This window comes from Castor canadensis, chromosome 4 (assembly GCF_047511655.1).
Source record: "Castor canadensis chromosome 4, mCasCan1.hap1v2, whole genome shotgun sequence".
Classification (NCBI taxonomy): domain Eukaryota; kingdom Metazoa; phylum Chordata; class Mammalia; order Rodentia; family Castoridae; genus Castor; species Castor canadensis.
In genome coordinates, this window is record NC_133389.1 from 133,455,822 (window position 1) to 133,527,910 (window position 72,089).

A 72,089-nucleotide genomic window follows, 5' to 3' on the forward strand; every position below is an offset into this window, starting at 1 on the left:
GACATTATAATAAATGATACATAAGAATAAGAATAATATGGAAGAACAAGAAATAGTAGCAGAACAAGAAATTGGTGTGGCCAATGATAAGTTCTTGCCAATTATAATTTTAAAGTTGATCGATTATTGGATATCTGGGTCCTAATTGCCTTTTTCAACTCTTGCAGTAACCTATGAAATGACTTTCCTGCTTACCAATTTCTTCCAGAATCCTCCAGGTTCCTTTCCTGACTGTCTTCAAGTCAGACTTTCCTTTTTACATGTCCTTATCTCATAAGGCCCAGTTGAAGGCCAACTGTTTCCAGGAGGCTTCTCTGATAACCAGCTCTAAGTATTATCTCCTTCCTCTAAACTGCCAGAAAAGTTATCAGTGCTGCTCTTAGCTTTGTGCATTGTATTTTAGTAACTACTGCTCATTTTTAAAACTTTCTTACTAGTCCATAAATATGAGAGTGGAATTTCCTGTAGACTTCCCATTCTTCAGCAACATACAAGTGCTCTGTTGATAAGTGTAGACAGTGAATGACTTTCCAGAATAGATTGTTATATCCAGAGAGCCTTCATCTTTCTCTTTCCTCCCGAATTTCCCTTTTCTGGTTTTTGTGTTTTAACTTTCAAATTTTATTTTTGATTTTTCATACATTAATAATATGAGGGAATTTCATTGTGATAATTCTATACATGTGTATGGTATATTTTGAATGAGTTCGTCCCTCCGTTATTTTCACATTCCTCCTCTCTCTTTCAGAGTGTTTGGTTGGTTCATTATGCTGTCTTCATATGTGTGCACGTAGCTATGTGGCATATTTCCATCCTCTTCACCCCTCAATATCCTTTCCTTTCCCCGCCCCCTCCCACTGACCTCCACAATAGTCCCACATATACATTTATGTCCCAATATTATTATTATCATACTCATCATCATCATTTTAGATCTAGGTTCCACAAATGAGTGAGACTATCTGATATTTGGCCTTAAACTTAACACCACTGAGCCACTACTCCGGAATTAGCTGTTTAGTGAAACTTTCAATTACCTTCAAGTTCAAAGTTTTCTCTCTTCTGATATACACAATTTCATTCAGCAGCTAAGAGGCTTGAGTCACTGTGTCAGACATTCTGACACTCATGTGCCACCTCTATGGTAGGTCACTGTTTTCGTGATTATCAACCTTGCCTTTCCCATTCAACATTATAAACTCTGAGAGCAGAGATCATATTTTGTACATTTTAGTACTAATAATCAGTATATAATGAGAAGCTACTGTGAGCCCCAGAAGAGTATTTCACATTTATTGCTTCTATTTTGTTCCTGATTATCTTAGGCATCTAGCACATAGTCCATGTCCAATGTATGTTCGGTGAATCCAGTTGAATAGATGATCAGTAAAAAGTGACTTTCTAATAGTTCTGCATAAAAGACTGAGTCTTTGGGCTGGAGCCTTCAGTAGCTGATTTCTTGGCTGTGAAAAAGTAGAAAGTAATGGGCACTCCTGGCATCCAATGTGGCAACTGGCAGGTTAGCTGGACTGTTGATATAGGCATGTGCTCTGTGATCCACTTTTCACTTTGTTTTAGTCGTACCTCCTCTAGCAGCTACAAGCTAGACCAGAATGGCCTCTTCTTGGAAATGCTCTGTCATTAATGACGGAGACTAATTGTTCCATTTGCCCACAGTCAAGTGTTTTTCTCTAGCTATTCTGAGTAGGCAGGTACAATGTGCCTCCTCTTCAGAAATCGTATTCATATGATAATTTCCAAAAATGTATTTTAGTCACTTAGAATTAAGGTGAATAACTATGTCTGCATTTACTTTTTCTTAATAAACATTTGATAATTGACCTAATCATGGAGGTGTTCGTTAAACCAGAGTGTTTTAAGTTCATGGAGCCAAATGCAGTGATACTGAGTCACATGAAAGCTGATCTGTGCCTCTCTTTTTGCTTTTACCTTGCAAAGATCCTGCCTCTCTCATTTCCTTGTTCTCTAGTATCTGTTGGCAGCCCTCCAATGCAAAGCACACTACTACTTGCTCAAAATATAATGGGGAATAAGTTAAAAATGCTTCCTATCCTAATGAAAACTGCTCTCTTAGAAGAGATTCAGACATTAAACTACCGAGTTTTACTATTTTAATTCTGATTGTTACAATGCAGTCAAGAAACTATGGGAACTTAAAGGAATCCATCCTGGTTTAGTGGAAAAGGGGCAATGGGGCTGGCAGTCAGAAAAAAAAATCATCTGAGAAAATAATGTTAAGTTTGAGTCATGAATAACTAGTGGGAGTAAGCAAGGAAAGAGGAAGGAGAATGGAGGAAGGGAAGGGTTCCAAGCTGAAGAAAGCAAGCACAGATATCCCCAATCAAGTAGAGATGATCCCCGACTTACAAGGATTCGGCTTTATAAGATTTTTACTTTTCCTTGGAGCAAAGGTGATACACATTCTTTGGATTAAAATTTGGTCTTTTCTTGGGCTAGTGATGTGCAGTATGATACTCTCCCCGGGTGCTGGGCAGTGGCAGTGAACCAAAGCTCCCAGTGAGCCATGAGATCAGAATCAGAAGGGTAAATAACCAATATTTTACTGTGCTGCTGAGCTATGGTGCTCTGTAAGTTAGGTATACTAAATGAATTTTCAATTTATGATGGTTTTATTGGGAAGTAACCCCATGAAAAGGGGTTTCTGTATTTGGAAAGTGACAAATTCTCTTCTTCCGTTGTACATCCATCAATTATGAAAATTATTTTTATCAAACTAACAAATTGCCATTAACAGACATTTGATTCATTAAGTCAGGAACACAACAACATAGTAATACAAAGTTGTATGCATTTTATTAAAGCCTGCATTTTATTCCTTGAATTCAAAATAAAAGACAGCATGTTACACACTGACCATAAGACTAAATTGAAAGTGTCTGTTTACTAACTGAGTTGGAGTGGAAGCAGGCATCAATTGAAGACTTTTATTTTCTTTTTAACATTAGGATTCTTTCAAGGTCAAGCTAAATGGAAAGCTAGTCATTTGCTCTGTTAATCTTTCAAATATTTAGTATGTCCTGTCTTCAGAAGAAGGTGCATTATTAACAATTTTCATATTGGTGATTTTCTTTAGTCAACTTTAAAATGGATGCTTTTTAAAAAAGTTTTTCACAGTATCTGGTTTTTAGGTTGATGGAATTGTCAGTATGAAATCATAGTAATCTAAATATAATAAAAAACATAAAAACTCATAGGGGAAATAGCCTGTACTACAGTTAATGAAATGGGTGTAATTTAGTTGAAAAGAAACAAAATTGTTGCAAATTTAAGGTTATTATTCTATAGTATTCTTCTATATTTGACAATAAATGAATAAAGCAGGGTTGTTGTATTTTTTATTCATATTATTATTTTACCCTTTCTAGATGAGTGAAAGTTTTATGTCACTCTGATATATAACTCTAATATATATATATATATAGGGAGAGAGAGAGAGAGAAATATGTATACATACATATATAGTTATTGTTATTACTATAGTGAATGCTAGTAAAAAATATCCTTTAACCAAAGGGGATAATAATTTTCAATAATTGTTACATGTGTACTCTTTTCACCCATAAAATTAAGCTACTTGCATAGATTAAAATTTATCTAAACCAGAACTGTCTGATTAGTGGCATTTTTCTTGCAATCAGATTAGAAAGAGTATTTTTATCTCCTCAATTAAGTAGTCAGGTTGAGGCTTTTTAAAGGAAGGCTGCATTACTCTTTATTCCTGCCTCTTTGAGTAGCATTTACTTTTAGCTTCATTCTTTATAGCTAAAGGCAGGTAGGTATGTGTCTTTGTAGCTGCAGAGAAATGAGAAAGCTTGGGTCTTCATTCTGAACAGGAGCTATTAGATTCCCACTTCAGATATGTAGATAAGAATGATCAACTTTTAGGGAGCATTACCTGATTAAATCATTTTCCTGCTTAAAAACATTGCAGGATTTCTTGTGACCTACATTAGAGTTTCTCAAGCTTTATTGAACATCAAAATTACATGGAGGGCTCTTGAAGTCAAGGATTACTGGGCCTTGTCCAAGAGTTTCTGACTCAGGAAGTGAGGGTAAGGAACATACTTTGAGACTACTAGCTTATGGGATAACCACTAATATTTTTACTATGTCCTATGAGACTTAATATAATCTGAAGCAGCAGAGGTGAGTGATGATGGTGTGAGCTCTGGAATCAAACCCTTGAGTTCAAAGCTGTGCCACTTACTCATTATGTGACTGTGATCAAGTTATTTCATATGAAAAATTGAAATAATATCTCCTTAGGGTTGTTATGAATATTAAATGATAGTACATTGCAAAACAAGTAGGTACCAGGATATCAGTGAGGATTTATGAGTAGATGGTTCTCTCTCCAGTTTCTTAATTAGATGTCCCAGTTCTAACCACACCGGATTTATTCTTATTCATAGTTACAACATGGTTTTTCTCCTTCTTTCCCCATCTTCATCTATCTAACTCCTACTCATTCTTTAGATCTTAGCTTTTATGTCATGCTTCCAGGGACACTTAGCCCAGACATAGTTGTGTTTCACTGGAAACACTGTTGTCCATATCCTTGTTTCTCATGTCTGTCTTTACTGGACTCTGAGCTCATGAAGGCAGGAGCCATCAGTTTATTGGTGCAATCTCTATGCCCACTAGTTATTTAACAATATTTGCTGAACACATAAATGATCATCGTTCCATGCTTTAGGACTCTTGTCTGGGTTCACAAAGAAAAATCTGTGGAGAGATCTTGTACCATCACTGAAAAAAATGTGCCCAGACTGGTTAAAATTTTTTTTTATTATTTTTGCTTCACACTGAGGAGGGAACTGAGTGACAATTAATATCTACCACCTTTTGTGAAGTTCTGAATATCAGAGGCATATCTTAGATCGTATTGTAGGGATTAGAGTTTCTTTTTTATTTAGATATTTCACTCTATTATTGTTTAAATACTCAAAATGGTAAAGGTAAGAACTCTGAGAAGCACTTGACAACATAGTAGTGTTTTTGCAGCTTGATATGGTTCTTTTATATAATCAACATAATGCCATGATTAAAATGATGCAATACTGCTTGTACGGCTTATTTACTGATGACTTTGTCTAAGGTCCTTAACTTTTTGCCTACCAAGTTCTTTCCCTTTAAAACGAGGGTGATAGTAATTACCAAATGGAGATACTACAACTGAGATAAAGTATATAAGCACTTAGCACTCATTTTCACTATTCATTACTTTGTGAAATTATAATTGTCTTTCTTCTCATGGAAACTCAGTCAAAAGCCAATAGGTTATAAAACTCTACATTCACTTGATTTTGTGAAAGAAGAAAGAATGTTTGCATTTAGCAAAGATAGAAGTAAAAGTCATGACTGAACAGGCTAAAAACCAAGGCAGTGATGTAATCCATAAGAAATCCTCATGAAACACTCAAGATTATCTGGGAATTTCTAAGTATAAAGCACATAGGATCAATATTTAATCAATGAAAGTGTTGGTCTGAATTTGTCCTAAGGAATTCATGTGTACCACCTTTATGCAATTATCCTTCCATATGGCATCAGATGGCCAGATGGGTCAGACAGCAGATAGCTTCAGTGAATTAAGCAGAGTAAATTCTCTTGATGCTGGAATACCCAGAGCACTTTCTGGGCATTTCCTGTCCATTTTCTCCAAGTTATGCTAGGGATCTTTTCCCCACATACCACCATCATTGAGCTTCCTACTTCAAATGATAAGTGTATAATTCATCTGATTAGTCCCAGTAGTTGGAGCAATACCCGGCCCAGAATAAGGGTTCCATTGTTGAAGTGAACTACAATTGAATTGAATTTATTGTTCCTTCATGGTTTAAGATTCATAAACTTCAAGCTATTATGGAAATGTTCAAGTCAGTATTTGATGATAGCCATTTTCTTCACAAGGTAAGTAGTCTTGAGACCAACAATCAAGAAAGATTTACATACAATGTTGAGCAGCTGAAGCTATTGATTTCAAGGGAGAAATGATTTGGCATCTGCTTCCTTCATCCCTAACCATTTTAGTTGATAGACCAAAATGAAGAGGTTAAAACATTTTTTAAGAATCACAGCCGGGCGCCGGTGGCTCACACCTGTAATCCTAGCTTCTCAGGAGGCAGAGATCAGGAAGATTGCAGTTGGAAGCCAGACTGAGCAAATAGTTTCATAAGACCCTATTTCAAAAAAACACTTCACAAAAAAGGGCTGGTGGAGTGCCTCAAGGTGTAGACCCTGAGTTCAATCCCGGTACCTGCAAAAAAAAAAAAAAAAAAAAAAAATTCACTGCCTCATTCATGGATACAAGGAGTTTTCATGGTATACACATAGTCTAAATTAATGTTCTTTATGCTATTCAGTGATTTAAGAGGGTAGCAATATTCATGAGATGAAATTCTAAAAAGTCACATGTCTAAAATGCCATTCAATTGGAAGTGACTCTTATTATTTGTCATTTGGTAGTCATAGCAAGAGGCCTGACATCCTTGAAATTCTGAGTTAGACCTCCGCTCAAAAAAGAACTTGAAATTGTATGACATGAAGTTTTAGATTCCCTTCAGTGAAACTCAGTGCAGAGTGGTGATCCAAAAGAATGTCATGAGTTCAGTTTTAAGTCTTGAAGAAAAATGTCCTTTTTTTATTTGGGACTACTAGAAGGAACCAAACCATAAAGAAATTTCAGGTTTCTCTTAAACCATAGTCATTGTGAATTCTCTGTTCTAGATCACAAAGGGGGCTATTAGAGATAAATCTTTTCTGCCTTTCTAGTTAAAGTCACTTCTCTTTAAAATTAATTTAATTCTTCACTGTTACCTCTCTGAGTTCCCTTCTCCTCCATATACATTCTACACACAAACTCAAATGGATTAATATTTTATTTCTAATTAAAAATAACTGCAAGAGTGTTGTATCATGTCACAGTGGAATATATCAAAAATATATTTCAACTTGAACTATAGGGAAGAAATATCTCAATTATAGGCATGAATATCCAATAAGTCTATGAATCATTCAATCACAAATCAAAAAGCAAATAAAATTAAATTCCAGGTTATTGTCAAAGCCACAGAATGTTTATTGTTCTAACTATACAACCTAAATATCTAATTGAAAAAAGTGAGCAATGTAATTCAATTATTTGATTCACATAATATTTAGCACTTAAAAAGTTTTTGTTCATCAGAATCTGAAGATTCTAGTTACTTAAATAAGTGCAGTATTGATAAAAATCCAGTATGGGAGGATTTTTTCTATTATTACAAGTAACATTTCTAATATTTTATTTTCTAAGACTAATTCTGAAGAAAATTATTTATTTACACTGAGGGATAATAAAAAGTCGTTCTTAGCACTAGTTGTATAAGAAATAAAGTTTTTGTACTTTATAGTTTGAAATATATTCAGCTTACAATTTTGGAATAGCATATTTTCAATACCTAAAAATATCAGGCAAAGGACAGGAGAGGAATAGATTTTATATAAATAGAACAGAAATCACAGGATACTGATATTTAGATATTGTAGCCTCAAGGATAGCTTTGGTTTACAAAATACTGCTGAACCTCACTCTCTTTGGTAAATTCTTTGAAATAAAGGATAAGTAGATTTAGATTTCATGGGTTCCAATCTCCATCTGGACAACACACTGTGTAGAAAAGGCTGCAGGTAAGAACAGCAGGGTCCACTTTTGAAGGCCTTGAAAAGGCCTTTGAGAGAATTTCAAGGAAAAGCTCAACTTTCCTTAGTCCAGTGCATATCACATTCTGTTTAAATTGACACTGGAATTCATTTAGAAGACATCATTTAGAAAACATTAGGTCCCCAGAACTTCTCATTTTATAACTGAATGTTCACACCTGGTGACCATCATCTCCGCATTTCCCCTACCCCTGAGCTCTTGGCAACCTTGGCTCTACTCTGCTCTCATGAGATTTGTATAAATTCCTTTATCTGTGATAGTTATAGGTTACAATACTAAATTGTTTATTTACCTGCGCACGCACACACACACACACACACACACAAATGGTAACTATGGGTGGTGATAGATTTATTAAGTAATTTGACTGTAGTTATTAGATGATGTTTATAACTTTGTGTATATGTAATTATCTTATACATGTTGAAGATACACATTTTTGTTAAATATTTTAAAGTAAAAATAGAAGGGAATAAAATCCTTTTGGGGGAAAAGTCATGATTTTAATAAAGAAAATTTAGATGCAGATCTATTTCATAGAATACCCTACCCATGTTTCTCAAATTTGCATAATGAAATGCAAAAATGAATACAGTTTAAATGAAAGGCTGTGAAAATTATATCAAGAATAAAGTTGTAGCCTTTACAAAGTTTCACAAAAGGTTTACATCAAATCAATAAAAATTGTACTTTGCTCACTTTTGCTCTCATTCATGTGAATATTTTCAAAGACTACAATGGCAACAAATGCTTTGCAGACTATAGTTCCATAAAGAACTATTAAAATCCTTTACTTAGAACCCTTCTTTTTTGATTCAATGGGAGCCCTCTCAAACTAAATGATATTTATAATGAAAGATTGTGCATTGGTACAAATTAACTTGTGCTTTCACTATGTGGTTATTGCCCCACTTAAAAATCTTAGCCATGAGATAGCATGACTATGTGGGGTTATATATAGCTCTGCATTTATGAGCATAAAAATGTAGAATTAGAGAAAAGAATGAATGTCAAGTTGGAGCATCTAAAAGCATTTAAACAAAAGAAAATTGTCCACATACATTAAAATTTAGATAATAGTAGCTATTTTTAATTGAATGTAATCAGAAAATATGTTTTAACTCTTTGATAATATCTATGTCAGACTGAAATAAGAAATGGCAAATGGTCAAATTCATGTATCTGCATAAACCACTTGGGTTCTTTTTCACACACCAGGTATGCTGTGGAAGAAATATTGCCTTTTCAAAAAGGGTTGCTATGCTTATCAGTTTACAGAAAGGGCAACATGGAATAGCTCACAGAGATTTAGAAAGGCAGTTATACATGGAATAAAAAGCAGGAAGAAATGGTTTATCATTTTACTTAAGAATTATTGTTTAGTTGGTATCAATTTGCATAGTTGCAATCATGCCAAACAAAAGCTTCTCCCATGGGTTTACATTCCATGGTCAATAACCGACAAAATGGAAGTCAACCACAGACAATTGAATTGGTTTGGATGATAGGAAGAGAGAGGGAGAGATATGAATAGAGTTGATATTGTTGTTTAAAACAAAGCAAGAAAAGAAAAGAACTTCTCTTTTAAATGAGAGGCTATCTTGATCTTCGATGCCTTCAAAGTACTAGGCAGTATAATTTTATTTTAATCTTCTGAAAGGGTATTTGGTGGGCAACCAATTCCTGAAAACTCTTTAACAGATCTGTTATTTTCGAAGTCATTTTGGCTAAGTTATTTCTTAGGTATAGTGGTGTCTCCTTCCTGATTTCCTGGTGGGTGAGGTCTCCCTGTAGACTCCAGAACTAGGGAGAAGCCTGACTCTGCCAGAGAGTTTCCAGAGAGTGAAGAACGTACTGTGAGGGCCCCAAATCTTTTTTATAACAAAGAAAAGAATTTTGCTACCTATTTGTCAGAATACAAGGAAAGATCTAAGCTATGTGCTTTCAATCATTTTAACTGGCAGCAGTCAACCCTCTAATAAAATAAGCTTTAAGAATACCATTTATACAACAGAGTTAAGTGACCTTGAATATGATTTTTCTTAAACTCCAATTTATCATGAACAAACCCATACTGGGTTTGTATGCAGTGCATTAATCATCAACAATATAAAATAAAGTACGTAATAAAATTAAATTAAATCTCAATTTACCAAACCATTAACATGCTAACAACTATCAACTTCGTTAAGTCACAGAGTTGAGATGAGATGAATAAAACCCTGGAATCACTATACCAAACAATGTAATTGAAGTTAAAATGCTATTTTTCTGTAGTTCTTCTTAGAGAAAATAACAAGTTGTTTACTTTAATGCAGTGACATTTTATTTTGTGATTAATTTTTAAATAACATTGTAAAAACCACAAACTCATTTTAATTTGACAAGCATTTGGTAATTAATTTTCAAACAATGCTATGGGAACCCAGAAAGCATTCTTCCTTTGACATGTATTTTATAATTTATTTTAAAACAATGCTGCACAAATCTGCAAAGGCATAATTCATTTGGGAGTTCATTAATTATGCAAATGAGTTGCAATTAACAAATCTGTTCCAAGGATGGCATTTGCATAATAATGAACTTCATGTTTGTGACATTATTTAATAAGATACCTTTGTGCATTTTTAAATAAAACACTCCTGTGAATACTACAAGATGAGCTGAGGTTGAAAATGGACATGTAGTCAATGAGATTCAAAACAGCATGCAGAAAAATGTTAAAATAAATAGAATTATATATAATTCAAATAATAAATATGGATATTGTTTTTAGAGCACAGGGGTTTTGATTAATCTCAGCTTCCCTAAATAGCATGAGACTTTAATTTACATTTATAAAGACCAACATTACAAATTAGGCTAAAGCAAGATGAAACGAGAAAGACTATGAACTTCAACTTAAAATTTCCAGTGAAGATAGATCATATACTATATGCATGAATCCTGAAACAGAAAACTTTTATTAGAAAGAAAATATACTAATAAGTCAAAGTCCCCATCTTTCTCAAAGTTATGGTAGGATTATCAGAAAATATTCATTTTTTAATCAATAATCATTTATTGAAAACTCTATAATGGACCAAAACTGTGCTCAATTTAGGGCAACTAAAAAGAAGATAAGATATATTTCTACCCTCAAGTGACTTGAAGTCTAATGAGGGACACAGACATATGAACCCTAAAATTCAATGCAAGTCATAAGAGAGTGAGCAATGCAGAGTATTGCAGGAGTCCAAGAGATCTGGAATGATTCTCAGTTGTTGACATTAAGGAAAATGAAATAAAGAGACAAAATGTCTGGAAGGATGGGAAGGTGCTCACCAGTGGGCAAGAAGGTGAAGAGTATTTGAGAAGTAGGACACTGCAGATACACAGGTGTGAAATAGCCAATGATGGGGATGTGTTCAAGAAAATGATTTTAAAGAAAAGGTCACTGTGACTTGAAGCAAAGGATATGGGTTTGGAGGACAAATGGTTTTGGAGCAAAACTGATACTCTCCAGTTCCATCCATTTTCCTGCAAATGACATAATTTCATATATGTGTGTGTGTGTATGTACATATATATATATATATATATATATATATGATAGCCAGTCTGACTAGGGTGAGGTAGAATCTCCATGCTGTTTTGATTTGATCTATATGTATACATACATATATATATATAAAATATGTCTATATTTCACATTCCTTTATCAATTAATTTATCAATAAAACTTATCTATTGATGGGTTCCTAGACTGATTCCACAACTTGGCTATAGTCTTGGCTATAGTGAATAGTGCCTCAATAAAAATGGATGTGCAGATGTCTCTATTGTACGATGGATTATATTCCTTTGCTGTATACCCAAGAGTGGTGTAGCACGAGCATGTGGTGGGTCTACTTTTAGATTTTAAGGAAACTCTATACTGATTTCCTAGTAGCCAAACTAATTTACATTCCCACAGGCAGTGTATGAGGGTTTTTTTTTTCCTATGAGGGTTTTTTTTTTTTCCTGTATCCTCATCAGCATTCTTTGTTTCTTTTCTTGGTGATAGCCAGAATGACTAGGGTGAGGTAGAATCTTGATGTTTTGATTTGCATTTCCTTTATGTCTGAGGATGTAAAACATTTCTTCATGTGTTTATTGACTATTTATACTTTTTCTTTTGAAAACTCTTTAGTTCTTTTTAACTATTTATCAATCAGATATTTGGGTTTTTTGGTGTTTTAATTTTCTTTGGTTTGAACTCAGGGCTTCACACTTGCTAGGCAGGTGCTCTACCATTGAACCACAATCCTAGCCTTTTTTTGCTTTAGTTATTTTAGTTTTTGCACAGGGACAGCCTCAGAACATGATCTTCCTACCTATGGTAACCCACAGGTACCACCATGCCTAGCTTATTGATTTGGGGGGGTGTCTCACAAAGTTTTTGCCTGGGGTGGCCTTGAACTGCAATTCTCTCAATCTCTGCCTCCCGTGCAGCTGGGATTACAGTTGAGATTCACTGGATATGGACTAATTTTTGAGCTCTTTATATATTCTGGATATTAATCCCTTGGCAGAGAAATAGCTTGCAAATATCTCCCATTCTGTAGGCCGTCTCTTCATTATTTGAAATTTTATTTTGATATGATTTTACTTTCTTTTTCTTGGGTGGTAAGTTACTGACAGGTAGCAAGTCTTATTATCTATCTCAAAATACAGTATCTATCTCAAAAACAAAAATATGAAAGTGGACATTATTGCTTCTTGGCCATCCAGAACCTATTCTCCATTGCTCCTTCACCCTTGTGACTAGTTCTGGTGGGGTGATAAGGCTAGTGTCTTTCTCTTCTATTCCTTCTACTAGATTCCATTAGACCTTGCCCCAAATCCAGGTGATCAAACGCTGTCTCCCCTGACTTTGAATCTTGGTCAGAGCATATATTGCACAAACAGAAGAAATAGTAAAGCTTCATCTTCTTTTGTGGCAACTGGACAAGAGACATGCTTGTCCCAAAACTGGTCCACTAGTTATCCCATAGATTTCAGTAGCTTCCTTGTAATCACTCCATAACATTATCTTTTTTACTTCATTACTAGAAATATACAAAATACATAAAATCACAAATGTTCTTGGTTAACCCTCCAAAAACCAAGTTTCCTATTGGGTAGACATAATCAAAACTTCTAAAATAATGTAAGAAAATAATGTAAGGCAATATTACTTTGAATAAATGCAGTGTAAAGAAAAGACTCTGGGATAAATCTTTCTTATATCAATGGCAGTTTTCTTTTTTATTTTTTTAATTAGCATATATTAATTGTTCAAAGGGATTTCATTGTGATATTTCACCACCTCATTTCTCATTCTCATCCTCCTCTCTTCAAACAGCTTTAACAGGTTTCACTACTTTATTATTCTGTCTTCTCACATGTGTATAACATACTTCAATCCTATTCACCACCCCACACACCCTCTACTCCTCCCCCCCAGCACTCGTCTGCTGCCTCCCATTCCCAAACAGCCCCAATTCGACACTCCCATCATTCATTTTTTAAGGTCTAGATTCCACATATAAGAGAATGTGTGCAGGATGCCCAGTGGCTCATGCCTGTAATTCTAGCAACATGAGAGGCAGAGATCAGGAGAATCATGGTTCAAGGCCAACCTGAGCAAATAGTTCATGAGACCCCCATCTGCAAAATAACTAAAACAAAATGGACTGGAGGTGTGGCTCAAGCAGGAGAGCATCTGCTTTGCAAGCATGAAGCCCTGATTTCAAACTCCAGCCCAAGAGAGGGAGAGAGAGAAAAAGAGAGAGAGAGACAGAAAGAGAACATGCAATATTTATCTTTCTCTTTCTCAGCCTGGCTTACTTTGTTTAATATGATGACCTCCAATTCCATTCATTTTCATACAAATGAAATAATTTCATTCTTTATGACTGAATCATACTCTATTGTGTCTATGTATTATAGATTCTTTATCCATTCAGCAGTTGATGGGCTTATTCATCAAACTATGGTCTTGTTCCATGGTTTGGCTACTGTGAATAGTGATGCTATGAACATGGGTATATAGGTATCTCTATTGTTTGCTGGCTTAGATTCCTTAGGATACATGCCCACGAGTGCTATAGTAGTATCATATGGTGGTTCTAGTTTTAGTTTCTTGAGTAACTGCTGTACTAATTTCCGTAGTAGCTATATCAATTTACATTTCAAACAGTGTTTAAGGATCCCTTTTTCCCATATCCTTACCAGCATTTGTTGGCTGCTTGTTTTCTTGATATTCTGTTAAGTGTGAGATGGAATCTCAGTGCTGCTTTGATTTTCCTTTCCTTTTTGACTGAGGATATGGATTAGTTCTTGATGTATTTATTAGACATTTTACTTCATCATTTCAGAACTGTCTTCTCGATTCACTTACCCACTTATCAATTGGACTGTTTTTCCTTTGGTGCTTAAATTTTGGAACTCTTTTTATATTCTTGATATTGATTGTTTCTCCAATGAATTCTGGGCAAATATTTCCTCCCATTCTGTAGGCTGTCCCTTGATTCTGGTAATTATTTTCTTTGGTGTTAACAAGTTTTTAATTTGATTACTCCCATTTGTCAATTCTTGCTCTTATTGCCTGAGCTATTTGGATCCTATTAGAAAAGCATAGCTTATTTCTTCAAAGTGTACCCTATATTTTCCTCTAGTGGCTTCGAAGTTTCAGATCTTATACTAAGATCTTTGATCCATTTTGAATAAATTCTTGTACAAGTCTTCTACATGTGGATATCCAGTTTTACAAACACCATTTGTTGCAAAGACTGTCTTTTCTCTAATATGTTTTTTGTCCTTTTGTCAAAACTCAGATGGCTGTAGCTATATGGGGTTATTTCTGGATCTTCCATACTATTTATTCATTTATCTACATGTCTGTTTTTGTGCCAGTACCATGCTATTTTTACTTCTGTGGCTCTGTAGTATAATTTGAAATCAGTTGTTGTGAGATCTCCAGCTTTACTCTTTTTACTCAGGATTGCTTTGGTTATTCAGGGTCTTTTGTGCTTCCATCTGATTTGATTTTTCTATTTCATGAAAAATGACATTGGAATTTTCATGGGGATTGCATTGAATCTGTAGATTGATTTTGGTAGTGTAGTCATTTTCACATTATTAATTCTTCTAATCCAGAAGCATGGGAGGTCTTTCCATCTTCTGGTGTCTTCCTCAAGTCCTTTCTTCAAGGCTGTAATGTTTTTCAATAATGGCATTCATCACTCTCCTCCATAACTGGAAGCAGGGGTTGAAAGTTCTTTATAATCTTGCAGAAGTTCTGAGCATGCAAGTTGGTTGCTCCTGCTACTTGAGAACATCTCCCCTACAGACCCCTACCCCTTGCCTTTCAAAGGAACAAGCAGACAAACCCACACATTGCATCCTTGCCAAAGTAGGAATGTACAGCAATAATCTTAATGTTGAGAATAGATATGCCCCTAAATCAACCACAAGATCTTGAACAGCAGGGCCACCATGTCTTCACAGGGAAATTAGCTGGCTGAAAATGGCTCCTGCTGTCTCTAACATCACCAGATTTAAAACTATGAAAAGAATAAAAATATTTAAAATTATTTTAAATTGTAGCTTTGCAGTAATTGCATTGGCTATGATGATTAAAGTAGCAATTGTATTTGTTTATATTTGATTCTGGCAGGAATTATATGACTTTATATAAATAGATTATGGAATGAAAACTTTCATCAAGCACTTGGATATTTTCAAATATTTGGATACTAGGCATTGTGATGACATATCATACAAATAATTGTTAAGAAAAAGAAAACATTGTTAAGCAAAGAAAAGTAATCAGGGCAAATGACATCCCCACAAATTTGTATTCAATTGTATATGTAAAAGGCGAAAGGAAATACCTTATGGTATATGTTTTTCTAATAGCGTCATCCAAGCTGTAGCCCGTGCTTTGACATTCTTTGTTCAGGATTCATGTTTGCCAAATGCTCATATATTCAGGATCTTGTCCGTCCTTCCTCTTTGTTTGCCCTCAACCAAGAGGCAGTGACTGTTCTTTTCCTCAGCAAGGATATCAACCATACTCTTTTCTTGAAGGAGTTCCTATCATGTTCCTTTTCTCCTTTTGAAATCCAATTTCCAGGGCTGTGTATGTAGCTCAGTAGTAGAAACGTGCAAGGCTCTGGGTTTTACCCTCAGCACTACCACCAACCAAAAAAATTAATCTCCTGGAGTTAAACCAGGCTGCTATTAGCAAGCATTTCAAGTGGATCTGAAAATTTCATAGAGCCGAAACACTTTCTTTGGTTAGACTTTAACATAGCAGGCCAAATGAGGTTTAGATGTGGTTGTCACCAGATACAAGTTCATTTTTAGAAAACATTAACTAACACTGAATGAGTATTTATGTCAACAATTTTCAGCTCTAGCTGAACATCTTCAGGATGTTTTAGAAACACCATTGTTCCATTCCCACCTCAGGTTGGAATTTGGTCATTAGTACTTTGTAAAGGTTTATTAGTTAAGTTTAATGTGGAACCAGAGCATAGACACACAGGTCAGGTTGTAAAGATGTCAAAACACTGATGATGGCCTAGGCTGTTGTATCTTATCTGACACTTTTTGTTCTGATTATCTATCTGTTAACAAGTTAAGAAGCATCCTGACCATAATGATCCAAGAATTTTTTTCCCCTTTCCTTTGATCTCTCCTTGCCTATACTGATCTTCAAAATGTGTTAATTTTACACAATCATGCATTGTTTATGGTTCTGACCAGTTCAGTACAAATGCATGTACATGTATATGCATATATATTTTTAAGTGATACTATTGCACTTTAGCCAAAATAAATGCTTTCACCCATACTAGATCATTCAGCCTAAATATATTTTTGTATTAATTTAGAAATGCTAGCAATAAATGCAAAAAAGAAGCAGAAAAGCAATAATTATAATTTATAAGGATATGAGCCTAGGAACTTCATTTTTTAACCTAAAAGCACTGACTACTTTACATGAAACAATTCTCAACCATCCCAAAGTGCCAATCCCATGTCTAGATTCCTATTCAGAAAAGGGTTCTGCCCATTTCCCCTTTCACATGGAAATTCTTCATATTATTGCAGTCAGATGTCAAGTGGCATTGCAGTCAAATGAAATCTCAACTGGTTAGGCCTCCAAGATGGCACACTTACATGGCTGGCACAGAACTCCTAGCAATCTTTACTTCTTCATATCATATTTTCTCCCAGTATACAGGTATGGATTGGACATAGCTGCCAGGTCAATATTCATTTAAAGATATGAACGAGCTAGTGCATGCCAGGTTTTGTTTAGGTGAACTAAATAAACTCCTCACTTTCCATGAATTTACCTTAGAGAGGAAAAGAAAAAAAGCAGATATTTGTAGGGTTGTAAGTATGTGAAAATTGACAACTATGGAAATATCCAGGAAGAGCATAGAATTGTGGGGAGGAGAAGGCTTCCCAGAGGATGTTCCAAAGTCTGAGACAGGAAAGTTATATAAGCAAAGAAAGAGCAGAAGTGCTTGCAGGAAGAGGAAGTAGCATATATTGGATTCAAAAGTGAAAGAATACATTGTCAGTTGAAGAAACTAGAAACTCCTCAGTATAGCTGAATTACCCAGATATTTGACCCTTTGACAGACATAGATTACTATATTTGCTATCAAAATATTCACAGCCCTCCTTTCAGCAATCCCTTGTGAAGGCTCATTCCCCTACCTGTTGATAATCATTTGGGCCATATGTCTTGCTCTGCCTGAAGAAAGGTAAGCAGAAGTGAAATCTTGTTAGTGACTCACTATTATTTACTTTCCCCTTCAATGAGTAGCCATGCTCTAGAGGAAGGGCTTTTTCATCAGGCTTGTCCTACAATAGAGGTGATGTGACACAAGCTTCCTGCTGACCAAATGAACAGGAAGTAAGAATGAAAAATATAACATTTGATGATAAAGACCTCTGAAATTTGGAGATTTTTTTCTGCATGATATGACCGATACACAGTAGTCATCCTATTTAAATGGCCTATGATTCTATGTATATTTTAATGGTGCTCATGCAAATTAAATAGCAAACAAAACCCGAAAGAAGACTACAGGTGAAGCTCTCAGCTTCTATGGCATTATTACTTATTTGATCTAAATCAAAACAATGAGTGTATCCTCTTTCATTTTACAGTTAGAAGATAAAATAGATCTGAAAACATTTTGTCTTTCAGGGATCTTCATAGATACTTTGAGAGTTGCTTCATGATCAGTTTGTGCTCTTCTAGCCTCACTCAACAAGACTCTGAATAGAATTCTAGAAGACAAATGCTCAATTATTGGTTGGTTTCCCACAGTGACATGACACTCTCTGTGTTGCCCAGCACTGCCTACTTGTGGCCTTGCTCACCTTCAGGGATGCTAGTGATGTTGAGTCTAAGGTGCCTTTTTTTCTAGCTAGTTGTTCACTAGGGCTCTGTGATTCAATTTGTTAAGATAGCAGTAGGAATAAATACAGATATATTCAAGTCTGTGAAATTTCCATCTTATGGAAAAAAGCATTGATGATAAAGGAATTTTAAAATGAAAATATATGCTTAATATGCTTAAAAGATGGCTAGTTACTTCACACAAAGTACTGTGACATCATGACTGAGTTCATAGTCTTGAACTAGGGTTTCATTCCCAGCTCTGCCGCTTTAAAGTAGCTCTGTAACAGTCTGGTTCCATACACATGAACAGAGCTTATGATGGTACACATATGTATACACACATGTATGCACTGAAGTGTGTTACAGGTAATACAATTAAAACCAATAGAAGGAAAATTGAACCTTGATATGGTTATTTTTAAAAGACAATCATATCATCATTATCATTATGTCACATGTGATCCAGGCTGACCAATTTCCACCACTCATATTTGTAAATTGAAGCATCAAAAGTCATATAGCTCTTTCCCAATAACAGCAAAACTGCTATTGTCCTGCCGCCTTGGATCATGTTCATGTAATAGAAAACCCATAATAGTAGTGACTTAAAAAAGACAAGACATGTGGAAGAAGGCGGTCTAGGATGGTATGACAGCAACAAAGTCACCAGGAAGCCACATCATGAATTTCCTTTTTGGCTCCCATTCCATCTTTAAGTTTACCTCACAATTCCAGATGGCAATTCCATTCATCACATCTGCAGTCCTTCTTCTCTAGGAAGAAAGAACAAAAAGTTAAATACCACTGGTGAGTCAACTGACTTTAAGCAGACTATTCAGAGGAGTTAATTCATCTCATGGGCCAAAACTTAGTCACTTCACTATGTCTAATTGCAAGGAACAAAGAAAAATCTAAACTTTAGGTAGCTTGTAGTTATTTTTATTGCAAGTTGAAAATTGTTCCTGAAGAAGGAGGAGAGGAGTACTGAAAGGCTTCAGCAGTCGCTGGACCATCCTCACACCTTGTAGAAAGGATAAGAAGTTATACCTGCGCACAGAAGCGTAACTGAATTTCTAAAGTACTGATCCTGGGTCCAGATGGGAGCTTCCCACTCCCTATGTGCCAACCACTCCTGCAGGTTCGACCGCTCCAGGAATGAAGGTGTTACAGAGGAATGTTCTACTAGAAAGCAGAACAGCAGAAGTCATACTCTTTATAAATCAATGACCCTCTTTGTCCCTTTAGCCAGGACATAATGGGGTTTTTACTTTTGCTCAGAGCATCTGACCTTGTTGACCCTTGACAAGTTATAAATTAGCTCATTCATCCTAACAAGAAAAAGTGGATTCATTCTCGTATAGTAATTCTACGTACTTTTATTTTAAATGTGATACTTTTTCAAAAGAATGTGTTTACTCATATAATTATGTTGTCATCTTATCTATACCGTTAATAATACATATTAACTGATGTAGCTGTAAAATTCCTTATGTGATAATTTTTTCCTAAATATGTATGAGTGCTAAAAAATGAGCCTAATTCCTCTTAGCTAAATAAACATAAACAAAATGTTTCATTTTGATTCAAACATATAATCTGAAAACAAGAATCCATTTGATTCTTCCTCAAGGAAGAATATGGAATCAGGAAGAAATAATACACACTTATCTTTTCCAATTATTGAGAATGACTTTAATTTTTAAAATTATTTTTATTTGACCTATGTAAATATCTGCAAACTATTGTTTGAGGAAGAATTGATTCATTTTGTTTAAATTTCTTATTTCTAGTGATCTGAAATGAGCAATTTTTAAGGATTATGAAGTAATAAATGAGATATAAAAGGGATGTATAAGATGAAGAACAATATACACAATCTTAGTTCTTGTTATAGTGATGTACAAAATACTTCATTCATTTCATATTAACACAAATAGCATTGAAATGGTTACTCTGAAATGAAAAAAGCATTCTGTCTGCCCATTTTCTCAAAAAGCAGTGAAGAATCATTATACTATTTTCATTCAAAGATCCCAAGATGGGGAAGAAGTGCATCATCATGCAACAGTAGAAATCATGTTAGCAAGAAAATTAAACAATGAACAATTGACATTGAAGAAAACCTCATAAAGACAGAAGAGATCAGAGAAACCAAGAGTTCAAAAGTCAAAGACCTTCTCTGAAGATAGGGTCCCCGGGCTTCCAGAGACTCTACTGTTCTCCCTACATATCCTTGACAAAGTGCTGTTCTTGGACAATCTCATCCCTCTTCTACCACCCCTCTGCCTTTCCCTAAGACTTAGCCTAAATTACCATTTCAAAGACAACTCCCAAATCTCCTTGGACCAAGGTAGATAGACTACAGTAGTTTCTAGCAACTTACATTTCAGTTCAGAAAAGTCACATGTTCTAGAAAATCTCACTGTATTCTGACAACTATTCAATTAGAAATGAGAGTACCAGATGCTCGGAAACAGGTGGAATGATTTCTGGGTTCTGGGACAGCTAACTCTCTACCCTTTAAAATCTCTTATGGCCAATAAAATTCAGTTGAAACTAAAAAAGTGGAACTTGATATTTTGAATAAACCTAACTTAGGACCTTTCGCATGTTGACTAGGCTAAAAGGAAACATGTTCTAATAAAGAAAACCATACTCTTCATGTAACAAAGGCTGTTTTCAAAAGCCAGAGCACTAATACTGTTAAATAGACCATCTAGGACAGCTGTTCAAGTTCAACAATGAAATAATTAGACATTCCACACGGCTGTCATTTGATATGAGTGCCCACACAAGGTCTCAAAGGCAAGGAAATAGGGGCGGCAAACAGAAGACACACAAGAAGGGAAAAAAATAGTGTGAATGGAATGAGTAATATGGAATGGAATGAAGATTCTATACTTGCTTTGCTTTATACTCACAAAAATCCCAAATCTAAATAAAGTAAGGCGTGGAATGTTGGAAGGCTTTCGGAAATGGGAACATGTGTGGGGCTGCCAAATGGGTCATTGTTTCTAAAAATGATGTGTCCCAAGATGACAGCAAACTTGTTTTTTCAGACAACTGGCATTCATTTGTGTGACTGCACCACACTTCCTTCTTTCTTGTTTTGTCCTGACAAGGCTGGAGTGTGATACACTTGTTGAAAACTAGGACTATTTGGGGGGTTTTGTGTTTTGTGAATATCATTTTCATTTGGTATGTGTTACTACAATATTTAAAGAAGAAGAAGAAATGGGTCAGGTTGAGCATTTCATTCAGCAGTCAGTTCAGAAACCCCAGAACTCTGAGGCTATAAAGAATTCTTTTTTACTTAAGTTCACATTCTAGTATATTATTTATATATTTGAGCTATTTTCCTCATAATTACTCCTTAAAAAGAAGCCTTTCCCATTGCATTTGCCTTTGATGGGGATCTGTTAGAGTTTACTTTGTATTGGTTTGATGTGTCACTTCATCAGTGGTAACTGGAAAAGGTTTGGTATAGAGCTACACCTTACTTCCCAAAGACTGATTTCTACTCTGACCCTGCAAGCTGCCCTTCTGCATTCCTACCTCTTCGGTTAAAGCTTCGCCATTTACACAGAGCTTTGCCATCACACACATCCTATCTATTTTGTCACAATGTGCAACCAGTCACCAAATCTAGACAATTCTGCTTTGGGGATGTCTTCAAGTGGTTGCTTCTTGTGCTTTCTCATCATCTCCTTAAGAGGCTATTGAAATAACTTCCTCACTGGCTTTGCTATGGTGATTCTCTTCCCACTTCCTGCCCCCTCCCTCACACATGGGCATCCTATGCAATATCAGCAGCTATTTCTCTGCTTAAAGTCGTCCTCTTGTCCCCAGTTGCCTGCAGGACAGACTCAGTGACTAATATGGCCCCAGGGTCAACTCTTATCTTACCTCTGCTTATCTTTCTAGCCTGACTGCCTTCCACGTTCTCTCTTGCCCTTTGTTCTAGCCACTGACCAACCATTTCACCAAGTCTTCTGTCAGTAATCTATGAAAAAACCTACACATAGGCATTAGCAGCAAGAAAGTTCTGCATAGTGATGCCATAATAGCAAGGCCAAAAATAAGAATGTGTCCTACAAATATTCATCCATTCATCCACTATCCATTCGGCCAACAAATTTTTTTGAGTATCCACACAGTGCCAGGCACTACACTATCCTACATGCATCAGCTGTAATAGTTGTGGAAAATACTGAGTAGCCTTTGTAGGTATATCTGGAAACTCATATAATTCCACCAAAATATTTTCTGAGAAAATGAATATATGAGCATATATATAAGGATATATATATATATATATATATATATATATATATATAGTGTGTGTGTGTGTATATGTGTCTTATACATATATACAAGAGTGGTATTTAAAATGTTATAACCACTAATAAGGTACAAGTTCTTACTAATCAGATTGATTAATTTATTTAACCCTGAAGCCCTAACTCATAGGAAAAAAGGTTGCATTCACTGGACTGGCATGGCAAAGGTAGAAAAGGGGGAAGTAGAAAAAGTTAATTTACCTGTAAACTGGCGTCTAGTATGCAGCTTCAAAGAGATTTTTAAGCTTCCTCTTTTCTTTTTCTCAATCTCAGAGGGAAAAAATCAGAAATGAATTAGAAACTGAAACATGTTATTTTGTATTGCTTGTGTAGCCACATACCATTTGTATCCATTTTCTAAATACTATGAATCTCCATACCTCCAGATGTGGCATTTCCTTAAAAACAGTGGCTTTTATGGAAAGTGGGGCAGTGGTCAATCAGGGGAGATGAGAAGTCCATCCCTTTTAGGCATGGCTGGCAGTGATTAGTCAGTTACATGATATTTCAGAGCTGACATCTCTTTCCACCCCACCCCCTAAAAAAAGGGAAAAATAATATTAATTGCAAAAGTTTCACAGATGTCTGCAGCAGTTGACCAGAGCTCCTGGGTTATTGCTTGTCAGACTATTAATGGGTTTGGCTAACCATGACAGTCATTACTTTTCCCCCTCCTGTGAGCTACTTTCTGTGTAATTTATGCATAGGTTTTGCCAAGATTTGACAACTTTCAGGATATTAACATAAAATTAGACTGACTGCAGAGCTGAACAATGGGTGGTTTTAAAATTAGCCATGGTGAAAACCAATCAAAAAGAATTGGCTTCTCCTTTGCGCTGCTCCTAAGTTTACTATTGCTCTTTCTTTACACATGCAAGAGTTCATGTGGACAGTTCTGCACAGATAAGCAGGAGAAAGAAGGGCTGAGAGGGGCACCATGACCTTGGAGAAGGGCTTTGTGACCCAAGTAAGCTCCCAACAGATAAAATACCTGCCAGTGGCTTAACCAAACCTATGCAGCTGCCATTCTCAGAATTGACCAAAGCACACCCACATTTTAGAGCTCATCTGAAAGGAGAAGTTTCCTCTGCCATCTCTCAGTTCCACACAGCTTGCTCAGTGAATGCCATTACAGAATGCGATGTGTGTGTTAATAAGCCAGGACATCTGGTAACCAGCTTTTTTCTGATTCATTAACTGACTGTGATTCTGTGGCCAGGGGGAAGGAGAGGAGAAATTGGAAGGTTTTGCTTTTAGCAAACGGGTGCTTGATGTATGTCACATTTCTTCAATCTTGCCTCCACTTTTAAACTTTATTACAAGCAAGCAATCCTTGAAAAGCAGTGTCTTTTCCTGTATAGAAAATAAATAGTACTTAGATCATTCTATAAAGTCTAAGAGTTCAGGAAAAAAAGGAAAGGAGAGTCCAACTCCTGTTCTAAGGCAGTGGGTGAAGGAAGCAAAAGACTTACTCAGGATCACACAACTAAAGCAAGGCCCATACTGTAGGTGTCTCCACCTTCAACCCAGTCTTTTATTTCTCAACACATTGCTTGAACAAATTTTTTTCTTTTCATTTTTCTTTCTGTTATGCTTTTGGTCAACAAGTAGTGTCTGCCTGAATTCTGTTGTTTTCTACCTCTTGTTCTCATGCCTTTAGAACATTTGAGCAGGCTACAGTGCTGAATCAATTCTTCTGACTCCCCTAATAAGTGATGAGAGACACATTTCAGCATTTATTAGAGGTACTTTGAGATAGTTAATTTAAACTTTTGAAGAATGGACAGTTTCAATCCAGGTTGTGAAAAACCCTAGGGAACACAATTAACTAACTACAGTATAATGAGAAAATGCAAATGGAAAATAGAGTGAAGTTATGAAAACCTCTAAAGATCAAGATGTTTAAATTTATTCTGAGAAAAAAAAACCCTATTCTCCCATCAAAAAGTTTTGTTTTAATAACCTTCTTATTGAAGTAAATCAGGTTCAAATGCTCAAAAGAGTGATTGAGTAAAAGAAGCCCGACTGGATGGTACACGTTGAGAGATGAAATGGACAATGAAGTTTCCATATGTTGTCTTTATGCAGTAATTAGAAACTGTCACACACCGTTTCATTTTTTCATTTCCTTGGGCTTGTTTGCATGTTGGAACTTCCTTTGGAGCAGAATGGAAAACATCACACTGGCACCCAGTTGAAAGGAGGAGCAGTGGCTTATGGGCATCTCCCCATCCCACGCAGGAAAGACGCCGGAGGCAGGTCCTGTCAAGGCGAATTGTGCAGCTAAGCGGTGAGCAGTGCAGCTGCCCTGGACGGGTTCACGTGGCGCTTCATCCTGCTTGGGTGGAGACGCTGACCGAGTTCTCCAATTGGTCACCACGGAGCACTTGGGCTGTCCCAAGCTGATCTGCCTTTTAGAGCACTTTCATTCCATTCCAATTTTCTTTCCTTTACCATTTGTAAACCAGACTTGAAGTTAGGCTCCCTGTTATCCCTCTGGCCAGGCACGCAGTGGTTCCCTTGACGGGTAACAAAGTTTGTTTCATGTCTGACACTCATATAAGATGTTTTATCTTTTTCTAAAAATCTTTCCCCTTTGTAATAAAAAACAAAACAAACAAAAACAAAGAACAGACCAGCCAATTTTCATTGAATAGGGATTTGTGACTAGATGAAATCTCTAGAAGTCTTTTAAATGTCAATGTTGTTCTAAAAGCTATTTTCTATTACTAAACTATTACTAGTGAATTGATAAATCCCAAGAAGCTGGAGGTTGAAAGAAGCTTTATTTGCCTAAGATTGATTATCCACCTGGACTGCTATTTAACTGAATAGTGAGTGACCTGGAACCATAAGAAGAATTGAATTACAGGGCATTATTTGACTTATGATACACTAAAAATTTCCAAAGGTGACATTATGATCAAAAAGACTCCTTGAGAAGTTTAAAATGTCATCTACTTGAATCTTTTAAATAACTTATTCAACTAAAAATATAAATAAGAGCCAGACGCCGGTGGCTCAAACCTGTAATCCTAGCTACTCAGGAGGCAGAGATCAGGAGGAGCATGGTTTGAGGTCAGCCTGGGGAAATAGTTCATGAGACCTGTCTCTAAAAGCCCATCACAAAAAAGGGCTGGTAGAGTGGCTTGAGGTGTAGGCCTTGAGATCAAGCCCCAGTACCACAAAAAAAAAAAAAAAGAAAATAGTCACATCTTCAGAGATATGCACTATTATTTTAACACTGGTCTTTTGGCCTTTTTAAAAATATAGCTATGTTCTATACATGAATATTTCCACAAAAATAACAATGAACCTAATATCTTATAAAAATTTTTTATCATAATAGGTTTCAAGAGCATTCTTATGACAAATATTTCTACTCATCATTTTAGTGACTGTGTGGTATTAGTAGTCTAGAATATAGGTATTCCGTGTCTTATTTAGGCAATCTCCTTGTTGTTAGATATCTTCATGGTTGAAAATTTTTTCCAATTATAATTAATGTGATGATAATCATTGAATATGTATCTTTTGCACATCATATATCTTTGGGATATATTTTCAGAAGTGCAAGTGCTTAGTGAAAGGCTATGGTCACTTTTTAGGCTTTTGATACATATTGTCACTTGCCTTCCAAAAATGTTATATTAATTTAGAATTCCACCTGCAGAGCAGGAGGCCCTGGTTTCCTCAATCCCTTGCCAACACTCGTCATTCTGGTTCTTTTTAATCTTTGCTAATCTGACAAGGGTAAAATGGTGTCTCTTTGTTTTAATTAATGTGTTCTTTAAACCAGCATTTATGAAGGTAGAATGGCACTACTTGCCTCTTTACTATGATTACATGTACATGTAGTTACACCTAAAATTCATTATTACATGTATTTTATAGTTCTGCCATAATTTTACAACAGGAAAATATTATCTGTTCTGACCACAAGCCATTTGATCTGCTAGGAAAATACAGATGTATGTAAATAAAGGGTAAAGCCTATCTTATTCCTTGTGTCTAGGAAAATACAAAAGACAATGAGATTTTAAAAGCATTCTTTGTTTGGTGCTGAGAGAGTAAGGAGGGAGATGGCTGGAAGATAACGTTATCGGTCAGCAGTGGAAGGCATCCACTGGCAACAGCACAACTGCTGGAGGTGACTGTTGGTATCTGTAACATGTTGATGTGTGAAGTGAAAAAATGAATCCTATTCCTCAGGAGAGTCCTGCATATGTCAAGTATATTGTCTCATTAAGCCAATCCATTTATCAACCCACTGAATGCCAATTAAATTGCACAGGATGATGCAGGTATATGGTGGGCTGTTGGTGCCAAACTTTATTACAGCTGAGCGTTCCTGGCTCAGTATGTCCCACCTAACAAAATGGCAGGCATATCAAAGCCAAATTAAATGTTCTTGAAATAATGCCTTTAAAGAGGACGAAATGCCACAGCCTGGCAGAAAAGAACGTGAAACGTAATGTCAATTCTTAGTGTACTTTTAGTTCCAATGAAGATGTCAAGGCTCTGATCCAGCCAGTGCCAAATGTCTTCACAGCGTGCAAATTAGATCTGTGTAATTTCATCAGGAGAATGATCAGACTCTGCTGTAGTTATGGCTGAATTCACTGCTTCTGCCGAGGGCTGGGCTGAGGACCTGGGGCCCAGCTGAGCTCATGCTGCCATCCTCAGAAAGAGAAAGGATCGATTTAACGTATTGCTCTCTTGATGCCAGTACTGAAACTCAATCCCAACTCTCAGAGATATTGCTAAATGAGCATCTAACATAGATTACAATAAATTTGTTTGTAATTTTAAAAGATCTGGTTAGTGGAAATTGAACCCAAAGTAAGTGACCTTCTAAGCCAGCTGCCAAAAACCATTATATGTAAAAGAGCTTTACGTTTGTGACTAAACACAAAATTTGTATGAATACATATAGATATTGATTTTTAATACTTAAGTATTCAAATTCCAAACATGTTTGGAAATATATATAATTTAATATTGACATAATGATAAATATTCTAAGTCTATAAAGAGAAATAAATTACAAATACAAAATTAAGAATACTGAAAATCTCTTACTATAAAACAGATGCACAGTAAAAACACCATGACTAATTTTTAGTGTTAAATGAAGGAGAAAAGGGACACAGCAATGATCTTGGGAAGGAAATTATAAGTGATATAACTTACAGCTAACATGTAAAATAAAAGGAATAAACAATCTTAGAATAATAGAAGCCACTTCCATCATGAAACTGTTGTCCATTTTTAAATTGTTTCTTTTTTGTTTTTCTTTTGTTTTCTTTCTTCAATTTTTGCCCTTTTTTTTTTATTGTTGTGCTGGGTAGAGGGACATTGTGGCATTTACAAAAGTTCTTACAGTGTGTCAGATGTATCATACTTGAATTTACCACCTCCACCATTCTTCTTTATCCCCTCTTCCACCCATTCCTGGAATAGTTTCAACAGGTCTCATTTTTCCATTTATATACAATATGTACACATTTAATTCTTATTTGCTTAACATTTTATAATGTTTATTATATGGTCCTTATAAAAGATATTTAAAATGTGGAGGAAAACAATTATACCAAATCCACCACTCAGACATAACAATTGCTAAAATGTTTGGTTTTTTTCTAGTTTTAAGCAATTGCCTGAATTTTTTTTCTTCAAATTTGGGTCTTACTGTTTATAAAGTTTTATATCTTTCCTTAAACATCAGCAACATTTCTTGTCTCAACAGTCTTAAAATTATTTTAATTCTACAAAATATTGTGTGTAACATCCTTTATTATTGGAATTTTGTGTCAGTATTTGACAAATAATGAACATTCTTTATTAACAAACCTTGATTAATTTCTTTGGTCAGACTCCTAAGGAATAATATTACTGTTGGAAAACAATATGGAGACTTCTTAAAAAACTAAACATAGATCTGTCATATGATCCAGCAATACCACTCCTAGGGATATACCCAAAGAAATGCAACTCAAGTTATTACAAAGGCAACTGCACATCCATGTTTATTGCAGCGCTATTCACAATAGCCAAGCTATGGAAACAGCCAAGATGCCCCACTGCTGATGAATGGATCAAGAAAATGTGGTTTTTATACACAATAGAATTTTACTCAGCCACAAAGAAGAATGAAATTTTGTCATTCACAAGTAAGTGGATGGAACTGGAGAATGTCATCTTAAGCGAAGTTAGCTAGGCTCAGAAGACCAAATATCATATGTTCTCCCTCATATGTGGATTATAGACCTAAAACAAATGCAGTAATATTATTGGATATGGGTCATGAAATAAGGGGAGAACGTGCAGGGGAGAAATAAGGAAAGGAAAGGAAACCTAAAACTTGAATATGGCTGATGTGCTCATTGTATACAAGCAACTATAGTCATCTTAAACTGGCAGAGGCCACTATGGGAAGTAGTGAAGAGGTCTGGTAGAGATGAACCAATGTAAGTTGTAATACATGTGTGCATGGAAGCAACACTAAGAATCTCTCTGTATAGCTATCTTTATCCCAAACTAGCAAAGATGCTATGTCTTTCTTATTATCTCTTATGTTTTCTCTTCAACAAAATTGGAGAATAAGAGGGAGGAACAGGTTCTGCCCGGAAGCGGGGGTGAGGGAGGGGTGGGGATGGAGGTGGCCCAAACAATGCATACACATGTGAATAAATGTAAAAATGATAAAATAAAAAAGAAATTGTATTACTGAGTTAAAGGTATGAATTTTCAAGGTTCTTATAACACTTACTTTTCAGGTTTATAGTAACATAAATCTACAACTTGTAACCCCAAGAACAATACATTTTAAAATCAAATCCATAAAGCATTTCTATTTTACATTCCAACAGTCTCATGTGAATTTCATATTTCAAACCTTATTTCATAGAAATGGGATAGGAGTATTTTAAAACACTGTAAGTCAGTGAAATCTGAGTAGGGCTGCAGCTCCTTTCTTTCTGTTATTGGTCACTACTGAAGGATGTGCTGTGTACGCTCTGATCCTGGAAAATAAGTCCATTGGTATTATTAGTTTAGGACATACGTAAAGTTAATGACAAATTATTATCCCAAAACTCAAAATTAATTTGACATTAATTATGTAGTTAATCAACACAGAGAGCCAATAATTTACCAAAAGCTAGTGTTACTTTGAATTACTTTTCATTCCAGTGTATCTCTTCAGAATCATTTAGACCCTCTGCTGTGAACCTTTCTTTCATTTCCTTTTTTAGCAAGACCCAAGGCTATCTCATGGGCTTGCCAAGGCCCCAGATGCCAAGCCTTGGAACATTCTAGTAGCAACATCTGGCCTTTTGGTGTGCTCCACAGGCAGTTGTGCACTCAGCTCAGAACTGCCTCTGGGGATGTCACATGGTCAAACCTCTACTGATATTTGGGCTGGCATTCTTTCAGGGAACATTTGTCTTTCTGCTCACTTCAAATATGTAGTAAATATGTAAAATTAGATCTATTGTGTAGAAAAATGTTTCCCACACAAAATAATTCATTTTAGGAATCTTAACTCTTTAACTGGTGGGGTTATATTCTATCTACATTAGTTTCCAGCTTATTTATAAATTATTTCAGAAGTCAGGAAAGACACTATTTCAACTCAGGATAAATTTTGAATTACAATACCAGATTCATGAAAGGTACCAGGTTTGTATTAGTAACTGGTTTAGAGAACTGATAATAGCTGAGAGAAAAGTATTAATTCTTTCAAGACACTTCCTCAAAAATAACTTTCCTACTTTATTTTGTCAAGAGCATTTCCCAAACATATATAATGATCTGAACCAATATGGTATTTAGTTTCTCAAATTATTAGGCTGTGAAATATCTGTTTTAATGTCTTTTTCATCATGAGATTAAAATTCATATTCAAATAATACCAGTGATTTCTTTGAAGTTATTATCAATTTAGCATAAAAACTAATCCCAAATGTTTCCCTTTTTGAGTATGCAAGATTAATCAGACACAAGATAAAATGCAATTAAATTAACATAGTGCCTCCAACAATTTTCTATTTTTCAAGGGAGAAGAAAATTCATTTATGAATGTTTTGCAAGACGTGGAAAATAAGATCTAATGTTATATCAAAGTACATTTACTTCTTCAGATAAATCTTTATATGATTACATTTAGAAATTGTTGGATTTGTACTTCTTAATAAACTGTTCTCATGACATTGCTATTTTATTGATAAAGAAGTATTCAAAATGTTACATTTTCTTAAAAGTGTATTTTTTGCATGAAAGTTTAAAAACAGAAATGTATTTCCACTTTGATTTTTTAGTATTATTTTCAAAGAAAAAATTATTTTTGTAATCTTTCAGTCAAAAGTACTGAATGAGAAGCATGGACTTAAATTGTATACATGTCAGTGTCTTATTTCCACCATGAAATCATAGGAATTTCTTATTCAGTATCAAGTATTTCCTCATTTTTCAAAAAAGTATGAAGACTCCCTGCTTTGGTGATCATGAGTAAAACGTGGTTAGCCTAGATATCTTAGTAATGAAGACTGAGGGTCAATCAGTTTGAGAGAGAATGGATGCATGGTTCCTAAGTAAATCCAGTGCAACAGATTCATGGTCCCAGTTGGAGGCATTCAGGTTTGGCATTTCACCTTTATTAAAACGGAAATAATTTCTTTTTAAAATCTGGACTTTGGAAATAAATAAATTAGTCATAATGATTTGACTTAATATACCTCATTTTGTTAAACTATAAACTTGTACAAAATAATACCTGATTACTATATGGATACCATAACTAAGAGTATTCTGATTTGCGCTTGGCAACAGACTCAGATTCAACAATGATATAAAAACCAGTGGATTACATTTAGCTTTGCCCTTTTCTCTTCAAAACTATCCTTTCAATGAATTCCAATGGTCACTATGATCTTTATGTAATCTAAACAAACTGGAAGCAACATATATTTGGGTAGAAAATCAGAAACCCACATGGGGACAGAATAATCTGACTGTCTCTACTTGGGCTCTTTCACAGATGGTCCCACAGGCCAGTATTTTCCTCCTAGCCGAGAGTGGTGGTGGTACCAGTATGGCAGTCTCCAGCCAGGCCTCAGACTGAAACAAAAAGCTGCCGCACAGGTATGGGAAGAAGGTGTAGTCGGGAGATAGGGTTATGGGCAGGAGGCTGTCTTGTAATCTAAGGAAGAGAGAACAAAAAGTTGTAAGCTTAAGATGGAAAAAATATTCAGGCCTTGAGAGTCTATCATGGTATTGGAATTAAGAAACAAGTATAGCTTTTGTACAGAGAGGTAATATTCAAACAGCCACAAGTTGCTTGGAAGGTCTTGTTTGTTTTCTATGCACTTTTTCCTTTTCTTACCCTACTTTACTCTAGATCTCATTTTCTCTGTTTTGAAGAGTTTTCATAAGGTGATATTAGAAAAATGGTGGAATAAAGACCTCTGAAAACTCTCTTCTCTATAAAGAGCAATGAAAAATCCAACAAAAATGGTCAGAATCAACTTTTTCAGACCTTTGGAAATCATCCAAAGGCTTTCAGCAATCTTGGAAATGTTTATTCAAGAATTATAGCTGAATCACAGTGAAAATAGTGAAATTTGAAGTATTTTTAACCTGCTCTATTAACACTCCCAACTTTTCAGCTCAATACTAGCCCTGAAAACTAGTAGCCCGTAACCACAGTGAAAGTCAGCAGAGTAGCTGCCACTGGTCGGGTAGTCAGCTTTATATTTCTCCGACAAAATATCTGAAAAAAAAAACAATTGATAAGAAAGAACAATTTCTTTTACCTCACAGTTTCTTCAATCCATGATCACTTGAACCCATTGCTTTGGGGCTGTGGTGAGGCAGAACATCATGCCAAAATAAATGTGGTGACGTAAAGCTACTCATTTCTTGGTTGTCTTGTAGCAGAAAGAGAGAGAGAATAAAGGTTAGGGTCCCAGATCACCTTCCAGGGCATTCCCCTAGTGATCTCAATTCCTTCCACTGGGACCCATCTAAAATTTGCACTACCTCCAAAATAGTGCTGCAAGCTGGTAATGAGTCCTGTAGCACAAAGCCTTTGGGGAACGTTTCATATCCAGAGTATAACAATTGGAGTTCCTTCAAAATCCCAGTCCCAAAAAACACGTTGTTTGACCTGTCAGCTGGTTCTTTATACGATCTTTATTGTAAGGTTTTCTTCATTTGACCTGATTTATAGCTCCACAAGTGAGAAAAGCCTTTTCTTGGTTTTGGGGGAAAATAATCAGAGACAATTGTTAATATTGTGCCTGCCTGAATCATGACTAACAGTTGGAGCAAACATTAGGTTAATCAAAAAGCTTAGAAGAAAAATTTGTGAGCTGAAATGTCCAGAGAGGCCTTGACAATCAAACATATCCCTGGTAACCCAAAAGCCATGCAGGAAGTTCTCAATTGTCTAGCTCAATGATGAAGGCCTTTTCCAACATACACATAGAGCTTGTTGGCAAGGATCAGAAGACTCACTGGTTCTAGTCTACCTAAACCAAGCAGAGACTTCAATGATTACACATGAAAAAGAACACAGACTACAAAACAGTCAGAAAACTCACTGAACAAATAAACAACAACAAACCCTGGGGAGGAAGGAGATTTTAATTTGCAGAGTTCCCATATTATTTATTTATTTATTTATTTATTTATTTATTTAAAATGTCAAGTTTTCAACAAAAATTATGTAGTATTTGAAGAAACAAGATATTTGGTCCATGTACCTAAAGAACCTTTATGTTTTTTCATTAGATTTGGGTAAATTTCAATCATTTTTTTTCTTAACATATTTTTTACACCTTTTTATCTCTCCTTTTTGGTTAGAGTCTTTTTGGGCATATGGTGGTATGCTTGATTATATTCCAAAGGTCTCAGATTATGTTAATTTTTTTTTCATTCATTTTAAATTCTGTACTTCAGACTGGATAGTTTTAATTGACCTATCTTTAAGTTCACTGATTCTTCTGCCTACTCAAATCTGCTCTTGAACCTTTCTAGTGAATTTTTCATTTTATCTATTATACTTTCCAACAACAGATGGTCATTTAGTTCTTTAAAAATAATTTCTGTCTCTTTATTGGCGTTATATATTTGAAGAAAAGTAGCAGAAAATAGGAATAGATAAAAAATAAATAAGAAGAATAAAATGATAATAAAAAGTCCCCTAAAGTCACATGCTAAGGGGAGAGTACCTATGGGAAGTGTGGGGATGGGTAGGAAACCCAAAACATGAAAGTGTTTGATGTCCCCACTGCCGAGGAGCTAACAGAGAAACCTTAAAGTGACAGAGGTCAATATGGGAAGGGGATCAGGAACCAGTGAAAAAGTCAGGTAGAGATGAATCAACTTGGGTTGTAACACATTTGTACATGGAAGCAATGCTAGGAATCTCTCTGAATAGTTGTCCTTAACTCAACCAGCAAAAACACTTTGTCTTTCTTATTATCGCTTATGTCTTCTCTTCAACAAAATTGGAGAAAAGGTCAGAACAGGTTCTGCCTGGAAGTTTCAGGGGGTGGGGGGAAGAGGAGGAGGGCAGGGGACAAGGGGAAGGAGTGGCCCAAATAATGTATGCACACATGAATAAATGAATTAAAAATTTTTTTTTAAAAAGTCCCTCAAAGAAAAACCCAGGACTAGATCACTTCACTGGTGAAATGTACAAAACCATTGAAGAAGAATTAATACCAGTCCTTTGCAATTCTTCCAAAAATATAAATGAAGTAATACATCAAATACATTATACAAGACCAGCATTTCCCTGAGACAAAACCACACAAAAATAATATAAGGAAAAAATAATTACAAATTAATATTTCTTATAAGTATAAAGAAAAATTCCACCAAAATACTGTCAAACCAAATCCAGCAACATAGAACATCCATTAAACATCATGAAGAGATGAGATTTATCCTAAAAGGCTGTTTGACACCTAACAATAAATAATATACTGTATTAATAGAATAATTAATGCATTAATAGGATAATGGCAGAAATCATGTGTTTGTCTCAATAGACACAGAAAAAGCACTTGGCAAAAATCCAATATCCTTTCCTGACAAAAGCACTCAACAAACTAATACATAAAAGTGAACTTCCTTAAGCTGATAAAGCAATCTAGTTTAGAATCACAAACTTAACAGCATACTTAATGGTGAAAGACTCAAAGCTTTTAGTCCTAAAATCAGGATTAAGATAATTATAGTTGTTCTTGCATATTCTATTCAACATTGTACAGGAGGTTCTAACCAGGACAATTAAGTAAGCTAGGGCATCCAGATTGGAAAAGAAAAAGCAAAACTTCTTATTTGCTGACTACATAGCTTTGTAGTATATGAACTCATAGGAAGTCCGCTAAAACATGACTAAAACTAACAAGCAAGTTTAGTAAGTTTGCATGACACAAGATCAAAATACAATAATCAATTATAATTCTGAATACCAATAATAAACAATCAGAAACTGAAATTTAATGAAATGTCATCTTACAATAATTTCAAAAATAAAATACTTACAAATAAACAATAAGATAGATGCAAAACTTGTACACTGAAACTACAAAACATCATTAAGTGAAATTAAAGAAGACTAAAAGAAATAGGAAGGTTTCCCATATCCATGGGTTAAAAGATTTAACATTGTTAAAATAGTAATAACTCACAAATTGATTTACAGTTTCAATAATTTATAAAAATTCTAATTGCCTTTTAAAAGAACTTGACCAGTTGGTACTAACACTCACATAAAATGCAAAACAATAAGAATATGCAAAGCAATCTTTAAAAAGAACAAAAAGTTGAGGTTTTCATGTCTTAATTCCAAAATTTATTGTAGCTACATTTGTGCCATATCAAACTGTTGAAGGGTATACGTACATCTCGAAGGAATGAAATTGCAAGTCCAGAGATCAAGCATACACTTATGGTCAATGAAGGATGCCATGACAATCTAATGAAAGAATAGACTTTCAGCAAACTGCTGGGGCACCTGGATATCCAAGTAAAAATGATAAAAATTGTGTACTTCATATCCGTTTCAAAAACTAACAAGTCATATACTTAAATATATGAGCAAAACTGTAAGACTCTTTGAATTAAACATATGAGTGAATCTTCATGACTTTGCATTAGGAAATATCTTCTTATTTATGACAGCAAAAGCACAATGAGCAATGAATAAATGAACTGTATTGCATCAAAATTCAAAATGTTTGTGCTCCAAAGGAAACAATTGGGAAAATGAAAAGATAATAAATAGAATAGGACAAAATGTTTACAAATCATCTATCTGGTAAGAGTCTAGTATCCAGTATATAAAATTGTTACTACAGTTTTTTTAATTAAAAAAATAGTAAAAAAAGGAAAAGAATTTGAATGGATATTTCTCCAAGGAAGATATACAAATAGCTAACAAGCACATTGAAAAATACTTGACACCATTAGCCTTCCGGGAAACACAAATGAAAACTATGGGATACCAGTTCATGCCCACTAACACTTAAAAAATTGGAAAGTAAAAATGGTCTCAATGATGTGTATAAACTGAAACCCTCATATATCTATATATATATGTATATAAAGTGGAAAACAGTTTGACTTTTAAGTTAAAACAGAGAATTGTCATTTGACCTAACAATTCCATTCCAAGAGAATCAAAAAGATATACAAAAACGTTTACATAAATGTTCCTAGAAACTTTATTCATAATAATCAAATGTTGTAAACAACTCAAATGCCCATCACCAGATGAATGCATAAACAAAATGTGATATATCCACAAAATAACAATGGTATTCAGCCATAAAAATAAGTGAAGAGTCAGGAATGGTGGTACACACAGCTATTTGGGAGACAGAGGCATAAGTATCATGAGTTCAAAGCTGGCCTAGGCAAAGTGAACAAACTAAAAATAAAAGGGCTAGGGTTAGAGTACTTGCCTAGCATGCATGAAGCCCTGGGTTCAATCCCCAGTGCCACAGAAAAAGTACTACTTCATGTACAACATGGCTGAAACTTGAAAGCATTATGTCATTATACTAAGTGAAAGAAACTAGACCCAATATATTGGGCAATACATTAATCTATTTATATGAAATACCTAGAATAGACAAATCTTTATAGAAAATTAACTGATGGCTGCTGGGGGCTGGAGAGGGGAGATGAGAAAAACTGCTCATAGGTTTAGGAGTTCTTATGGAACTAATGAAAATACCGTGGAATTAGACATAATGGGTGTGTAGTGTTCTGAACATATGAACAATTACTGAATGGCATACTTTAAATAATGGATTTTATCCTTTTATCCTATGTAAATTATATCTTTTTTTCTTTATTGTTGTGCTAGGTGGGGGTACATTGTGGCATTTACAGAGGTTCTTAGATTGTATCAAATATATCATACTTGATTTCACCCCCTCCACCACTCTCCTTTATCACCCCACCCCTGATTCCTGGAACACTTTCAACAGGTGTCGATGTCTGCATTTACATCCATGTGTACACATCGTTTGCATCTTATTCATCATCTTACCCCCTTTCCCGCCACCTCTCCCCTCCCACTGGTTCCAGCCCACCCCTCCCCAGCAGGAATCTTAATAAACATATTATCTCACTGATCCCATTCACACATACATCCCATGGCCATATCATGGTTTTGGTAAGGAATGATATTTACGTTTTCAGGGAAGGATGTTTTCAACTTTCTTTTCACCCATGTCAAGCCCTTACGTAGCCCATGTACAAAGGAAAATCAAATTGCACGTTTCTCAGTCCTCAACTAAAATCAGATTATTAATACCACAGATAAGCTAGAAAAGAATGTATTTTTAAGGGCAAGAAAATAAGCTGTGTGTGAAAAGAACCAAGAATCTTCCTGCAAACCAGGCTAATGATGCCACTCCTGCCTAAGAAACATCCATGGACTGTCTGTTACCTTTAGGGAAGACGCTGCATCCTTAGTGTGAACCACAGGTCTCTGCAATTCTAGCCCAATTTCCCAGAATCACCATTGCACTCTAAGCTAGTCACATAGAATCTCTCACTGATTCCTAAACAGTGAACTGAGATTGCTCATGATTCTGAACCTTTATATTCACCTTTATCTAAAACTGAAAAGTAGGATGTCTTCACTTGATGCATCTTAGGGTAATTTTATAGGTTTGTCTTCTTAAAAAAACACAAAATGTTTTTTTAATTGTCGCCATACATGACTCAACTAGTGAATTGTCAGTCTGTTTCCTTTGATAGACATGATCTTTATAGATACTGCCAGACATATAATGTCATCATTCTACACATTTATTTGTGTTAAGAAAAATTTTTGAAGACTTAGGTCTGAGGTAAAAGAAGCAATACTGGAGAATTATCATAGGAACACTGATGAATTAATTATCTAGAGAAATGGATCTTTCTTTGACTATTGACTACTGATTAAGGACCAGACTTTGAAGCTCCAGGTTAATTGCAGGTCTTTGTTTTGTAGAGACAGATGGTTTCATTGACTGTATATTATTCTGCTTTATATCTAACTCAGGACTCTAATTCCTACTGTCTTTGGTTTTTTCTTATATGTTTCCTCAAATACTCTTAAACCAATTTTATGATTCTGTTGGTTCCCTCATTAGTGAGTTCAATAACTCTTTTATATGTTCTTATTTTATGTTTGCTTAATAGTATTCTATTTTTCATGTTACAGTTTAGTACATGTTAAACTATGTACTAAAGTATTAAACTAAGTAATTTACTGAAGTATTAAATTAAGCTGTTCGGTTTTCAGAAACTTTTCTAAGAGTTGTGTCAAAATTAATTTTTTCAACTCCAAAATATTTTTTCAGAAAAAAATAATCTATATTTAAAGAAAAAAAAGGAGACTTATACATTTTAAAACAACCGACTTTCTCCTGGCCCAATGTATTAGGCATGGGCAACAAGCATGGCACCTCCTAGATGTACGTCCCTTTCTGCATCTGCTTCCTCAGAATGATGTAAATGCAATGTCCTGTGTTCACCCACAGGCTGGTCCTTGATGAGATATTATTTATGAAGTACAGAAATAAAGAACCTTACTTTAATGTAATAGCAAATCTGATTAATGGAATCCATGCAAAAACCTTGACTTAATCATTTGCCTTAATTAAATATCTAATCATGAATCACAGATGTTAGTTTTTTAAAGTGGACACATGATATGCAAACTTTTTGCCCATTCTTTTTTTGTGTGGCGATTTAAATTATTATCCATTTGGGGATCCACTTAAACTGTACTGTTTCCTCAAATTGTTGTGCCATCAACAATGATTTTGAATTAAATTTACTAGTAAAAATGATGAAATGATAGCAAAAAAAATGCACCTGGAATTATTTATTTATTTGCAGTGGTTACTCAGAAAACAGTATTTAAAAATGAATTAATATGTAACATAAAGGGGAAACAGCTTCAAAATCTGTGTATTAAAACTGAAAGATGACAGACATAATGCATACATGTTCCAACAAAAGGGCAAGAGAGGAAAGGGGCTGTTGTCAGATTTATTAAAGTCATGAGGCTTCAGGGTAATTGTAGAGCCAGGCAGAGTTAAACTCAGGATATTTTGGTCTTTGGCTTTTTGTCTTTGGTACAATATAGAACTATTTGTGATCTTGTGTTATTTTAAAATTCTCTGTCTTATGAATTATCTGATTTTCAACATTTTTATTTTATGTCGTATTTTTTAAAAACACTAACAGTATCCTATCCCCTAAGTCTTTCATTGAGTTTTTCAGGTTTTCCCAACTTTTAAAATATTTTATATATGATTAAAATCTAAGTTAAATAAATACATTTAAAGTGGAAATTTGAAGTACTTCATGCAAATTATTTTATAAAAATATAAATGAATAAAGGACTAATTCTATTTTAAGTTATCATGTATCTTTCAGATATCTTATTTGGAAACTGATGCTTCCTTTCAGCTTTAATTCATACAAGAAGCAAAGGATTATATGTATATAACATTTTTCAATATGCTTAATTACTACAGTTGGAGCTTCTTGTATTTCCCTAATGAATTACTGGCCTATTGTGAAGAAATGACTCTCAAAGGACAATCATTTATTATACCTGAACCTTCCTGGTCCCAATTGTACCACATGCTGCTTAATAATTTGCAATGATGTAGGAAGATTGCCATAACCACTCAATTACTTAAACAACAGCTTTGGATCCAATCTATATTGCATGAGGCACATCCTCAGCTCACGTTTAGAACTGTCTTGTTAATTAAATAGAATCTAGAAAGAGCTGTGTTCTGAGCATCCCACAGACAATAGACACCTATCCTGGAGAACTAAAGGTACTCACTCATTTTCTTTGGCCCATCCGGCAGTTGTGCCATTGTCATACAGTGGAATGCAACAGTACAGAGAAAGACATAGACAAACATAGGATTGGGGAATCTGATTCCTAATCACTGCTCTCTTGCTTTGTACTTTTTGACCTTTGGATATTATTGGAGCTTCGGTTTCCTCCTCCTTACAGAATGTGAGCTACTGCTGCTAATTTCTTAGGCATTTTTCTGATCAATGGCCCATATCTATGTAACTTATAGTAAAGGTAGAAAATATTTTGCAAAATGCTACCAGGATATTTATAAAACGTTTCAGTGACTTATTCTCATGCAGCCTCCTGAATCAACATGACAAAAAATCAGGCAAACACTAAACAGGATAATTAATTTAAAATCATAATTGTCAAAAATTTTAATTACTTCTGGACTGATGATATAGAACTGTCAGGCAATGTACCTTAACTAGCATGCTCTTATGCCCAGAATCAACCTTTCTATGGGGAAAAAAGATACATGGCCATATGCCTCAGTAATGAGATTTGAGGGACAAAGGTAATGTAAGTGAGTTCTGAACATAGATTTTACTGAATTTATAATTATAACTTGACTGGTCCTGTGTTATTAAGTAATGGAATATACCATTTCTGGTTAATATTTTACTTTATTTATTTATTTATTTTTAGTTTTTTTTATTGCACTGGCTGGGAGTACATTGTGGCATTTATAAAAGTTCTTAGCATATATAAAATATTTTAGACAGCTAAAGCTAAGAATGTATCAAACAAACACAAATTAAATAATATAGAATATATTAAACAATATAAAATGCTTTATATTAAATATAAATGTAGTTCCCTCAATAAGTGAATTCCCTTAGTGCATAATTAAAACATCCAGATTTAAATAAATATTAGCTTTTAGATTCTTTACTATATCACTTCAGTAATAATCTACTCATGAAATTCAATGTGTTAAATTCTTATCATTTTTTGTTCTTCATTGCTAAATATTAGTTTATATAGATTGTAAAGTCTGGAGCAATATGACTATATAATCTTTCTTTACCTAGAACCTAACTCAGTATAATAAAAATTTGAAATGCTTTTTTATGCTTCCTTGTCCTGAGCAAGGACATACATCTTGGAGTTGATATATCTAGTTTTGTTCCCCGGTCAACTGACTAATACAGAATAAGCTCTTTAGAGTTTCAGAGATGTTTTCTCCGTGTGTAAAAGCAGGCATAATAATATTAGCCAGGACCTTATCAATATGTTATGAAATAGCTCATTTGTTTCAGTATCTATTTACATTCATTCAAATAAATTATTCCAATGTCAATATGCACTCCTCAAGAACTAGCAGGCATTTGCTCAAGTAACCAGAAATAGGAAAGGGAGTATAGGAAGAGTGGGAGGACAGGGGCATCTTTTTGCAACTTTTCCAAACACAAAAGTGCACCTTATCACTTTAAAAGCAAAGCACTAATGAAATCTATGCTACAACATGTGTGATGCTTCAATGAAATAATGTCATAATGTTTTTATTTCTTTATAACTTCTAAAATATTTGATTATGAATAATATTCACCATTATAGTTTGATGCATAATTTCAAAGCTCTTCTATGCCTAAAGAAAACTTTTTCCATAAAGAATGAGATTCTGCATGTAGAAAAATGTTGAAATAGAATGTTCTTCCAAGTTAAATGAATTGAAGCTCTTTCCAGGCCAATTACAGATATACTGCACATTTTAATGGTTAAATAGCATTTCGTCGTATGGAAATATAAAAATTTAAAAAGTTTCCCATTTTTATCTTGTTTATGTGAGAAAAATTGGAAGATGTAATGAATTTCTTTGTTGTAAATACTGTGCATTTGTCTGGTTATTTCCTCAAGATAAGTTAGTCAGTACATATCCCTGTTTTAAAGCTTCTGATACATGGTGCTGAAAGCCAGTGTTAGTTACCTCCTACTCTATTAAAAATCCCCCCAAAACTTAGTGGCTTGAAATAAGAGTAACTTATTATCTCCTACAAGTTTCTGTGGGTAACAAAGTCAGACACAAGAGGGATGACTTGCCTGTGCTCCATGATACCTGAATCTCAGCTACAAGACTAGAAGTCTGGGTGCTGGGATCACCTTGGTATCACGGGGAGCTGTGTGGTGGCCATCAGCTTCCGCAGGAGATTGTAGCTGTGCTTTGAGAGCAAGAGAATGAGAGAGTGAAAGAGTCAGAGACAAGAGAAGGAGGAAAAGGGGGGAATGGAGATGGAGATGAAGAAGTAGGTTATATATTACTGCTGCCTTTCTTTGGAAAATACTATCAACCCTAGCCAGTATTAGGACATTTTATATATATTACCAAAGTGACCTCTATCAGTAGTATATATATATATATATATATATACATATATATATATATATAGATAGATAGTAGTATATATATAGTGATATCAGTAGATATCAGTAGTATATCTTGAGTTATATCTTTGCCTACATGGTGATAGAAACAAATAGTATTTCACTATTGGTCAAAAGTGAACCCTTAAATTTTTTTTATAACTAAATCCCTCTTTCCCCAGTTTCCTCCATCCAAGTATGGCATTATATCAGCATTTGGATATTATCATGAAAGGCAAATTTAATTTTGTGAGAGCCCAATCGGGGTAGAAATGGTTTAGTTCTAACATACCAGTTAGAATGGGAAATGTGATAGTTTAAGTCTACATGGAATATAGGGTGTCAATATTTGTACTTGGTTAGCATGTGAATAAGGACTTGTTAAAAAAAAAAACCACTAAAAGTGAGTCAAACACTCTGGGTCCTATAGAGCACGTCAAGAGCTTATTTTTGTATTTGTAACAGGGAAGGTGTGTCCTCTGCCTCTTTCTTAAGACTATTGTGGTTTCCTGCTAGTTTTTCGGCTAAGTAGTGTTTGCCAATGAGCAAAGAGTATACCTCACACTTCTGCATTTCTCATAAGCAGCATTTTTCCTGAAAATATTTGATGTATTTTCCAATGTGTTTAAAGTAATTTAATTAATGTAAGTTATGGTTTGAAAAAATGAAGGATCAAAATAGTCTGAAGGAAGAATATAGCAAATGAGACTAAATTACAGACCTTACTAAGAAGTAAAGGCTAACATTAATAATCATACGTTAAAACAAAAGTTCACTTTTACTATTATTAGATTCATGGCTTAAAATATGGCAACTTAATCAATGTAAAATCAGTAGAACAATATGAGATGCTTTTCAGAAAATCATAAAATACCAAATACAGGGAAATTATATCATTGCATAAAGTATTATGTGGTAATAAGTAATTATTTTGCATCTGGCAATCATCCTGATATTATTTGGCAAAAATAGCCACATGTAGCAACACTGTCTGGAGATAGTAATATCCAAACAAAACAGGAAGGAGTCTTGCACTGGCTGTCCTCCATTTGTCATTCCAGATCTAGTCCGTACCCTGGTCCACATTGTCTATGCCTCAGCAGGCAGACTTCTATGGACTGCATCATCTGAGCTCTCACACCTCTTACCCTCCCTTGGTTTTGTTCAATGAGAGAGACCAAGTAGATATCAGAGCTGGAGGGGATAGAAAAAGATTAACAGACAGACATTAGGGTATTTGTGAATTTACCTCTGTCCCCTCCACCCCTACTGGTGAGTTTGATCATGAGAATGCTACTTTCCCTGCAATCCTAACTCTGTTGGTTGGTCCATTTCCCACTGTTTATATCCCATCTGACTATAATACTACCATGCTTAGGCCCTGTAAACCTTGGAGGTGTTGAGGATTTTTACCCCTGAGATGCTTCACCATTCCCTGTTAGTTTCCTAATCCTGCCAGAGTTCTGTAAATATCCCCTTCATCAATAGCTCTCTAAGTATTTTTTCTTTTCTTATTTTTTTAAGGCAGGGTCTCACTATGTAGCCCAAATTTGCCTTGAATTCACGATCCTCCTGCCTCAGACTCCTAGTGCCATGATTACAAGTGTGTGCCACCATGGCCAGCTTCTAATTATCTTTTTGGAAGAGGCTTCTCCTTCAGGCCTGGACCTGAATGACGAAAGTTCCAACTTTGGTTATTCAGTTGTAGTCATAAAAGGAAACAGTATCGCTACTGTTTCCTACAAAAATCATACTTACAAAGCCATTCATGACCATTTACTATGCTCATTATTTTATCATTGGGGCCATTTCAAATTACCTTAGGAGCAATTTCTGATAAATCAAGCACTAAGAAAATACTTGAATGATAAAAAAGAAAGAAGACAGAGATTTGTAGTTATCTTCTATATTCAATGAATTATGTCTTTCATTAACATTACTTAGTTTTTCTGGTCATATTTCCTCAACCTCAAATTCATTTCAGATTCTGCAAAAAAGTTGGAAAGATTGAGCAATTTTAATTCAATTAAATAAATTTTAAAAGTTATAATATATTCCTAAACTTCTGCTTGTAATAATGTCTAAACTAAAATTGTAGTTATAAAAATTGAAACATTAATTCAATAATATCACTGCCCCAATACCAATGTTACAATTTATGACTTACCTTCTCAGGTCATCAAATAGCAATCATCAAAACAATTCACTTTGACACATCAATTTATAAATTAAGTACTCCAGGATAAGTTATAGAAAAACAAAACTTTATTGAGACATAATGTTTCAATGACTCATACTTTAAAATTTTTGCGTTTATATAAAGAGAGTACAAATAATTGAGCTTTTATTAATCCTTTTAATCTTTTTGAATTTGTATTCCCTTACATCAAGGTCTGGAAAGTCTTTTTGATCAATATATAAACAAGTAGATTCAAAGTACTAGTTGAATACAGAAGCATAATTTAATTAGTAAAATTGAAGAGTCTATTCTTTTTCTTTAAACTAAATTACAAAGTAGGACTAGCCCTTAAGACATGAATTTTAATTCTTTAAATTTCATTTATATTCTTTTACTTTCTTTTAATGTTCTCAGAAGTAGCTCCTACTTAAAGAACAAAAAATCAGCTTTATATGTATGTATAAACCCTGTATTTATGGAACTCAATAAGGAATTTCCATAACCTAAAATGGCATGGTCATTAAGAATACAGCCCCTAAGTTTTTTTACCCTGTGCTTAACCACAGAAAGAGATGTAAAGTATAATTATAGCTAGAAGAATTCTCCAACCCAAATTTACTGTTAAGTTTATTTATCCAGTCATAACACATGCCACACAGCTGTGAAGTATTTAGAGGTTTACTAGACACTCCTCTCTAGGAATTTATTCTTTCTTTCTGATTTTCTGCTTCATATCACATTGGAGACAATTTAATGTGACTACATTAAGTATTTTCTAAACCACTGCCATTTCTAAATCATTCTGATGTCTTTGGGGCATACCTTCCTCAAAAGCATATTTCCTTGAAACTGATTCAATTCATTTAGTGTATTAGACATATAAATTAATACAAATAACCACAATTATTATTTTGTCCAACAAAGGCCTAGGTACTGGGGATGAAATGGAGAACAGGCATACAGATGGTTGTTTTAATGGGTAGTACATTCTGGTGGGAGAGACCTAAAAACAATAAATAACCAAATAATTGTGAGAACATTCCAGAAGGAGAGGATATACAAGTAAGGAATGTCTGAGTGTCTGCTTTTTCAAAAGTTTCTGTTGGGGTCTGTTTTCTAAGGATATTAGAAGAGCATAACTCACATCAAGAAATAGCAGTTCTCTATCATGCCTCCTTTCTCAAGAAGAGACTTTAAAAAGGAAAAAAAAGATGGGAAATCTACCTTCTCCCCCCAAAAAAAGAACAAAGAAAAGGAACAGGCTTGACTGGTGATAAATAATATAGCTCTAGAGAAGGAATACAGAAACAGGTTGCTTGGAAGAAAGTGCCCACAGAACTGAATGGATGCTCAGAGCTGCCACCACTGTTGCCAAGATTCTAGGCCAATAGAGCCAGAGGTGACCTAGCTCATGCTCAATTCTCTGTCCTCACACATGGAGCAATGGCAGCTGAGAAGTCACAAGACTCACCCAAAATGTGCTTAGAGATTTAGAACTGGAACTACAGGTTAGTTCCTGGTATATTTCATTTACGTCTCTATCAAGAATTGCTTTCATCTGGGTTATTTGTGAAGCAGGCACTAGTAAATGATTCATGAGCAAGAATCAATAAGTATAGTGTGAGACTTTAGGAATCTAAAAAATTAGGTTTTCACCAAATTTATGATGTGGCAAATAATATGCCAAGGAGTCAGAATGTCCTGCAAATCACTGGTGAGATTGGTTCATGGAAACTTTTTAAAGTGAATTTAGAGAGACACAGCTTTGTTCCTACTCTCTATCAAATGAAGCAGCCTGAAAATTTAAGAAGTCCAGGAGTTTCTGCTCTTCCAAATCAGAGTAACTTGCAAAGGCCCAAACTAGAGACAAAGAAAAATCAGGGTTAGAATGATTAGCTCCTTAGTTATTTGGAAGGAGCTCCAGAGAAGATTAAAAACTTCTGTGGTCTGGTCTGTAGTTAAATTTCAGAATGTGTAATTTAAATGATCATTCAGAAGTGGCCAAATGCAGGAATAACTATAGAAACGATGACGGAGTAGAGGCCAAATTGTCAACCTGCATATGCAAAATCCATTAAGAAAGAACTGTTGATGAAGAAAGAGTTGGGAAATTAAAATACAAAAGTGAGTCAGGACATGTAGGTAAACACAGAAGATGAACTGAATTCTGCTCAGCCTTTCAATGTATTCTTCCTACTAGTTCTCTCCTTCCTAATCTGAGAAACAAACAGCATCAATGAAACACTCCCAGCAAGTCTTCTGAGTGAAGATAAGACTCTGCACTGAATTTACCAAGGAGTTCTCTAAAGTAAACTGCTTCTGCTGACATGGGGAGAAAGTTAATTAGGAAAATAGTTCTAGGTGTGGTGGTACATACCTGTAATCCTGGCTACTCTGGAGGCAGAAGCAGGAAGTTTGTGAGTTTGAGGCCAGCCTGGGCAATGATGGTGAAACCCCATCTTCAAAACAACGGTTGGGTGTGCAGATGCCTTTTGAGTAACCTGTGTTGCGTTCCTTTGGGTATATCCCCAGGAGTAGGATGACTGGATCATATGGCAGATCTATGTTTAGATTTTTAAGATGCCTCCAAATTTTTTTCCATAGTGGTTGCACCAGCTTGCATTCCCACCAGCAGTGTACGAGGGTTCCTTTTTCCCCACATACTCGCCAACACATGTTGGTGGTGGTGTTTTTGATGATGGCTATTCTAACAGGGGTGAGGTGGAATCTTAGTGGTTTTGATTTGCATTTCCTTTATGGCCAGAGATGGTGAGCATTTTTTCAGCCATTTGAATTTCTTCTTTTGAAAAAGTTCTGTTTAGCTCATTTGCCCATTGCAACACTAATCACAATAGGCAAGTTATGGAAACAGCCAAGATGCCCCACTATTGATGAATGGATCAAGAAAATGTGGTATTTACACACAATGGAATTTTACTCAGCCATGAAGAAGAATGAAATCTTATCATTTGCAGGTAAATGGATGGAACTGGAGAACATCATTCTGAGCGAGGTCAGCCAGGCTCAGAAGACCAAAAATCATATGTTCTCCCTCACATGCGGACTTTAGATCTAGGGCAAATACAGCCATGTTGTTGGACTTGGGTCACATGACAAGGGGAGAGCATATACAGGAGATATGGGGATAGGTAGAAAACCCAAATCATGAAAGCATTTGTTGTCCCCACTGCAGAGGAACTAATACAGAAACCTTAAAGTGACAGAGGTCAACATGAGCAGGGGGTCAGGAACCAGTGTAAAGATCAGTTAGAGATGAATCAACTTGGATTCTAATACATTTATACATGAAAGTAATGCTAGGAATCTCTCTGTATAGCTATCCTTAACTCAACTAGCAAAAACGCTTTGTCTTCCTTATTATGCTTGTGTCTTCTCTTCCACAAAATTAAAGATAAGGGCAGAATAGGTTCTGCCTGGAAGTGAGGGGGGAGAGGGGGAGAGGGTGGGGAGGGGGGTAGTGGGGGAGAAATGACCCAAACAATGTACACACCTGTAAGTAAATGAGTAAACAAACAAACAAACAACAGTTGGGGATGTGACTGCAGTAGTACAGCACACTTACCTAGCATGCACAATATCCCTCATTTAATCCTCAGTACTGTTAAGAAAAAGAAAGAAAAAGGTAATAGTATTTTAGCAAAAAATAGGTGGGATTTCAGCAAACTAAAAAGCATAGCAAAAGAAACAATGAGCAGAATGGGAAAAAGTGTTTGCAGACTGTACATCTGATAAGGTGTTAACATTCCGGAATATGTGGGTCAATTAGCAAGAAAGTAAACATGTACAACCAGGAGCTGGTGACTCACGCCTGAAAAACTAGCTACTTGGGAGGCTAAGATCAGAAAGATCACACTTCGAGGTCAGCCAGGGCAAATAGTTCTCGAGACCCCATCTCCAAAATGGACTGGAAGTGTGGCTCAAATGGTAGAGTGTCTGCTTTGCAAGTGTGAATTGGTGAGTTCAAACCTTATTCCCACCAAAAAAGGGGGGGAGGCAAAAGACCTAAATAAACATTTCTTTAGAGAAGACAAGCAAATAGTCAATAGATTTTTTTTATAAAGTTCTCAACATCGCTAATCATTAGAGAAATGCAAATCAATACCACAATGAGATATTACCTCATCCCAATTAGAATGGCTCTTACCAGAAAGGCAAAAGATAACAAGTGCTGGTGAGGATGTGGAGAAAAAGGAACCCTAACACATTGTTGGTAGCAATGTACAATCATTTTGGAAAACAGTATGGAATTCCCTCAAAAAATTAAAAGTAAGAATAGTATATGATCTAGCAATCCCTCTCTTGGGGATATATAAAAAATGAAATCAATGCATGAAAGAGATAGCTGCACTCCTGTGTTTGTTGCAGCACTACTCCTAAGATCCGAGAAGTAGAATCAACCTAAGTACCCCAAAACAGATGAACTAATGAAGAAAATATGGTACATCTACACAATGGAATAGTCTTCAACCATAACAAGAAGGAAAATCTGGAGGATACTATGTTAAGTGAAATAAGTCAGGCACAGAAAGACATACACTGCTTGATCTGACTCATATGTGAAATCTATAAAAAAAAAAAAGCAGGTGATCCTATAGAAGTACAGAGTAAAATAATAATTACCAGAGATTGAGAAGAGGATGGAGTAGGAGAGGTTGAGGAGAGAATGGTGAGTGGGTATGAAGTTACAGTTGGATAAGAAAAGGAGTAAGTTCTGATGTTGCACTGCACAGTAGGGCAACTGAAGTTAATGATAAGGTATTGTATATTTCAAGGTAGAAGAAAGGTTTTAAATATTCTCAACATAAAGAAATAATAAATCCATGGGGTGATAGACAAACTAACCACCCTCATTTGATCAGTACATAATGCATACAGGTATTGAAACATCAAGTTGTACCCCATAAATATGTCTGTTAATAAATGTTACAAAAAAAAGGGCTGGTGAAGTGGCTCAAGTAGGAGAGTGCCTGCCTAATAAGTGTGAAGTCCTGAGTTCAAACTCTAATACTGGCAAAAAAAAAAAAAAAAAAAAAGAAAAAAGAAGTGCCAAAAAAGCCAATTAGATGTTTCAAATAAAAAAGAAGAAAATGTTTTAACTGTATTTTGAGGTTGTTAAAAGATAGGTTATTGCTATACCATTTACTCTGAATGTATTGTAGACCTAGTTTGGCATCTAGGAAAACTATAAAATTGCACATGAAGGCAGAACTGAGCTATGGCAGCTGCTTTGAGATCCTTCTGAAAATAGGACCAAGAGAAAGAGCAAGTCATTTAACATTTGGAATCTAGCAATCTGGATCATTTGTCAAGGACAAACCTTTCCTGGAACACACTAGAATTCTCTTGGCTAAAGTCTTTGCCTTCATCAAAAATCTATACTCTTACAGTTCAAGGTACCTTATGTGGTTCCAGTCAACTTGTCATCTCACTCACATGGCTGTAGACGACAGGATTCAGGTCCTTGCTGGCTACTTCAGGAGCTTCATTCCTCACTACTGGGGCCTCTCTAGTGGCTACTTTTCATAGCATAGCAGATAATTCCCCACAGAACTTTTAAAAGGTAGCAAAAGGGAAGCCTTGATGACTCTTGCCTTAGCCCCAAGAGTCACACTTTTATTTGTATAGTATCTTATTGGTTACATGTCAACCCCATTCAGTAAGAAAGGGACTGCAGAGAGACATGGATACCAGTATGGAGGACTACTGGGGCCATCTTGTAGGCTGGCTTCCATAGCAATTTATATGCAAACGAGAAATGGCTTTCTATTTCCACCTACTTCTTATACCATTATTAAATGTTTTTCTTAATATAGACTTAAAAAATCTTAAGCAATAATCTTCATGAAATCATGAATTTCATGTGATCTTTGTATCTATTTTAATATATTAATTTCCAAATAAAAATAGATTAAAACAAAATACACATTATCTCCTAATAGCAGTTTACACATCACCATGTTATATAAACTGTCATTTGTGAAGCATCACTAGCCACAGCTTGAGCTGGTCTTGCTTGGAGGAGATCCTTATAAGCTCAGTATAAGTCAGGAAACATTTGTTTCATGTGACATCTTGGCTTACACTAAATTCCCTGAAAGTCCAAGGTAATAGTACTTAGGGGGACTAGGACATTACAACAAAGCCTATTTGCTGCGGTGCTTTTAACTGTCACTTGCCAGCTATCAGTTGCAATTACTTAAAACAGAAACAATTTAAAGAATTGAACCATAAGGGTAAAGCAGATTGTTCTCTGAACATAAAACTAAACTCACCTTATTATGTATTGTTACACTGCTGTCCACTTTCATTACCAAAGGCCATAAAGCAATTTGAACTGTTCCCTGGAATGTCACCAGCAATAAGTGCTTTTGCTTTGCCGTTCTGTTGAGCTGAATCTAATAGTTATATTTTAGAACTTTTGCAGCTGGGACATCCAGAAATGCCTTCTTGTGTCTGAATTCATGAAAATTTTCAGTTCAGGTAACCTTGGTGTTACTTTGAGTATAGTTGGGGAAATCATATCATAATCATTGAATTTTATTAGCTACTAGCCCTTTTTAATAATAAAATTCAATGTTCTGAAACCTATTGCCTGTTCTGTCTTATGCTAGTGACTTTATCTCTTTTTTTGGCAGTACATCCATGAGCCCTCATATGCTTTCCTGAGGGTGCTGTATTTACTGATGTCCTTCATGGTCAAAGGTGACAATATGGGCAATGGAAGAGAGTGGTTGGTGGTCAGAATCTCAGTGCCAATACACAGAGCCTCACCCATACTTCAGCCTGCAACCCGTGAAAATTTGTAGGGTCCGGGTCCTGTGATTCTACCATATGGCTGTCAACTTTATTGTTTTCCTCATTTGAGAAGAAAATAACCTCTTTTAATTCTAAATTTGTGTCTGAATCAATATAACTATTATACGGTTAAGTATATTTTCTTTACCACTGTGTTTTCAAAAATGGAGATGACACATGGAGCTGCAAAGCAGTACGTGCATCTACCACACTGCTGACATTTTTTCTAAAGCATTTCCCTCTCCTTCAATCATTTTCCTTTTAACAGGAAAAATAACTTCCAAGAACAAATGTTTTTCAGTTTAAAACTGCATATGTCCAGTCTCTGTGTCATGAAGACTATGGGAAAGATTAACCTAGATTATTCTGGAAACAGATGTACCTGATCTCTGTTATACTATTTGCAACTTAAGCATATTTGAAGGTAATTTTTCAGTTGTTATGTTCCTATTCTTGTACAACCAGATTAGAAGTACAGTGCATCTTCATGATCAAAAGCTCATTAAAGCTGTATAGTGATGAGTGACTATAATACCAGCCTTTGAGTGGCTGAAGTAGGAAAATCATGAGTTCACGGTCATTTTGGGTTCATAGTAAAAACAAACAAACACACACACACATGCACAACACCTCACTAAGGCTAACTACAATAAAAAGAAATGACTTTGTAAGGTACTAAGGACCACTAGGCAGATATCCATGAAAAAGAATCCAAGAAGAGCTGGAGCAAAAAGTGGATCTGAGAGTCAAGGTTAGGCGTTTTTCTTTTTATTTCTCAAATACCATGTGTTTTCTATCATTTTTGTTTCTCCATTCTCAAAAGTCTTCCTCTGCTTGGCACTGGGCCCCACCCTTATCCAACATGACGATTTCCATGACAACCACCAGCTAACAAATATCTCTGTGTGTCTCCATTCAAATTTGAGAAAGAAAAACAGATCTAGATGTTATCTGTCCTTCAGCATATAGAGCCTAAGGAAGGCATTATTAATGATAGCTCCTTGTTTTCTGAGTGGTATGAAGACTATGGAAATAGAAGATTATGTAAGGAAAGAGATTTTAAATTGCTCTGGGAGAGAAAAGGAAAAGTTAAGAAATGGATCATTCTGATAATCAGTAAGAAACTTGGTGAGTCACTGGTAAGAACAGAGATGTTTAATGGTTTAATGAGGACTTTGGTTAAGTTGTATTGTATATGTAATTCTCTTTCTGTTTCATCAAATCTTGAGTGATGTATCTTTCGTCATGGTCAAAACTGCCTTCTGTGTACTGTAAAAGTGTTAGGTCAAGTGAGCACAGGTTGAGAGAACAGAGAGGCTGCACTCAGTGATGCTGAGGGCAAAAACCTCCCCACCCAGATTCCTCACAAGTTCTTCCATGAGATAGCACATATCTCATATATTTTCCAGCTTTATCTCCAAGAAGTTACCCTCACATACCTGAAGTCCAGCTAGAATGAACTGATTTCTATTCCCATTTTTTTTATCTTTCTGTGACTTTACTCATGTTTTTCCAGCTCCTCTTCCAAAGTCCACTCTAACAATTCTGAAAGCTAGTGCTCTTGAAGATCCAAACTAAACACTTCCAAAGTAACCTCTCCCCAAGTCTTCTATCATTTGACTGGATACTCATATCTCTGTCACATTGTACCTTGCACTAAACTTACTGACAAATTTGCCTACTCTGTTAAAATGTGAACAATATCTTATTCACTCCTCAGATTCCCCCACAGAGGCTAAGCTATGTGTGACAACTATAAGCACTCAGTAATTTTTTTGAATTAAATTAAAAAATTAGCAACTCAATTTACTGCATAAGATATGTTCTGTTCAGATTTTTACAGGACAATAGTAGAAAATAGTAGCCAAAACAATCTGCACTTAAATAAATGCATTTTAATGGTGAAGATATTTAAGCTTCTTGTTTGTAAAGTAATGAGATTTCAGCTATCTTGCCACATTGTGCTGAAGAAAATAAGAACATGGACATGCAAACACGTTGGGAAGTAAAATACTGCATAAGTAAAACGGATTGCTGGTTGCTACTGTGTAGAAGAAATCCATGTAACTCAGTGTATTCTGTACCATGGAGAATCATGGGAGTTTACGCTAATCTATCCCACCAACTCAATGCTACTCAAATTGTCAACTGTGGCCAGTGCCAATCTAAAAGCTACTCCCAGTCTATAATGAGGTAAGTAGAAACACTGAGAGTAAGCATTTAAAAGCTTTTATAGTAACTGGACTGTAATATGATAGTTATTGTATTCAATGACTATTAAATTTAAGAGTAAAAAATGTGACTTATGTCTATACTCCTTTGTGTTATTAACTTTGTTTTGCCAATAACACATTTTATTTGTATTGGGTAATAGGACTGATCCACAACAGATCATAAACAAAAACAAAACAGTATCGAAAAAAAAAAAAGCAGGTCCTTCTGTGTAGATAAATTAAAAAGCACTGCTCTGAATAATTCCAGAATGGAAGAGATCCATATTGTGTACGTGGATGGGAGTGCAGAGGGAAAAAGAAGAACATGAACTGGTGAATATCATGCATTACAAAATATTAGATATAAAAGAACAACAGATTGAATTGGTAATGAGAACTGTGGCAGTTCTGATTTGTGGTATCCATTTGCATCAAAGTCTTTATGAAACCTTTCTACATCTTTAACAATCCTCTTTACAGACTCCTCTCTCTAGTAAGTGAGCATAGATTGTGGAACTTTTTGAGAAATTAACATCTTTGCCTGTTAAGTAAATTTGGCAGTCTGGCGTGGTTATGGAAAACATCTATGCACTCATTTAATTAACATTAATAATAATTCCCTGTTCACCAGCAAATGTTCTCTATGGAAACGTCCTCCAGAAGGTCAGGAAATCCATGTCTTTAAGATGTAACTGAGCTTAGCAATATTTTGCTTTTCTGTGTGTGCCAATTAAACCCTGACTTTTTGTGGAAAGTCTTATTGTGGCTCAGGATGACATTTTGGTTGAGTGATACATGATCTTATTGTCAGAACACTATGTTTTTTTTCAGATCACCAGCATAGCAAATTTCACAGGGATTTAGAAAATGTTCTATAGATCTCTTATACTACAAAAAATATATATGCCAGTGTCTCAAAATTTAAAATGTTTCAATTCCTGAAACATTTTGCAAACTTCGATTTGAGGTATCTTGGATTCCCTAGCTACATCATAAAATCATTGGGCAGGGACTAGATTCAATGTCAGGTTTTGTGTTGTGCCTAATGTGGTGGGGTTATTCAGTGACAATGGTTCACATTTAGGAGGCAGACATCAACACACCATCAATCCAGGCAAATGGGTTGAGGGGTGTTGTATACTTTCATAACATGGTTTTCCCTTTGCCATGTTTTATGTCAGCTTTCTTTCCTTCCACTGCCAGGGTGCCTCACCAAGCTTTGTGTCAGTGTCCTCTAGGATCCACACACCATCCCTACTTTTCTCCTCCTGCTTCTCAGTCATTAGTTATCTTGCCTCATTTTGCAAAGTGACATATTTCTTCCAGCTTTTCTTAAAAAAGGGGAACCAGAATATTTTATGAAGTTGATGATTCGCTAATAAAGAGAAAAATCAGTTTCCTGCTAACTTAATTGCTTCCTACCTCATGTTAATATTCAGATATTTTGTAAATGATGTGTATATAAAATTTTTCTTTCTTTTCTCTTTGGTGGTAATAGAGTTTGAACTTATAGCCTTATCCTTGCTAGGCAGGTGCTGTACCACTTGAGCCATGCTCCCAGTCATTCTGCTTCAGTTATTTTTTAAATAGGCTCTCACGTTTTGGCCTGGTCCAGCCTGATCTGTGATCTTCCTATTTATGCCTCCCATGTAGCTGGGTTGGCAGGCATGTGCAAACATGCCCAGATTATTGGTTGAGATGGGGATCTTGCTAACTTTTTGGCCTGGCAGGCCTTGAACCACAATCCTCCCAATCTTCACCTCCAGAGTAGCTGAGATTATAGGTGTGTACCACTGCACATGACTCAAATTATTTCTTATATAACTGCCTCAATGTGTAAAGAAAGTCTTAATCTCACATACATACTAGAAGTTCAGCAAGTGTTATTAACTTAAAATTCTTTCTTTCAGTAAGCATAGATTTAAGTCCAAGAATACAATTACTTTGGAAAGCATGAGGTGGCTCCTTGACTTGTCCCTATGTCTTTGCCTTGCTATCTCAGACACATTGAGGATCCTCTCCTGAATGTCTCTCTAGCATGACTTTGTGAGGGACTCTGATCTCAAACCCTTCTGGGACTCAGTGTACTTTTCTTCACCGTGAGTTCAGCTGAAACTTCCCCAGAGCATTCCTTTCCCTCATACTCTCCGCCTAAAGACATTTCTGGGTTCTCCAGTCCATCAGGCCATCTCTGAACAACCCTTCTTTCTTTACCATCCTTCTCAATGTCATATCCCTCTTCTCATTCTGGGGATTTCCTTCCAGCCACTGCTTTAGATAGTATGTTTGGATGGTTCCTTGTCTTGCTCCCTGTTCTTGTTGAGAATTCATCCTCCTGAAACACATAGTAGCTAGTTTCAGTTCCACCACCACTGTTTCCCTTTCTTTTTTTAAGTTCTCCACTTGTAAGCTGAGTTCTGGCTCCAAGTACCATGGAGGAAAATCCAGGGACCATGAAATAGGATCAGCTTCTTGATCATGAAACTGAGAGCAAGAATTTGATGATTTCAGCAGTGGCTTATTCCTATAGTTCTGTCTCCCCCTTTCTTAGATTGTGAGTCGTCACATATATGGAGAAATAAAAAAAAATAACCTCATCAAAGTAGAGAATTGAATAGTAGTCACTAGAAGTTGGGGATAGAAAGGTGGAGTGGGATGGAGATAAGACGGTTGATGGGCTTTACCTGAGCATTTACTAGAACTTAGAGAACCCTAGTAACTGAAGCCTCAGTAGAACAGGAAGAGGAAGGTGAGCCTCTGGTGTCGTTTCTTATACACAAAATGCTTGAGAACATACTTCCTTCTATCATCTATGCTTAGCTACCCTTAACAATTTAAAAGATGCTTTTTTAAAAGCTTCCAATTCAGAAACTAAAATGCCATTTTCTGTGGTACTCACTACTGTCTATTCTGAGTCTACTGTCTGTCTCCAGCCCCAAATTTTACTCTATGCTCCATTGGCATCGGGTGTGAATATTTCACATGGCAACAGCAGCAGATGCATCCTATGGCAAAGCAGCTGTGAAAGCTGATCAGCCAGGCTTTGTCACTTGATCAGTTTAAATCTGAGTGCACAAAGATGTGGCAGCCATAACTAGACCTGTTTTCTAGCCGTTTCTTTCAAATTTCCTGTCTTAGCCTCATGCTTAGAGCAGCATATTTGGTCTGTGCCTCAGGTATTGGGAAGGCTACCAGAAGCCACCTGTCACAGAAAATACCCTTTCCCATATTAACCCTTTAATCCAAAGAATTTCTTGAGAATAAATTAAATGAGCTTTCCCACAGTCTGTCTTATTTTTCTGTGGGTAAAACCATAACAAATTTCACCTTTTTGAAGTGGGCAATGCATCAGTTTCAACACACATCTCTCTTTTCCACTCATATTTATATCTGGAGTCCAAACTGATTCTTTTCACTTGCCAGAAGTTCTCAAAACCATGTGGTTGGTTTTTTTTGATTATATCTATCTCTCTACCTACCGATCTACTCACCATCTACTTATTTAATTTGATCTTTGAGTTTATAGTCATCTGTGTTTTGAAAGATCCCATGCCCTTTTTTTTCCCACTTACCTGAGCAGTTATTTCTTCTTTCTTTCAGTCTTGTGGTTCCTGCCCTGCTGACTCTCATCAAGCTATCTAAGACTGTCTTGCTTTGCTGTTGCTTCCATTTTCTGTCCATCCTAGTCTCTGAGGTGAACATAGTCCTATTTGATCCTTTAGTGTGAGCCCCTTTTCTTTTTTTTTTTTATTTTTTATTTTTTTATTGTTTTATTATTCATATGTACATACAAGGCTTGGGTCATTTCTCCCCCCTGCCCCCACGCCCTCCCTTACCACCCAGCCCGCCCCCTCCCTCTCCCCCCCCACCCCCTCAATACCCGGCAGAAACTATTTTGCCCTTATCTCTAATTTTGTTGAAGAGAGTATAAGCAATAATAGGAAGGAACAAGGGTTTTTGCTGGTTGAGATAAGGATAGCTATACAGGGAGTTGACTCACATTAATTTCCTGTGTGTGTGTTACCTTCTAGGTTAATTCTTTTTTATCTAACCTTTTCTCTAGTTCCTGGTCCCCTTTTCCTATTGGCCTCAGTTGCTTTTAAGGTATCTGCTTTAGTTTCTCTGCATTAAGGGCAACAAATGCTAGCTAATTTTTTAGGTGTCTTACCTATCCTCACCCCTCTCTTATGTGCTCTCGTTTTTATCACGTTGTGCACCCCTTTTCTGATTGAATTCCATCTCTGAATGCTAGTCCTCTACACCTGTACAGATCACATCTGTCAAAGAAAATAGAACCTGGATTCTCATCCCAGTAGCTGTATCTGGGAAAGCCACTTTAGTATGATCCCAGTGGGCTCAATAGCCATGTTTACATGGTATTTACACAGTGTGCCATGTTCTAAGTGACCTATAAATATGCATTCATGGAATTACTGGAAAGGCTAGGAGGTCTGGAACAATATTAGCTCCATGTACTGACAAGAAACTGAGACAAAGATGATCTTATAAGTGACTTGCTCATACACAAGTGATCAGTGAGGAACCGGGTTGATCCAGAGAGTTGAACTTCAGAGCCCATGCTATTAACCACCATGGTCCAAGACAGTGTTTCAATGTCTCATATTTCTGATTTCTGTCTCTTCTCCAAGTCTTACAAACTCCTACAATTCTAGAGACCTTATTTGTTCACATTCTTAAAAACCCAGAGGAAGTAGATTCCTTCTTAAACTAATGAAATCTCCCAACTTCCTCTTTATTTACCATACTTTCATTTGTTTGGGCAAATTGAACTCTATTCCTTTATCTTGATGACTTGCCTCCAGAGCCTTGCCTAGCCTGTGGCTCATTTTACTAAATATGGATAAGTATTTTCAGTTTTCTTACTGACATTTCCTGTGCTGAGAGGAGTAGCTTCAGAGACAGCATGGCTCTCCAAGGATGTTCACATCCCTCATCTGAGCTCTCATCCTTTGAGATCCTAGAATAAAAGTCCTTATTCCCCTCTTTGAATCACTTGATGACCATTACACACTTTAAGTCCATTTAAAACACAGAGAGCCATTTGTAATCCTTTACACTCTATGTTAGGGCTGAAAACCAAGCACATAATGAGGTAGACTTAATCAGAACAGTCAGTATGGTAGTAAAGGAAGCAACACAGGAAATAATCTGAACTTAAACATCTTAAATGACTGAATAACAAGTTTAATTTTTAAAAAAGGAGACATTTGAATTTGATAATTCAATAGTCATGTAGTGCAAAGATTTAGTAACATAAGGGTAAAACTCTCTTCTTTGTCGTGTGAGCTACATAACTCCTCCCCATGAAAGGGCAGGGCCCCTATTTTTTATTTGGTTTTATAATGACTACAATGTACTCAGTTGATGCTTGGATGGTTTAACTTGATTCTTTTTTTTATCTTCATCTTCTTTCAAATCCATCAACTTAAAAAATATATTTCTCTTCACAAAACCAATCAAGAAAGCCAGGTGCTGGTGGCTTACCCCTGTAATCCTAGCTACTTAGGAGGCAGAGTTCAAGAGGATCATGGTTCAAAGCCAGTCCTGGCAAAATAGTTCACAAGAGCCTAACACAAAAAAGGGCTGGTGGAGTAGCTCAAGTAGTAGAGTACCTGCCTAGCAAGCATGAACACCTGAATTCAAACCCCAGTACTACCAAAAAAAAAAAAAAAAACCCAAACAAAAACCCAAAAAACAAAAACCCAACAAAAGCAAGGCTTATCCCCTGACTTATTCTTTGACTTCATCTCTTCTTTACCCAAACACTACGCTGGCCTGATTTCTGTTCTGTGACCAAACTCGAGTTATTTCCTCTACCTAGAACCTTCTCACTAGCTTATTCTATTTTCAGAATGCTTTCACCCTGGTTTTCACATGACTCATGATTTCTTGGCAATTGAAGGACAACTTCAGGGATGAGTCAATGAAAAGGATCTGTCGTATCATCTGTTATATCACCTAATTTTAATTTTGTGCCTTGTTAGAAAATCTTAAATTGGGAATCATTACCTAAGTTTAATTGAGTTCATAAAACAGGAGGTGAAAAAGTGTTAACATTCTTAACATGAGATGCTAGACTACCTGTGCAGGACTTTAAAGAGAAGTAGACAACCTGCTTTTTTTAACTTTTAGATAATTACCAACCTGCAGTCTATAAAGAAGTTCGAAAAGTTAGGAGAGGCAATGGAGGTTAGAAATTAGCTTTCCAGAGGGAATCAATGGTATGTTATTGGCCCTCTCTCCCCAGATACACGCACACTAAGGAATAGAGAGTGTGTAGGGGATGAGCCATCATCCTCTTTTCTGCCTGCCGGAGAGACTGCAGACTCCACTATCTTGACTTAGGTTTCCTGAATCATGAGACACAGACTGATACCTAAGAATGTACGAAAGCAACAGATGAGCTTTGACCAAGGAGCAGAAAGAGGGCTGAGTTGGGAATGTCTGGACTCGAAGAATTTATTAGAACAAAAGATACATGAGTTCTTTGACCAGATGATGGTCAGAGGAGATAGCACCAAACTAAGAGATCTTTTAAATTCTACTAAAGAGAGCTATTGTAAGGAAAGGTGAGCCCAAGAGGAATTGGGCTTCTAGATTTCCAAGAACTGAGAGAGGAGTTGGGTGTGGTCACTTAGGAGAATATACATCACTCACATCATGAAATCAGCAACAAAATTCATGCATTTATTCAGTGTAGTGTTTACATTAATGATCTTGGTTTTCCCTTAGGTTGTTTATTTCCTTACTTCTGTATTGACTGTCACCTACAATCAGAAAATAAATTAGACAAGACAAGAACCTTTCTATGTTTTCATTGTTGGTTAGGGCAGTACTTGGCACATCACTGCTATATTTTTGAATGAATAATTAATAATTATTAATCATGTGACTGAAAGAGACGAAGAACAGGAAATCATAAACTCAGCTTCCTTCCCCCCAGTGCTATGCCTCTAGTTAGTACTTTAGTACTATGAAAAAGCCCTCCAATCTAACAAAGCAGTAACTACAGTGATCAAAGAGTGGAAGGCAAGGGCTGAGCAGGGTGGTTCACATCTCTAATACCAGCTATTTAGGAGCTAGAAATTGGATCTCAGGAGGGTCACCATTTGAGGCTAACCTGGGCAAAGGATTAGTGAAACTCCCATCTCAACCAACATGCCTGTAATCCCAGGTACACTGAAGGTATCTGAAAAATAATTAAAGCTAAGCAAGGTTTTAATTGTAGCTGTACAATTGACACAGTATCTGCCTAGTAATGTGAGGTCCTGAGTTAAAATCCAAAAAAAGAAAAATTCCCCCCCAAAAGAAGTGGAAGATGAAAGTTAATGAAAAGTAGCTGAGTTAACTGTCCAACAAGCGGCTATTTCATCACTTTGTCCTAAATTAATTTTTTCTTGTTTTTGCCTTTTAAAATAGAGCTTCTTATAAAAGATTGTATCCTTCTATAACTATTGTCTTGGGATTTTGTAAGTTTTAATCTACTCACATAGGCCAAATGATTTAATTTTAATAGTCAACTATTTTTATTATTTTAAAATACAATATATTCAAAATAGTATCTGTAATATAGGTATCAACATAATTATATTGGAGAATAATATTTTATCACATTATAAGTAGTTATAGAATATTATCAAAATATGCAATATTATAGAGACAAAATAAAATGTTAAATCTTAACCAAAAATGAATTTCAATTCTAATGAACTTAATGCAAATACATCCTTAATCCAGGGTAAAAGGAACACTTCTATACTGTTGGTGGGATTGTAAATTAGTGCAACCACTATGGAAAGCAATATGGAGGTTTTTCAAAAAACTAAAAAGAGAACTGCAACGCAATCCAGCAATACCACTGCTAGGCATATATCTGAAGGAATGTGGTCCAGGATATGATAGAACCACTTGCATAACCATATGTATTGCAGCTGCATTCACAATAGCCAAGCTTTGGACAGCCTAGATGCCCCATGACTGATGAATGGATTAAGAAAATTTGGTATACATACAGAATAGAGTTTTATTAAGCCATAAAAAAAGAATGAAATCATGTCATTTGCAGGTAAATGAATGGAACTGGAAAACTTCATGTTAAGTGAAGTTAGCCAGGCTCACACACACATTGTCTTCAATTTTATATATATATATATATATATATATATATTCATTCTAAAATATATGAAGCCGGCATAAATATGCATGTATTCATGTGTTCTAATGTATATAATATGAATTTTACACTGCCTTCTCAAAATGAAGATGAAGAATTCATAGAAATTTAAGGTAATTTGAACAATAGCTTCAATTTAAGACCACAAGAGGGAAAAGATTGAAAATTTATATTAGATCCTTCCCTACTGATATTAACTTTAATTATAAACAGATTGCCCCCCCTTGCAAAATACATGGAATAGGTAATATATTAAAAAACAATAAATAAACAAAAAAAATTAAATTAAAACACAACCATTAAAAAGTAAATAAATAAAAAGAAAAAGAAAAACAAGATTCAACTACATGTTGTGTACAAAAGAATTACTTTAGACTTAAAATAAATACATAAGTTAAAATTGAATGTAAGAAAAAGATATTTCCATGCAAATGCTAATCAAAAAAGAACAGAGAAAAAGGTAGACTAAGTAAGAAACAGATGCATGAGACACAGATGCATGAGACAGACATTAAAATACAGCAATTATAAATATATATGACCTAACACCAGAACTACCTGAATATAGAGAGTAAACCTTGACAGAACTGAAGCTAAAGTACACAGCAGTATTATATGAGAGTGTATGGGGGAGGAGGACTCCACAAAGGGGGCTACCAGGGTAAAGACCCTGAATAAAATGTGAGGTTACCAGGAATTAGGAGCAGAAGCCAGCCAGGATGACTGTAGTTTAGAGTTAGGAAAAGCAGGGCAAAGAAGACCAGGGAGCAAGGCAGAATCCATACTAAGAAGTTTGGAAGTTTCTAAACTCAGCAGTCAGCCATTGAGTGGTTTTAAGGAGAATGATGATGACCTGAAAAACGTGTGGAAAAAAAAAAAGTTCACTTTAGCATGAACCTTGAGAATGTGCTTCACTATTTTTTGGGATGATTTGTTTAAAATGCATTTTCCTAGTCTATATTCCAGATCTTCTGAACTAAGGCCAAAAATCTGTACTTTGAGAAAAGAACCTAGGGGATTCCGTGTGGCTATAACATCTGACTTAAATGTAATGCCTAGACTTAAAATAGTGTCTTTAATAAATATTTTAATGAATATATAAACAAAAACTGAAATCTGTAGTACTTAAGCAGTATTTACTTTCTTTAGCCAGGCAAATAAATATCTTATAAATGTATCTGCATAAGAAATAAGAGTATTAAACCAACCCACATGAAAAATCCTTGCATATTTTAAGTATTCCTTAAGTCAAAATTTAAAGTACAGCCTCAATTAATTTTATTAATCTAGGGCTATTATATTCTCGTGCTTCTAATTTTACCTACATATGGTCAGAAAACCTGTCCTTACAGAAGATTATTGACAAGTGGGTGATTGCTAAGTGATATAAAAGGCAGGAAAGCAAATAATCATGCTCAAATGGTTTTAATTGCTTACAGCTTAGTCACACCTAGAGCATCTATACATAATCTGTAATAGTTGAGGGTGGAAAGCATGAATCAAGACAAAACTCCTATAATTGAAATATCAATATATTCTTCTCTTTCTTCTAATAGACAGCTCACGCACATAGATACATGAGGTTTTACATTTATATTGTAGTCTTTATTGGTAATTACAAAATCTTCCTTTTTGCCTAGAAATGTTACGAAAAGCAGTAACAATCTGTAAAACTTTGAAGAACATACAAGTAATCATATGTTCATTAAATATTGTCTGAATCAAAAAGGCCAATGTCTAAAAACAGTACTTTTCATAAATAGGAATGACATATAAGGATCAATGTAAGTTGTAACTAAAATGTAAATGAAGACTTTTGAAAATGATTGGGAATAGTATAGATTGTTCTATAAAATATATCTCCACAAGAAATAGTACATCGAAAGTAACTAGATCAATTATAAGCCCAGTCCCTATTGGGAAAAATCTATATCTTATTCGGTCTTCAATGATTGACACATACTGGATTTTCTCTTTAAAATTTTTATTATCATTTATTAATTTTACAAAGTGAGGGGTTTTGTTGTGATAGTTACATACATGCAAATAATGTACTTTGTTCATATTCACTCCTCTATTATTGTTCCTTATCTCCCCCACATACACCCCATCTTTTTAACTTTTTTGCGATTTTTTAAATGTTTAAACTTTCAATAAATGTTTCAAAAATGACTGAATCACTGAGTGTGGTGGTTCATGCCAGTAATCTCAGTTACTTCACAGCTGGAGACAGGAGGATTCTGAGTTGGAAGGAAGCCTAGGCAAATTTCTCCAGATCCTATCTGAAACACAAAACACAAACAAAAGGATTGGAGGGCATGGCTTAAGGGGTAGAACACACTGGAAGCCCTGGGTTCAATCCCTACTACCTAAATAAATAAATAACTGAATGTCCCAACTGATTTATAACAGGAAGTTAATGAGACCAAGTTTATGATCATTCATCTGAATGTATTTGCTACTTTGTCATCAAAATGCATTGCCTCTTTATTTTCAAACAGAAACCCACTGCATAATGTATACTGTTTCCATCACCCAACTTACACAATGGTTGCAGAAGAAACTGGGCAAGAGAATGCTTCTTGTTTAATATAATCCATCACAACTTTTCAAAAAATGTTCATAGTGTCTGCCTCATATAAGAGGATGTCTATATCAAGATAGACACACTCATGTACATCTGTAAAATTTAAAGATGAGTCAATTTTATTGTTATTTGTATAATAAATTATTACTGTTGCAGAGAGAGAGAGAATTAGGACCCATTCACATTATTGGATTGTGAATATGTGTTCCAAAGAGATCCTACTTAAGAACTAAATATACTTTAAGCTAATAAAAGAGAAAGGTTCTTTAAAAATTATGTTAAAGCTCTTTACACAACCACTTTTATTCCACTTTCTGTCAAAGCTTATGTGCTTCCAAAGGAACACTATAATTTGTGCTTTTTCTACTATAATGCATTTTCTATTTTTAAATCATCCACTGTTCTAGTTAAATATTATGAATATATGACAATTCCTAAAAGAGCCATGCAGAGATGGTAGGTGCAATTGTGTTGTACTCAAAATAAATTCATGGTTAAAGAAAATATTTAACAACTGTCAAATACTGGATTGCCTGTAGAAAAACTAATCTTGTATAGCTCTGGTAAATTAAAATTTCAATCCAAACCTTCCTTCTGTGCTTTATAATTAGAAAACCAAATGAGGGAATTTTCTGGGCTGGCTGGCTAGTTTAACAAACCCACCTGTTTTCTCTTTTTGAAAATATATTTTCCAGTTAGTATATTTAAATCAGGCAGTTAGATGATTCCAAAAAAATAAGACTGAGATTCTAGACCAAAGAATACTCTCCCATAGTTAAATATGACTTATATTTGTGATATGCCACAATTTGATAAGTAACTCATGAAACACTAATTTAAATAATATGCACTGAAAAGAATTGAGCTCAGGATGTGATGTGCAAAAAGACATCACCTGAGGAACAGCAGCCATCCCCGGAGGTCACCATCAAGCCTCATATCCAACCACATTTACATTTTTCTCCACATCTGTCATCCGCCATGATGGCTTCATCCTGAACCTTGTGAGTATTCAGAAGAACTAAGCTGAAGTATAAAGTCCAGCATGTGACTCCCCATCCCACTCCACCAGCCCCACTGGATCTGTCTTGAGTACTTTAGGAACATTTAATCCCTTAAACTTAGTCTTCTATCCCTACCACTACCTTCTCTATGCAAATAAAATCCCATGTTCCATAATGTCAAATACTAACTTCCTAACTCCCTGACCCTCTTCTGTTGGCCTTCAGTCTCAGGATTTGAAAAATGTTCAGCCTTGGTTCAATTTAATTCTATGCCTTTTTTTTTGCTGAAAATACCCACACTACTCTTGTGCCTCTGGAGACATTTCGTGCAAGCTTGCAGATTGGCGATGGCCTAAATGCGTGATTTTCGAGCTCAACTAGTATCTTGGAGTTCTTGCTATCTTTTTCTTCCCTAAAACACCTAGAGGCTTCTCCTTCATTACTAAAATCTTCAACCCCATCATTCATTCTCACTTTCATCACCAGAACTTGCTTTCATCTTCACAAGGAAAGTAGAACAGTCTCCTTCCCCCATGAAGAGTCCAACTGTCCTGCAGGCCAAACATCTGTCTTCCTGTGGCTGGGGAACATAGTCTCTTCTGTCTCAGACCAGCTGGTCTGTCAGGGAATCCTTTTCTCTTGCACTTTCATAAGGGACCATGCCCCAATTGCTAGCCTCCTATACATCCTATATATCCTCAGTCTCATTTTTCTCTAGTGTTATCTCACAAATAATGCAATGATCAAATCTTTTCAATATTAAAAAAGCATATAAAAAGTTTCTGGCTATTCATTTGTGGATATTCTCCCTTTTCTCTGAATATTTTGATAAGTAGACTTTTCAAAGAATGGTTTACTTACCATTTCCTTGTCCTTATCCCCCATTTATTCTTTGACACATCTATCATCAAGCTTGTGCCTCCACCATACCACTGAAAGGATTTTCACCAAAGTCACAAATGATCATTGTGTCAAAGCTCTATAAGGAAAGAGATGAGATACTCAAATTGGAGTAATTTGAGGAGAAGTTAAAGAAACAAAGGAACTCTCAAGAGATAGTGCAAGACTCCAGAGTTAATAACTGCCAGAAGTTATTTCCTATCCTAGCCAAAAAAGGGATGGACTGACAGAAAGTGTGACCTTGAGCAAGTCTACAAGAAGCTGAGAATAAATACCCTCACCCAGTCTCTTCCCTCTTTCCATGCTTTTATCTTCTGTCAGTGCTCACCATGTCAGAAGACAGAATGAAATAGAGTTGTTTGAGGCCATCTATTCTGGTCAGACTCCTGAGTTATGGAGTATGAGATGAAAAAGGAACAAAGAGAAGATAACTGACACAAGCTTGTTGCTAGATCTGTTATGCACCTCTGGATTTTTATCTTACTGAGGATCTTGGTAGTGCTTCACAAAATGTTGGTCACTTTTGAAATTCCAGTTTTTGTGATCCTTTTATGACCATGCAATCCACTTTTATTCTGTCTCAGCCTGCCCTATATCTACATCTTATGATTTTATTTAAATTCTGGTGCTCTTCAGGATGATGACTCTTCAAAGCCTTTCTGGCTTTCAGTGAGTCTTACCTCATCTATTCCTATTTCATCAGTCACCATCTATATAGTTTCATGGCTCAGACTGTATTTTGAACCCAATGGTTTCCCTGAGCATCAAGTCCATTTCCTCATCTGTCTATGTTTATCCTCACTTAGAAGTCTCATAGACACCTTCAGATCAACATGTCAAAACTAGAATCATGATGTATAACTCAAACCAATTCCATTTGCATTTCATATCTTAGTAAATGATACATCATTCTTGCAATTGCCCAAGATAGAAACTCTGGATTTATCCTTTACTTACCACATTTACAATTAATTAAAATTCCTATCCCTTTTATCTTAATAGTTTCCTCAATTTCTTGGATTTATAGACATACTCACTCCAAGTTTAGATCACCATAAACGCACATCTGGGTTCCAGAAGTAGACTCCTACCTGCTTCTCTGCCTCCCTTTATGACCTCTTCTACACCCAGCTGCCAGTGTACTTTTGTGATAAATCTGTTCATTTTACTTTCCTTCTTAAAAACTTCCAATAGCTCTGCATTTTCCTTAGAATAATTTTCCAGATTTCTTATCCTGACTTGAAGGATTTTTCCTCTTAGATGCCAGAATACTGCACTCCAACAGAGCAAAATTTCTTTTAATTACATAAAGTAGCCAGCTACTCAGTATCACCTGTGGACCTTCACACATTCTTTTCCTTCTACTTGGTATATGGCTGAACCACTTTTCACTTGGAAAATTCCTGCTTTGCCTTTAAGTCTCAGTATCAAATCTTCTTTGATAACCCAGGCTTGAGTCTTAGGTGTCGTTCCTATTCTATAGTATTTTATATGTTTTAGCATGAAGCTTGTTTGATTCCAAACAATGTTTGCTCCAGGACTGTGTCTTTCATTTCCACTGCTGTAGCCCTGGCATCTAGCTAGTTGCAAGAATTTTTAAATGAATGAATGCAATTGCCTTTGAGGATGTGAAGACACTTTACAAAGAAAGAACAAAGTACATAATGGGTGAGGGTCAGAGTCTGCATCATACACAGATGGCATTATATTTCTGTCTGCAGTTTTGTGTTTATTCTATGGGCAATAATAAGCCACAAAATGTTCCTAAATGGCAGCATGACAAACAGAAGTTGTTTTAGAGAGAACAATTTGCATTCTGTTTGGGAGACAATCCAAAAGAGAGAACTTGGAGACTGAGAAATAATTTTGAAGACTGAACAATTGTAGGCAACAAGTGAAACTCTTTTCTGTCTACTATGAGGTGAATGAGCTCCTCTGCCACATATCCCCACCACTATGTTCTTCCCAAACACATGAGGCCACACACCATGGACTGAATCCTCTGGAACCTTGAGTCAAAATACATCTTTCTTTAAGTTTTTCTCTCAGGTATTTTGGTCACAGTAACACAAAAGTAGATAACACAGACAATTGGTCCCAGAGAAATGGGGTTGTTGCCGTGACTACCTGACAGTGTGGTTCCTAAGTCTTTGGAACTGCTTCATAGAAGAATTTGGAAAAGTTTGGTGAGAAAAAGCCTACGATACTATAAGCAAATATTAACAGATGATTCCAGAGGGAACTCAGACTAGAATGCTGGTGGAAATACAGAGAGTGAAGAACATGCCCCTAAAATTTCAGGTGGGAATGTGGGCTTTATTGAGAATTGGACAATAGGGCGTTCATATTAATTCTGACAAAGAATATGCTTACACTTTGTCCATGTGTGTTTTTCATCCATGTCCTGAGTCTATGAGTGAAGCTCAATTTAAAAATAATGGACTAATTAATTTGGCAGAGGAAATTTCAAGGCAGCATAGCATTCAGGCTGTGGAGGAATTATTGCATGCTACTTTTAGCCAGGTATGCAGAGAAAATCAGGAGCAAAAAGCAAAGCAGAAGGATTTGAATAATCTACATTTTGGCCAGAAAAAGTATTGAAAATTATATACAGGGAGGGTGTGGTTATTAAAGAGATTAGTGCCATTAATAGAGATCAAGTATGTTGCACCAGCAAAATAGAAAAGATGCCTCATGGGCATCTTGGGACTTGGTCAGACACTACACATTGTAGGATCAGGGTGTAAAGGCTTTAACTCATTTGAAAGACTATGTTTTGAGAAGATAGCTCCGAGGTGAACTGCATGCACAGAGCCACCTAGCGAAGTATTTTCCCAGTGTTCAGCCACCCAAACACACAGAAGCCACTGCTGTTATGGTCCAAATGGCCCCAGTTACCACTTGAGCTGGTGGAAGGCCTGGACATTGTCCAAATGATGCTGGTTTTGCAGGCATGCAAAATTGCAAGACTTATGGGATCATGGAAGCTTCTACCCAGATTTCAAAGCAAGGTTTGTGAGGTTAAGAAGTATGTGGCAGGGTCCAATATCCCTGCAGGCAGTCACTGAGAATGCAATGCATGAAGCCATGAGGGTAAGGCCTAAGTTGCAATGGAGAGACTCCTGGAAGTTTAAGATAACAGAAACATGGACTATCTGCTAAAGAGAGCCATAGGCAACAAGCAGAGCTAACGCAAGAAAGAGGCCATGTGGGCTGCAAACAAGGCCACGGGGGCAGTGCTGCCCAAGTCTTTGGAGTTCATATCATAATACCACTCCCCTAGATGGCAGATACGGAATTATAGGATGTAGAGTTTGCCCTGCTAGCTGTTAATTTTGCTTTGGTTCAATCCTTCCTTTGATAATTTCCTATTCTCTTTTGGAATTGAAATATATACCCTGTGCCACTTTATTTTGGGAGCATATAGTTTGTTTTTATTTTTATTTTGTGGTACTGGGGTTTGAACTCAGGGCCTCACACTTGCTGGCAGGTGCTGTACCACTTGAGCCCCTCTGCCACTCATATAACTTGTTTTTGTTTTGCTGGGTCTCACAGCTAAGAGTTTGTCTTGAGTCTTAGAAGAGACCGATTTTTTTTTTTTTTTTTGTGGCAGTACTGGAATTTTGAACTCAGGGTTCAAAATTCAGGTTCTCTACTACTTAAGCCATACCTCCAGCTCTATTTTCTCTGGTTATTTTGGAGATAGGTCTGGACTGTGATCCTCCTATTTTATGCCTTTTGCTGTTGCTGGGATGACAGGTGTGGGCTATCACATCAAGATTTTTTTCATTGAGATGCGGTCTTGTGAACACCTGGGTTAACCTAGAACATGTGATCCCCCCGATCTCATGTTTCCTCACAGTTTAGATGACAGGTACATGCACCAAGTCTAGCCATTGGTTGAGATGGGGTCTCATTAACTTTTTGCCTGAGCTGGCCTCAAACCACAATACTCCAGTTCTCAGCCTCCAAAGTAACCAAAATTTCAAGAGTTAGCCAGCAACACACAACTCATAGAACTTTTTCCTTAATTATTTTTTCAGGTAGAGTCTTGCATTTTTGCCCCAGTCAGGATGGACCATGCATGATCCTCCTATTGATGCCTCCCATGTAGCTGAATGGCAGATGCTTGACGCCATGCCCAGCTTTATTGAATGAGATGGGATCTTACTAGCTTTTTACCCTGACTGGCCTCAAACAATGATCTCCCAGATCTCTGCTTCCCAAGTACAGGCATGAGCCACTGCACCTAGTTTTACTTTTGATTTTGAACAATGTTGGAATTGTTGACTTTGAAGACTCTTTGAGATGGACAAAATGCATTTTGGTTTGTGAGCTGGACATTAGCCTTTGGGAGCAAGGAGCAGAATATTCTGGTCTGAATATGAAATTTCCTCACAGGTTCAAATATTGAGCTTGGTCCCCAGCTCATGGTGATTTTGGGAGGTTCTGGAAAATTAGGAGATGGGACAAGGAAGTATATTATTGAAGGGTATATCTAGTACCCTTCTCTGTCACTATCTCTGTCTCTCTGTCTCTCTGTTTCTGTCTCTCTCTCTCTCTCCTTCCTGTCTTCTATGAGATGAAGAAGCTCCTAACCCTGCCACCATGATATTCTGTTCAAGCACATGGGACCTAGCAACCTTTGACTAAACACTGAAACCACGAGTCAAAATAAATACTTCTTCCTTTAAAGCAAAACAACAAATGAACAAAGCAGAGCAAGATATTAGAGGAATAGTAAAGAAGTAAAAAATGACAAGGATTTTTGTTCTTTAGTACCTAAGGAAAACATTGCTGCCATTTATCAGAATAGGGAAGTTGGAAAGAGGAATTTATTTGAAGGAGAATTTATAAAGAATTAGAGGGTAAAGGAGGTCATGGCATTTAAGTTGAAATGTTCTACTAACAAATGGAATAGAGGGCAGGACTGAAATGTCTCCGTGATGTCTCACAGGAGAACAACTCTTTGCGGTCCCAAAACATGAGAGAAGCGCTCTAAGATCTGTGTTCTTTTTGTGAGCTGCTTTCTAAGTTCTGAGTCACAGAAAAGGCTATTAATGATGCTGGATAGAAGACAGAGAAGTATTAACTCCACCATATATTTACATGTGTCCCCTCTCTTATAAGAGGAACAATTGAAGAGCAAGCAAGAAAAAGCCAAACCTTGTTTTTCCTATTGTAGATCTCCAACTACCTGAAACACGTTTCCAATGACAGCAGAAGTCCTTGGCACACCACCTTTTATTGGTGTTATTAATTAGAGATTGCTTAAAATATACAGGGAAATGTAGTATGTGTACATGTACACAATAATATGACACAGAAATTTGGTAAATGACCTTCATCTGTTCCCTCTGCATGATAAAAATTCAACCATAACCTGACAAAAGAACATCCACTACATGTAAGGATATTTGGATTGTTTTTTAAAGTAAAGTAAAACGTATTTACAAATAGGAAAACAACTGTCTTTTTTCCCTTCACAGCCATTCACAGTTGTTTTGTAGAATGTGTGCTTCTTTCCCCTGAAAGGTAGATAAATCTTCAATTCCCTGGACTTGGCAGGTTTTGAAGGCACTCTTTCTTTTGTGGGTACTTTTTGGGGGCTCTGCTGAGATCCTGCATCATTAGAGATGTCTCCTTCAGTAATTTCTCAGCTACTTTAGCCAGATCCCTGTTACTTGTCTTTCAGCCCCAGGACTTTGTGCTGACTTGATGCCCCATCAGCCTTCTTCAACAAAACTCAAAGAAACCTCAGATGGCTCCATTCCTCTGCAGGCCATGAAATTGCTGTCAAGAACATCGCTTTCCTTTGTAACCATGGGTGGCTTCAGCCAACTGCCTGCCCTCATGAAACTCTCAGACCTGACTACAGCCTACCATTCCCAGAGCTCCTGACTCTCACT